Source organism: Tenebrio molitor, unplaced genomic scaffold, assembly GCF_963966145.1.
Source record: "Tenebrio molitor unplaced genomic scaffold, icTenMoli1.1 SCAFFOLD_162, whole genome shotgun sequence".
Lineage (NCBI taxonomy): Eukaryota > Metazoa > Arthropoda > Insecta > Coleoptera > Tenebrionidae > Tenebrio > Tenebrio molitor.
In genome coordinates, this window is record NW_027184106.1 from 3215 (window position 1) to 66799 (window position 63585).

Genomic DNA, 63585 nt, shown 5'->3' on the forward strand with positions numbered 1-63585 from the left:
GACCTGTTGATAACCAGTCAACAATCCATACATCCTTACCTAATTCATCGGTCCACTCTCCCAATAAACAACCGGTTTTGATAGTATTTTTACCATCGTCTATATATACAACGCTATCAGTATCATAATATACAACCACCTCTCCCAATTTGTCTAACGTTTCATATAATCTTAATCTGGCGTTTGCTGTTGTAAAAGCTGCTATGAATATATTGGTATTAAAATCATTTTCAACATAATAATCTTTATATTTATAGCTAATTTGTAACATTGTATCGTTTATATCATTTATCTGAATTTTATCAAGTCTATCATCTAATAAAATTTCGTAAAATCTTTTAACATCTGTAACATATTCTGTTGATCCCATATTTTGTCTCTGACCAAATTTACCCCATAAGTTTACTAAACAAGATTTTGCTACAGCTCTCTTACCAGGATTGTTTTCTATTTCACCTAATTCTATACCTAGTTTTTCCTTTACCGCTTTTCTATATTCATCTTCCGTTTCAAAATCGTCTTGCCATGGGCTTGTCTCTAGTTTTATTTTCATAAATGCCTTTACATATTCTTTAAACAAATAATTTGATTTTTTCTCAAAGTTCCAAACTTCATCAATATTTATTATTTTATACCCTTTTTCTATTGCTTTTTTTACCTCATTCGAACACCATGTTCCGCTAATCATTCTTTCAAAATCAGTATGATTACATAAATCTTGATTATTTAATTTAGCACACAACTGACATAACGGAAATGTTAACTTTTCAGCGCCACTTTTATTTTTTATTTTTACTGGTAACACTGGGTGATATAATTGTTTTGGTGGTAAAATATCACATTTTATTAATCCATACCATTTTGGATCATATGTTAAAGGCTTTAATATTTTGTTAGGATGTCCAACAGGATAATAATCAAAATATTGTACTGTTGGATATAAACTACAAACATCAATATACTTCAATTTCTTTCCTTTTACTCTCAATTTTGTTGCGTTTGTTCTTCCACCAAAGAATGCGTTTCTGGGTTCTAGTTTTTCTAATTGTTTAACATCTTTTTCAATTTTTTTCATTTCTTCTTTATATTCTTTATATTTAGTCCAATTACATTCCCACATTTCTATTAAATTATAACCAGCATTCCTTATTTGCTCACTTCTTTCTATTGTTTTCTCATAAAGATCTTCCATAACTGTTTTGTTCTTATTATTAATAAAATCTGAACTATAACATTTTATACAGCCATGCCAAAAGCAACCATGATATTGATAGACTGTATTGGTTTTTTCATCAAAGCCATCAACTTTTAATCCACATATTTTCACTTCACCATTGTTTAATGCGTGTTTTATATCAGGATTATTCAGACTATTTAGCCATGAAATTGATTGTTGAGAATATTTGTCGTTGTTTGGCTTGTCAACAACAGCTATTGTATTAGTTTTAATAAATTTTGATCTGTATACAGCCATGCAGGTACCAGCAATTGTAATATATCTAAATGGATCTATATTAGCGATTTCTAAAAACTGTTTCCTTAACTCGAGACATCCATTTCTTAATATATCAACATCAGAATTACAATATTCGTAAAGTTCTTTTTTAAAATCAAACACATTGTTCTCTTTTCTCTTTTGTTTATGCCATTCTAAAAACTCTTCCCTTTCTTTTGGTTTCATAGAATTAACACCATAGTATTTTGTATCAGGTATTTTTCCAATATAGTTCTGATTTTCTGTAGTATTAAAGAAATGTGGAAAATATCCTTTTTTAAGTTCTTTTAGACCGAATGTTTTGGGGAAGTTTTTTAAAGGTCCTTGAACAAAATTACTACTATCAATAATTCTTAAATTAATTGACTTTATTTCCATTAGCATTATTTTTGATCCGTTATATATACAGAAAGGTTTGATACCATTTTCAACGCAATATTTCAGAATAAAGTAAGAATCATAACCTTTAGAATAATGAGCAATAGCTGTATATCCTTTATGATCTCTAGAAATTAGCCATTTACAGAAATCTTCGTTAGTCTTAAAAGAATTAACATTTCCGCTAAAATCGTGAGATATAACTAAATTAGCGATGTGTTTGCCTGTTTCTTGCATCGCTTCATAATCAAAGAATAAATATTTTTCTGTATAAGAACATTTAGTTGTATGTTTTTTAGAACCACATTTAACACATTTAAACGGTTTCGTATCATTCAGTGGTTTTTTATTACGATTTTTACAATCTTTACATTGATAAATGTGATATTTTATTCTTTTGTTTGTTTTATCAGGAATATCACAATTTTTGCAACTTTCAACTCGCTTAAATTTAATATCATGAATTTTGTATTTTAAAAAACCTTTTTCATTTTTTATCTCTTTTAAACCATTGTAAGTCATAAGTAAATCATATTCTACCATATCTTCTATTATTTTATCTGCTGTTTTAGCAAATCTGTCTGGTAAAAACAACTTAAATTTACATTCGTCTTTGCCGATCAATGTAATTACATTTTTTTCTTTATTATCTTTACTTGTAAATTGTTCCCAGTTTGTTACGGTATACTGATGACCTATTTCTATGTCTCTAAGTAATAATGTTTTAAGTTGGCTAGGATTTATTAACCTTTTGTTTGTTTTATCAGGAAAAGTTACTGTGCAACCTTTTCTATCACAATTTTTACAACCTTTTACTTTGTATATTTTATCATCGTCTTTTATTGTTGTCTCACATATTCCGCCTTTTTGCCGTCTCCTTTGCATATAACATCTATGTTTTAATATTTCAACTTCTTTATAACAATTTCGACATTTTTCCCATCCACATCTGTGTTCTTTACTACCCTCTTCTATCATTTTGTTACCTTTTTTAATGATTTGATTACCCTTCTTGTTATTTCCTTCTTCAATCATTTTTTTACCTTCGTCAACCATTTTATCACCTCTTTTGAGTATTTTATTACACTTTAAGCATTTGTAAAATCTTTCACAAACTTCTGAATGATTTGCTAAACATTCTTGATTAAAGCAATATCTATTACATTTTTCACAATATATTCTTTTTGCTGAGTTTTCTTCGTGTTTAGGCTTAAAACACATTAAACACATTTTAACTCCTTTTTTACATTTATGTCCATCTTTGTTTTGATATGGTTTATCACATTTTTCACAATAATAAGACTCACCGTAGAAACCTGTCATACTTTTAATTGTATCAAAATGATTTCCATTTTTATATAAATATACTTTTACATCTTTCTCTTCTCCAGAATAAATTACTTGATTAAAACATTCGGCAGCTACGACTTTTATTTGAATATTTAATATTTTTTCTATATTAGCTATATCATCTAAAGTAAAATAATTTCTATTATATTCTCCAAGTTGATTACATAGTTCTTGAGCTAAAGTAGTTTGTAAATTTCTTCCCATTCTTATGTATCTTATATCATCATGATCATATTCTTTACCAAGTATAATATTTGTATGATAAGTTAATCCAACAATAACAGCTCTTGGACAACATAAATTATCTTTGTTTTTTATTTGTATTATACTTCTCTTTGTTCGCGAGTCTTCTGCTATATTTAATATTCTTAATGCATTAGAAGCACCTCTAGGCATATTAACAACTTCGGCATGAAATGTGCAACCATATATATCTAAATCTTGATTTGAAGTTAAGATACTTTGAATATTGTCTAATAAATTATCAATATCAGAAGTTCTTGATAACCCCGTGGAAATAGGATTCCAAAGATCTTTGTGATTGACTACTATATTTAATAAATCTCCTTCTTTGAAATTTGTTTTCTCTTTTACTATTTTAATCATTTCATTTAAACCCTCTCTAATGGCAGTAATTTTTTTCTCAATTATCTTTGAAAGATCAGACTCGGATGATTCTTCCTCTTTTTCCTCTTTTTTCTCTTCCAATAATATAACTTGATAGTAAACTTTATGTTTCTTCCATTTTTTGGTGTATTCAGCTCTTGTTTCTATTATTTTAATTTTAGGTTTTTTTGAAAACTCTGTAAAATAACTATCTTCGAAAGCAAAAGGATCCATTTCTTCAATTTTTTGTAATAATTCTGCCTTCTTCATTTTTGAGTAACCTTTTATATTCTTTTCTTTGGCAATTTTTCTTAATTCTTTTATAGTTGTATGCAAAGCCGAAGACGTATTCTGAGTTGACTCGTTTTTTGGCATGGTTTCTTCTAAAATTTCCTCTAATCTTGGTGTTCCGATTTCGTTGAAAAAAGTATTTAAAGCTTCATTGTTTACATTATCTGAAATTCGATTCACTAGATCTGTTTTTTTACTATTTTGCTTTATCTTTAGACCTAGTTTTTCAGCAATTGATTTTAATTTTTTAATATTGAGTCTATTTAATTTATTAAACCAATCGCCTGCATTGATGAGCTCTTCTTTTAGAATTAATTTTATAAGATCTAATTTAGTCTTTGAGTTATATTGCGAATAGTTTTTTAACCCCATCTTTTTTGCGATGGCTTTTATTTTTTTTAAACTTAGTTTATTTAGCACAATCTCATTATTTGATTGTGGTGTTAAAAAATATTTATCCATCGAGGACGACTCATGCGTCAAAGATGAACTCTTATCTGAACTCGATGACGAATTGCCTTCACTAATTTGTTCAATTATGTCACCCATTAGTAAGTTTTATAATTTCCTCAAGGGTCATTTTACGAAGCTGATCTTTTGAGAGCTCCATTTATTAGAGAAAAAATTATTCAAAAACATTTATGGATGTGATTGTTCTTTTAATTCGTTAATATATTTTTCTAATTTTTCATGCCATATTTTGTTGAAATGTCTTTTTTTATATCGTATCGGGACATCCATAAAACATATATTACAAGTAAATTTATCATTTTGTCTTTTTTTACAGTCATAACAAATGTATCCGATTCCACATTTCTGATTTTTACTTTTAACAAAATTTGAATGAGATTTTATGGTTTTACAAATGGAACATTTTCTTAATAACGACTCATTATTCTCAGATGTTTGTTCATGATCAATCTGACAATCTTTATTCTCCATTTATTAGAAAGATATTATTTCATAATAAATGGCTCATAATACTAAAAGGGAACAGTCGGCTAAACAAAAGATAAATACAATAATTAAAAAAGATTATACGTTAACAGAGTCCAGTATTCCATCAGTTAAGAATTTAAATAATATGCGATCAAGACAATTAGCATTAAATTTTTTAGCACAAAAAGGAGATCCTACTTCTAAAAATATTACCTTAAAAGAGTTTGCTAAACAGAATAAAATTGGTGAAAACACAATTAGGAATCAAATAAAATTTCTCACTGGTGAAACAATAATTAAACACAACACAAAATCAAACAACATAGAACAATATAACAAAAAACAAAAACAAATTAAATCTAAACACAAAGCAAACACATCTCAATCAGATTACAAAGCGTCCCTGAAAGGGACTAGTGCTCAGCATGCCGCTGGGAGTATAAAAGATGAAGAAGAATTTGATAAAATTTTTGATAAAACTATGAATTCCCTGTCTAATAAATAATGGCACTAATTGATGTTGCAGATAAAAATCAGATAAAAATTATTCAAAATAGAATAAAAAAAGACTGTATTGAGTTTAATAGTTTATCTGTTGGTAATAAAGTTAAAGCATCTAATCAGCTGTATATGGAAAACAGAATTTTAAAAGAATTAGGAAATGCTGCGGTTGAAACAATAGAAAAAATGGACGAAGAAATTGAGTATAAAGATAATAAAATTAATGTATTGGAACAAGAATTAAAAGAAGTCAATAGTTATGATGAAGAAAAAATAAACGCGTTACTGAACAAAAATCCTGTTATTAGATATAACAATAAAGAACGAGCAAAAAGACGATTAGCAAATACTCTTTCTCTAGTTAATAAATGAATACGCCCATGAACACAGCGAATTTATTAATCAAAGCAAACTTAAAGATTGTGGAATTAAAAAAAGAAAAGAAAAAAATTATATTTATTTTTATTTGTATTATTTCAATAATTCTTATAATAACGTTAATTGCATTTCTTCTTCGTATATCCCCTCTTTAATTTTTTCGCCGTTAAGATCAGAAACAAAATAAATCCAAACATTATATACGCGTTTTTCTACAACTGTGAATATTTCTTCAGTCCAGTTTGTTTTTAATTTGTTACGAAAAATATCAACCATATTAGACAATCTAATTCTATCACCAACTTCAAATTTCGGTTTTTTATTTGTTAATGTAATCATATATACGGTTTCTAATAACTGTCTTTCATTTTCTTTATTAACATCTTTTGGCTTCATTTTAATCGTAGAATGATAAGAATTGTTATAAGTTTTTATAATTTTTGGTAGTGACGAAAGCCAATCAAAACTGTCATATAATATTGGTTTAAATTTATTTCCTAAAGTACGGTTGAACCTCTCAACAAAAAAAGCTTTATTTTTTGTTCCTGTACTATAAAGATTGATATTGTATTTATTTAAAACGATCCTCATATCTTTATTGTAAAACTCTTTTCCTCTATCAGCATGTAAATTTTTCGGTGGATTGTGTTTATCTTTAATCGCTTGTTGTATGATTTTTAAAAACGCGTTAGCTACTTCTAATCCTGATTTAGTTTTTAAAGGTTCTACCCATACAAATTTAGAAAAGGTGTCTTCAGCAACTAGAATATAGATAAATCCCTTATTGATCTTTTTAAATTTATTAAAATCATTCGGCTCCTTTGACTTCAAGGTTTTTGTTCTTAAAGAATAGCTTGATTTTCTGGTTTTCCTTTTGGTCTATAAAAAACATAAATATCTATTTGCCAAGTATCATCAATACCTCTGTGTTGAAAGCGACGTGTTGGGTATTTTTTCCTAGCGGGTTTAAATAATTCAAGAATTAAAATATCTTTAGGTGATTTAGAAATATTATTTTTTACTGATTGACAAATTTTGCAAGTTGATATTCTTCTCCAGCGTTTATAGTTTACAATAAATTCCCTTCGGTCATGAGGGCTTCGCCTGAATTCTGGTTCTCCGGTAGATTTAGTTTTTGTTTTGCATATTTTACAATAATCCATTTAGTTAGCAATAAACTGAATTGTCCAACTTGTCGAACACGATTGTTATTTTTAATTAGACGAAATTTAAGAATTTATTCAGATGTTTATGAGCTTCTTCTGGTGGTAATTTTGTAAGTAAAATAACAGTAACCTTTCTTAACAATTCAACTTCTTCATCTTCTGTCAGCGTAAATTCAATTTTTTCACCGTTTACTGTACAACAAACAGTAGAGGTACCATTTTCATTTAAATTGATTACTATATGCGAAACACTAGTCAAAGACGTATTGCTTTCCATTTATATATGTTTATTTTTGTAAATAATTATAGAGAAAACTTAACTAACATATAAAATCTGATTGGAGTTCTTAATTTATATGGTTTATTATGATTGTAACCGCCTAGATTTTCATCTGTGTTTACCTTTTCTTTTTTTATCCTAAAAAGTAATAAATCAGTTTCTTTAATCGAAAAGGGGTTCGAAAGATCAAATGTTTTCATTTCGTTATTAGTAATTTCTAAATCTTTCAGATCAGCTGTTGATCGGAATTTTATAACTTCCATATTTATCGGTATACTAAGATAATATTCTCCATCAAAAGTAAACTTAAGCATAGTTATAGTCCTTTTATCATGAATTCCCTTTTCAAAATTAATTTTTCCTACAAACTGTAAAAATGAATAATGAGTTTTTTTCATGAATTCAGTTTCCAAATTAATTAACTTTTCTCCGTAAATATCTAGTTGCCCTTTATTGACAACATCATACTTATCAATTGCATCAGCAGTTTTAACTAATCTTCTATTACCAATATCAATATATCTTTTTGTAGCGTTTATGTTCGCCGAATCTAACGATTGCCTAACGATTTTTACAACGCTTTCTGAATCATCTTTTTTAATCATATTACTGAGTTCAGGTTTAACAATTTTTAAAACGGTTTCTGAATCATCTTTTTTAATCATGTTACTGAGTTCAGGTTTAACAATTTTTAAAACGGTTTCTGAATCATCTTTTTTAATCATATTACTAAGTTCAGATTTAACAATTTTTAAAATGCTTTCTGAATCATCTTTTTTGATCATATTATCGTTCGCTGACGCTAAATATTGTAAATTAACAGCATCACCAGGATTTTCTGGTTGTTTTACATTAACTAATTTGTGTCCTGCGATATCATAATCGCCATTTTCTGTTAGATTAAATCCTATACCAGGTGGTCCTCTTGTTGATTTTCCACCTTTTTTTCTATTTTTTCTAAGAACGTATTCAGATGTCATCGTCTTTGACTTCGGATAGGCCTGCGGAGCCGTAGTCCCTTTCAGGGACGCTCTGCCAGTCATTTATGGGTGTAAAATTCTTTCTATATTTCATTTCAGGAGTTTTGAAATCAATAGTTAAGCAATCAAAATTTTTAATGTTATTTTCATAATATTTCCTGAGTTTCTTATCCAACCCCTTTTCTCTAAATATTAAGCTTATATCATTACCATCACATGATGGAAATATTGAAAGATAATTACATTGTAAACGAATTGATTTTGGCACTCTATACCAATCCTGCGTTATATAAATCATTGAAGCATTCATTTTTCTTCCGCGTATAGCTAAATCTATCAGTTTCTTTTGATCTTTTTCCGTTACGAAATCATCAACGACAATCAAGTTTTGTTTATCTCTATCGAGTTCGTCTACATCGACTATGCCTTCTATATCTGATGAAAAGTATGATTCAATTATCGGTTCTTCAGGTCGAATTTCGTTTTGCTCCATGAGTGGACTACGTCCACGAATTTTTTCATCATCAAACACATTTTGTAATAACTGATAATAAGGTTCTTCTAAATCCTTTGCATACAAATAAAAAGTATCAAAAAATAAATATTTTAATAGATTGACAACAGTATTTGTTTTACCAGAACCGCTTCGTCCTATAATTATTAATATAAAAGGCCATTTTGGAGCTAATTTATTAATGTTGTAATGTTCTTTTTCATCGGCTTTAATAAAATGAATAGGCAAAGACGTATTCATTTATTTAACGCAAATACGCGCGCTTATCGCTAAACCGCGATAGCGCAGAAGTTAAAGCGTCGCACTCCCAATATGTGCAGACATTTCGCAGCGTGTTCGAATCCTGATAGCGGGCAAATTCTTTCGCGTTAGACTAATGACGTGTTTCACACGAATTAATTAATTAAACTAAAATAAAAATCAAGTTTAAAATAAAATTTTCAAAATGAAATAATAATTTCAAAACGAATCATAAAATTCAAAACGAATCACAAAATTCAAAAAAATTTGAAGGGCCTTACGTTTAGTCGCAAACCTTCGGAGACAGGGTTCTACAAATAATTGATCGAAATGATCCTAGACGGGAGGATTTTATTAAGTTATAATATTGACAGTATGCAACAGATAAAATAAAACCTTCATAGCTCAATTGAAATGTCGTCTACTTCTGGTGATCGTGTTACAAACTTTCTTCAAGAAGTTCATCAGTCTTCAGATAATAATGAAATTGACCTTCAAATTATGCGAATAAAAGTAAGAATCAGTAAATTACAAGATAACAAAATAAAGCCTCTGAAAAAACGTACAAGACAATTAATTGAAAAAATAAGATTAGCTGAACAGCAAGTAGACAACATGTACAAAGACATACAATATTTAGAAAGTATTAAAGTCCAAAACAATTCATTAACCAACAAGGAGTCCCTGGCGCAAGATTAAATTCTTCGTAAACTCCAAAAATAAAGTTGGTATGGATTGATAAAAAGGGCAAACCCCAAAAAAAACTTAAAAAAAAACTTTTTGATCAGTCCCAGGTTCGAATCCCTATCCCGGAATATTTTTTTTCACTTTATATAAATGACTAACACTGATAGTAAAACTGAAATAATTGACGCTATTTTAAAAAATCGTAAAATAATAAAAAATAGGATCCATTTAAAACAATTTAAAGAACATTTAACGAAGGAAGAAATAAAAAAATTACAGAAACCCATAACTGACAAACTTGATAATATTACTGAATTTACACAACAAATTCTTATGAGCGAAGCGAATCCAAAAAATGTTTTAGCAATTGAGGAACAAGACCTGCCCAGACTCGAAGACAAAAATGTTACCTGCCCAGACTCGAAGACAAAAATGTTCCAAAGAATGCTGATGAAATCAGCCCAGAGCCAAAGGCGAATGCTGAAGGCGATGATGTAAGCGAATCAGATAATTTATTATCTTTTCCAAAATCGCCTGCCTCAATAAGCTTAGATCCGAATAAAGATTTAAATTTTGATATTATTGAAAAACAATTTAAATTTGAAAAACCTTCACATTTATTATCGTTAGACATTAGAAGTCGAAATGCAAAAATTGATACAACGATACCCGAAATATCAACTAAATTGAAATCATTAAATGCGCACCTTACAAACGCAAAGAAATCACAAGAACAAGAAAAAATTGATAATTTACAATATGTGTATTCACAGTTGAAAAAATATAAAAGTGTTTTAGAAGATATTCGAAAAATTCCTATCTATGAGAAGCAAACAGGAAGCGGTATTTTTTCAGATCCGAATGAAATGGTAGAACGTCTTGATCTATTAATTGCGTCAAAAAATGCAGGAAATGATTCAATTGAGGTATATAATGAATGCGTAGAAATACTTGATAAATTGTTAAACCTGAAACTCATAAAAAAATCAGATCACAAAAGGATATTCTCTACGCTACATGCGGAGCACTAGTCCACTTCGGCTTCGCCTCTGGACTGGCTTTGCCAGGCTTTGTGGACGCTTGCTTTTTTAAACTGAATAAATGAGCCTAATACACATTAGATCTAAAGAAAATGATTTTGAAATAAGTTATTCTGAAAGTCCTATTAATTTATCTGGATTAAAAGGTGAAATTGCTTTAAAAACAGCAAGTCTCTGGTATAGTTGGGATAACATTACTGAAGAGTATAAAAATAACGAAATAAAATTCAGGCGAAGCCCTCATGAGCGAAGCGAATACAAGTCTGGTAAAAACGACTTCGCAGCGTCCCTGAAAGGGACTACGGCTCCGCAGGCCGAACTCAAAAATAACGAAATCAAGAAAGACAGGCAAGGCCTGCCCAGAGTCGAAGACGAAGAACACGATAGAAATGAATCGGAGTGGAAAATATTAAAGTTACCAAATGGTTTGTACGATGAAAATGAATTAAATAATTATATCCAAGAATATTTTGGAACGTTTGAAACACCCCCGTTTTATTTTGATGTAAATTATGCAACTAATCGTTTTATGCTAATTATACGCGATAAAGACTATGAAATTGACTTTTCCCACGGTAAGATACATGATCTTTTAGGATTTGATAAAAAAATATATAAAGAAGGAATAAACTATGCAACAAAAATTGGTAATATCACCAAAGATATTGATCAAATCTTGATTCACTGCTCCCTAGTTTCATCTAGTTATCAAAATAATCTCAAAAGTGATGTTATATACGCTTTTACTCCAAATATTTCACCTAGATCTTTAATTAATATTGAACCGACGCATCCGAAATATTTACCAATTAATCGTACGGATTATATATTTAATATTCGCATTTCCGTTACAAATCAGCTAAATCAATTGATAAATTTTAATGGAGAGTGCTTAAATTTTGTTCTAGATATTCAGTAAGTCTTTCTTGTAGAATAAATGGCACTTGTCGTTCATAGAAAACAATTATTTCCGAAACAATATGGGTTTGGTCTTAAATATCATAGAGATATTAGAGGTGGAAATATTTTTCAATCTATAAAAAAATTTGCTATACCTGCATTAGGCTTTTTATATCGTAATATATTAAAACCTTTTTGGAAAAATAATAAAGAGGATATCATTCAAGGTGTGACTTCAGGGATTAAAAATATAGCGTCTACATACGTAAAATCGCCGCCGTTTTCTACTTATAAAGAAGAAATTATAAATCCAATTCTAAACAAAATGAAAGAAAAATCGATGAATGAACATTTACGAGGCGACGGATTGAAAAAGGCTAAGACAGGCAGGGCGAATCGATTAACTAAAAAATCAAAGGAGATTATTAAAAATCTGCTGAATGCTTAAGTTTCTTAAAAGACTTCGCCTTTGGCTCTGGGGGGCTGATTTCATCAGACTTCGGCTTCGCCTCTGACTGGCTTTGCCAGGCTTCTTTTTATTTAAATAAATGGAAAGCGTTGTGGACAATTTATGGCGTATTGATGAAATGCCTGTAATCGATGAGTCAACAAAAAGTTATACTTACAATGAAATAAGAGAAAGTAATATCAATGTGAAAGAACTTGAGCAGTATACGCTGGAAACTAACATAAGTGGATGGAAACATTTATCAGGTGCTTATATTTTTGTCAAATCTAAAATTAAAAACAATCCAAATAATTATGCAACTATATCAAATAATGGGATAAATGATTTTGACTATGTGAGGTTATTCTATGAAGAGGTATTAATAGAAGAAACAAATTATGTGGGTGTTGCTACGTTAATTTCAAATCTGATTGAATTTTCAGGAGATGTTTCTGATACTTCAGCATCACAATTGTGTTGGTATCCAGACACAGCAGATTCAGCAGATACGTCTCAATACAAATATGACGCGCAAGATAAATCGGTAAAATTTAAAGATTTAGACGTTGATATAAAAACCATTATTTCAAAAATCACAAATAATTCTGCATTCAATAAAGGATATTTAGAGAGATGGTTGTTAACAAAAGATGAAAAAACTATCACAAAATTTATTCCTTTATCTAAAATTTTCCGATTTGTACGAGACTGTAACAAAGTTTTGAATGGAAAAATTCGCATTGAATTACGTAAAAATAGGGTAAAAAATATATTACACGCTAAAGTTGATGGAAATTATGATTATGAAATATCTGATATTAGTTTGTGGATCCCAATAGTAAAACCTTCATTAGAAACTGAAAAAATATTATCTTCATTATTAGTTAGCAAATCTAACTTTCTTTGTGGATGGAATGCGCTTAACTGTTACCGTAGTAATTTGTGGTCTTCTGGAAGTGGAAACTGGCGCGTTGTAAATAATCAAAATAAAATATCTAGAGTTTTTATAGTTTTTTCTAGAGCTGAACGAAATGATAATTTTACCAAGACAATGATGATTTTTGATAATATGAATTTAGAAAGAATAAATATTAAAATCAATGGTACCCAACATCCTACTTATGAATATCAGGTGAATAATGAGGATTTACAACGCTTGTATGCCGCATTCCTCTCTTGTAATTATAAAAAAGATTTGGATGAAGGTACGTGCGTTAGCTATAAAGATTTTTGTAACCTCTATTTAGTTGTTGCTTTTGATGTAACAAAAGAAAATGATGAAAATTTATTTAGTAAAACAAAGTCATCTGAACTAGAAGTTAATTGGACATTAAAAGATTATCAAAATGTTAATTACTATATGTATGCCGTAGTTGAATCTCAAAGAATTGCAAATATGAATATCATAGATGAAAAGATTTATTTGGAAATGAAGTAAACGAGGTTTTGCCGAGTTCGCCTTTGGCTCACGAAGCTTTGCTGAGTTTTTAATTAAATAAATGAATGATTATAAAGTATATTTATCACCCAATCAAATAAAGAAACTCCAAAGTTGTAAAGAAAAAAGAATAGATTGTAATATAAGATTCGATTTAACAGAAAGACCTAATAATACTATTAAATTAAGAGAAAATCAGATTGATGAACTTAAAAAGTGTAAAAAAGAGAAGAAAAAATATTGTAATATCAAATTTTCTCCAACACAGATAGGTGGATTTTTACCTGCTTTAATTCCTGCAGCGTTAGCTGTAGCCAAAGCATTGGGGTTAGGTGCTGCTGGTTATGCTGGTACTAAATTAGCACAAAAAGCCTTTGGAGATGGTATAAAAAAAAAGAAGACGAAGACATATGGACAAGGAATAAAATTGATAGGAAATCGGGTTTAAGTAATATAGAAATATCTGATATTATGAAAAATTCGGGTTTGCCTCATGAAGCTACGCGAAATTTTCGAGGTGTTTTTGCAATTGACATGTTACCAAAAAAAATTAGAAAAGATGAATCAGGTATAATTAATTTTCAGCCCTCTAATTGTTATGGCTCACACTGGGTATGTTACATAAACAAACCATATTTAAGAAATATTTTATATTTTGACAGTTTTGGAATATCTCCACCAGAAAAAATTAAAAAATATTTATTAAGTAGCGGAAAAAATATTGCGTGGAATAGCACGCAGTTACAAATGAGTTCTTCTGTTTTATGTGGTCATTACTGTATATATATTATTATTATTATTATTATTATTATTATTATTAATGACTGACTCAACAGGCAAGAGCCCATTAAAAGAGTCAGATGAAATGTAAAGTAAAAAGAGTAGGTAACAAACACGACACAATGAGAAGAAATGAGAAATGTAAAATAGAAGAGAAAAGAAAAAAAATAGCAAAATAGAAATTTGAAAAAGCCAATTGAAGCGGAGACAGACGAAACTGACTAACATTCAGAGCCCTCAACCGCACCGTAGGCCTTCCTAATGTCAGACGCTCGACAGACAAAAATGTCAGCTTCCTGCTCAATCTGTGAGAAGTTCGAAACAGCATGGAACAAAGGCGACCTTCTCAGCAGATTGGTTCTCGGTGTAGGAACCACGAACGTACTGGCACTCCTCAGGTTGGGCCTTGGAACACGCAGCGACAACTTACCCAGCAAGTCAGGACAGTCCACACGGCCACGGACAAGGTGGTACAAAAATAAGGCCGAATTTATTTTCCTTCTGAGCGAGAGACTTTGGATGTCAAAGCTCTGCAGCAGCTCACCGTGGGGGCACCCCCGACACGGATAAACCCCGTTGAAGACGTATGACAAATACTTGAGGAAACGTCTCTGAATTCCCTCCAAGCTGCTGACAGTAACACCGTATATGGGATACCACACAAGCGACGCATACTCGAGTCTGGACCTGACCAGTGCAAGATACAGAGCCTTCAAAGCATCAACCTCTTGTATTCCTTTGGCATTGCGTATCACAAAACCCAACGATCTGTACGCTGCCGAAAGTACGTTGTGAGTGTGCTCATTAAAAGTCAGGTGAGCTTCGAAAGTCACTCCCAGATCCCGAACATGATCAGGTCTCTGAAGTACACCCTGATCCAGGGAGTAATCAAATGTAAGGGGTTTCAACTTCCTCGCGTATGACATCACACAACACTTCTTAAAATTGAGGGGTAAGTGACGGTTACACCAGTTGCATAAAGTAGTAGCTTGGAGTTGTTCACAATCAACCGAGCTCCGGATCTGTCGATATATTTTCAAGTCATCAGCATACAGTAAGCAGTGAGAATGTATTCCAACCGTTATATCATTAACGTATAAGTTAAAGAGCAGGGGACCGAGAACCGACCCCTGAGGAACTCCTGACGACTGCCCGTACGCACGAGACCTGAAACCGTTGACCAGAACACACTGTCTTCGACCAGACAAATAAGAGTACATCAAATTCACCAGATTCTCTGAAAAACCAAAGCTCTCAAGTTTTTCGAGCAAGATAGAATGATTCATGCGGTCAAACGCCTTAGAGAAATCCGTGTAAATACAATCGACCTGACCCTTCCTATCCACAATCTCACATAAGTACTGACTAATGACCGCAAGATTAGTCACAGTCGAACGACCTTTCATGAACCCATGCTGGCTATCGATGATCATGTGAGACACATGAGGATAGACGAGAGAATGCAAAACGTGCTCAAAAACCTTCGAGAAATTGCAAATAAGGGATATTGGTCGATAATTGGTAACATCGGAACGATCACCACTCTTGAATACAGGAGTCACGTGGGACATCTTCCAAGCAACCGGGAAGATGGACGACTTTAAGATCAGGTTAAAAATGTAAGTCAAGGGCTTAGCCAACACAGCACCACAATCCTTGATAAGGAAGGAGGGAACAAGATCCGGTCCAGCAGTCATCGTAGACTTCAACCTGCGAATTGCGGAGAGCACGATGTTCTCATCCACCCCAAGGATATTCAAGTACTTGGCATTAGTGCTGACGCAAATTGGATCACTATTGCTACCGGTGTTGGGATCCGACGAAACAAAAGCCTGCACAAAGAAGTCAGCATAAGCGTCGACAATGGCTTGTGGATCGTTCAGGATGATACCATCCCTAACCACTACAGATGGGAAAGACCTGATATTATTTTTTACCTTAAAAAAACCCCAAAACTTTTTGGGGTCCTTTCTCACGTCGGATGAAACTCTCCCGAGATAAGCATCATATGCATTCCTCGTCTGAATCTTGATGTGCTTACGCAACGCCGAGAACTGATCATAGTCGTACCTGCATTTAGTTTTCCTGTATCTCACCCACAATCTATGTTTCCTCCTAATAGATGTTATAATCTGTCTGTCATACCACACAGGATAGTTCCCCAGTGACTTTCGCTTCAAAGGCACATATCTGATGAATATATCGCGCAACATGTCATCCAACAGCGAAACAGCAACATCCACGTCATCAACATTGTTCAGAAAAGCAAAATTAGCTACAGTCAGCTCTCTGTAAAGTCCAACAAAATTTGCCTTTTTAAAGTTAAAAGCCATATACTGATTTGAAGACTTGTGGGGTTTCTGTTTCAGATTTTCAATAAAAACAGTAATATCTAGAGATGGATGATAGTGATCCTCAGGCGTCAGAGCGTCGACACAAGGACTGACCTCAATTTTCAAATTACCGAAAACTAGGTCAAGCATTCGATCGTCCTTGTTTCTAACCAGATTATACTGTTTCAGATCAAAGAAATCACTGAGATTGTTCAGAAGCCTGCCCCTGTTACAAGAGTCGCTGACCTCTTCACCGAAGCCTGGTATATTAAAATCTCCAATGATAACCTTCTTGGAGTCGTATACACAATGCAGTGACATCAGAGTATCTACAAAAAAAGCGAAATCGTCAGAACTACATTTAGGAGGAACATAGACTACTATGAAATGAACACAAGAATTAACTGTTATGGAACATTCTACAACCAGCACATCAATCCATGCTAGATGCCTCACACCACCACAAACAGAGAACAAGTCGATCTGTTTCGCACGAAACTTATTCCGAACGGCCAGTAGAACACCTCCTCCCCTGACAGAAGACTCTCCAGACAAACTGCGATCAGAGCGAAACACGTTAAAGTGGTTGAGATCAAACAGTTCAGAGCTCTTTACGTTTGAGCTGAGCCATGTTTCAGTAAAACAGAAAATGTCATACTCAGATAAGAAAGTTGTACCCACATAAATATCAGCGACTTTAGTATTGAGTCCTCTAGTGTTTTGATAGTAAACATTAACCATACTGCACTGAACTCTGAAAATACTATGCCCACTATTGGATGTTATATCAGAATCACTAGCACCCCGAGACAACTGTGATTGCTACTGGGCCACATCACAGCCGAACAAGTCACTCTTCAGCTTTTTAAGAGCCTGCTTATAAGCAAAGCACTTATCGACATTAAGAGCTGCATGGCACAAATCGAGGCCCTCAGGCTTGGTTTTCAACGAAGTGCAATTTGGACACTTATGAAGGGATTCATCAGCCTTACAATCTCGCATCATATGTTCACCCCCACACAGCGGGCAACAGGCCTTATTTTTGCAACTCTTCGATCCATGATGGAAGCCACTACAATTATAACAACGTAGAACACTAACAGCGTCATAAATAGAACAGCCATTAAGACCTATGATTACAGTACCTGCACTGAGTAACATGGAATAAGTATCAATGTCTACCTTTAGATTAGCCTGAAATACATTCTTGTTCTTTGCAGTGGGCCAATAGCGAATCAGTTCACAATGTGAAGAAGCAGCGAAAAGTTCAGAGTTTTGCTTACGAAGACAGTCAACTACTCCCTCCTTAGAAATTTCACTTGAAATGCCAACCAACCTGACCTGTGGACGTAAAACACTAAGTTCCTTAACCTGGTACCGATTCGACAACTTGTCAGACACAATGTTCTTCAGCTTCTTACAGTCTAATTCATTACTACACCCAACAACTATGGCTCCACTAGATACCCGCTTTACATCATTGATTTTAATGTTCTCATTAATTGGATTAGCATTATGAAGAATATCAGACTCAGTAACTAAACTAGATTGTTTCGAGTTAATAGGCCTAATAACCACCTTGCTCTTAACCTCACTTTTTAACTTATGGGCATAAGTAACTCTAACAGGAGAGACACTTCCTGTAGTACCAGCACTAGCAACTTCCTCTCGCAGATCAGCTATATCTTGTTTCAGCGGAGAGACAGCCGAACATATCATACTTTTAATGTATTTTAAGAAAATGTTATTTCCAAGGGCTTCATTCATATCGCCATCATATGAGGGAGAAAAAGGAGGTGCTGCAAAGACAACATTACAATCTAGACACAACAATTTCACATGTGGAGAGCGACGATGAGCGCTCCGCAAAAACATAACCTCATCCGCCAAGATACCAGCACAAGAGTAACGCATCCCGCGACCACACGCATCACATCTGATGGAGAGCTCAGGCTCCACACCCCCATTACAACCAGGACAAGACTGCTCACTCATTATATAAAGCAAACAGTTAACAAAGAGACAATGGCAATTTACAAAACATAACCTAAAAACCACACCCCAGAAGACGCTAACAATTACGCCTTCTCCGTTCGGAGGGCTTCCGTTATTAGGCGCAAACGAACAAATTTGAAACAAAACTTGAATTATAGTAATATTAAATAGAAAATCAATTAGCAAAAATTGACCACCAACACGGTTGCCAACTTTCGAAAAAAAGTATATATAAATATATGATAATTAATGTCAACAGAGGCAAAGATTTTTATGATATATTATATTCTTTTAAACAGATACCGTGTCGTTTAAATGAGAAAACTACTATTTCAATATTTGAACGTAATTAAAGAATTGGTCTAACCCCCTCATGAGCGAAGCGAATTATATATTATCTACCGAGTGACTATAAATGATTGAAAGAAAATAGTGGATTGGCAACACTGATGCAGTTGGTAGTGCAAGTCTTGTCGTGCATTATCTGTCAGTCATTTCTATTTAGGTTAGGTTAAGTCACGAAGTACATTGTCGATTTAGATTTTTTTGACGTTTGTTTCAATTTTAAAAATTACGTGTGTCATGCCAACGATGTCGCCAACTAAAGATTTCAAATGTGTCACCAACATAACAAAATAATTTTCAATCATTTATAGTCACTCGGTATATGTTATAAATGGAAAAATATCTACAAAAACGCTTGTATGTATACAGAAAAAGTTACATATATTTTTATAAAATTGGAATCGGCTTATCTATTAGTAAATTATTATTTAGTGCATCGGGATTATCTTCGTTAGCCCTACCTCCATTAGTTTGTTTATCTCTTGGTGCAGGGGTAATAGAAATATTAGATAAGAGATTAAAAATATCAGAAAGAATTGAAGAATATAAGTTAATTTATAAATTTTATAGACAGTTATTGCATTTATATAAGGCTGATAAAATAAATGAAAAAGAAATAAATTTACGTGAAGAGGAATTTGTCAGTAATTTTAATTATTTTCCCAGAGAGAAATACCTAGAAAAAGTCCACTTAAACGGAAATTGATAATTTCTTATGGTAATAAAAGAACCAAAAGAAATTAAATTATTTGATTTAAAGTCTGATAAGAGGTATGATATTACTGCTATAAGTAAATCAGATGATGTTGGTCCAACTAATGGATTATTTTTTATTTTAGAGGGAAACTTGAAGTTATATTTATCTGTTGTTGACTTATTTTCAGACTCTACAAAAATTAATAAGTTGTATGAGTTATATGACGCTGTTTCATGTTTTCTTGATAAAAACAAATAGTGTTTCTGCAAAGAAATCATATGATCTTCAACTCTAGTGATTGTGAAGATTGTTTTTGTAATATAATTATTTCTGAAGATCTTCCCATTTAGTTCAATTTGATATTTACTCTATTAAATGAAATATTTTATTCTTTTCCTATTTTTCACTACTGTAAAAAGTTCAGATGAGGATCCAGTCCGGATTCATAGTTATTTAGAACAATTTGGTTATCTGGAGAGTAATAGTTCATCATTAACAGATGTAAATGAAGCATTGATTAGCTTTCAAGAATATTATAATTTACCTGTTGATGGAACATTAAATCAAGAAACACTTGATTTCCTTAAACAACCGAGATGTGGAAATAAAGATAATCCAACAGCTTATAGAGTTCATTATGAAAAATGGAATAAAACAAGTCTTAAATGGTATTTTTCACTAGCTACAAATGAAATGAAAGAATTAGCACAAAAAGCCTTCAATCAATGGCAGTCTGTTTCAAATTTAATGTTTGAGTATAATAGTATTAAACCGGATATACTTATTTCATTTTCTAATACACTGTTTCAACATAATCATAATTCACGGTGTCAAAAAGGAATATGTTCTAGAAGTTTCGACGGAAAAGGTAATGTTTTAGCTCATGCTTTTTTTCCAAATAATAATGAATGTTTAGGAATCCATTTTGATAAATCAGAAAACTGGTATTTTGGTGAATCAAGCAATACACCTGATGGTCAAACTAATTTTTATACTGTTTTATTACACGAAATAGGACACACATTAGGTATTGAACATTCTGCAAATAATAATTCAATTATGTACGCCTATTATAATGGTGGTATTGATAAATTGACTCAAGACGATATCTGGGCAATTCAATATTTATATGGACGACCTGAACGATTAAAATATGAATTAATACCAACAACAACAACAACAGTTAAACCTACTGTTGGTAATTCGTCTTCGACTCACGAACCTATGGTAAATTTATGTGATTTTAATAAAGAAATTGACACATTTTTAATTGCAAATCATCATATGTATATTTTTTATAAGAAGTATGTTTGGTTAGTCAATTTAAAAGATATGACTTATGATAAAGAACCGAAATTAATTAAAGATTATTTATATTTTTTGCCTGATGATTTTAAAGAAGTTTCGCATATTTATCAAAGACCTTCAGGTGATGTTTTAATAATTGTTAAAAATTTATATTATTTAATTGATTTTCCAAGTTTTAATGTTAAAAGTGGATACAATGGTCAATCTATTGAAAATTTAGGAATACCAAAAGGAAAAAGAATTGATGCAATATTTAGAACTTATTCTGAAAAAACATATATATTTTATGATAAAGTTTTATATATTGAGTTTGATGAGTGTTTGTTTAGATCAAAGAAAAATGGTCTTATTTCAGAATTATTTGCTGGAATACCTCCAAATATAAGCAGAGCATTCAGATATAGAAATTTATATTTCTTTAAAGATAAAATGTTTTATGAATTTGATGATATTTCGAATACATTAGTTAAATCTGATAAATTTGACTTGACAGTTTTTGGATTTAAATGTGGTGTTATCGATCAAATAATAAAATTAATTAAACGTCTGTGATTATTTTCATATAATTGTTTTCTAATAAATTATGGATATAATTAACTGTAATCATGAAAACTCTGACTCAAGCGACTCAGATGATGAATCTTATTTAAGTGTTGTAGAAAAACAATGGGCAAAACTTGACTCAATGACGGAAGATGATATGAAAAACAACAGCAATGAAATTGCTGATTGGTTTTACGTTTCTACTCATAAAAAATTATCTGAAGGTTTTATTAGAGAATTTAGATCAAAAGTTGATTGGGGAGGTATATCATTTCATCAAAAATTATCTGAAGAATTTATCAGAGAATTTCATAATGTACTCGACTGGAGCACAATATCACGTTATCAAAAATTATCTGAAGATCTTATAAAAGATTTTGCAGATAAAGTTGATTGGGCTAATATATCGAGATATCAAAAACTCTCTGAAGACTTTATAAGGGAATTTAAAAACAAACTTAATTTATTCATTGTATTATGCTATCAAAAATTATCACAAGAATTTATACAAGAATTAGAGAAGGATTTAGACGAACTTATTTCTAGTAAAGATCGTCAACAAATATTTTCAGGATTCATTACTTTAGGCTGTCTTAGATGTTTGAACGAATATGAGAAAGTATTGAATTGTAAAGTTAGTCACAATGATGAAATAGACATTAAATTTAATTATCCAATGAAAAATGGAGTTACTTTTAAGTTTAAAAATAATTTTAATGAACCCATAACATTTTTAGATCTATTCTACTTTATTCGTAAAGGATATGTGAGAATATATAAAGAGGAACATGAAAAATGCACCAAAGTAAAACCTTTTACTAGCCCATATCTTCGAGCTGAGACTAATGGTCCATACGGTATTTATGCGCATGAATGGGAATCCTTATCAATTGAAATAATTTATAAACATGGAGATGTTTTTACTCTTGTAATGGGATCATAAATAATTAATTTTTTATAATCCTAATACCGTTTTTCTTTTAAAGTCGTTAACCTTGTAAAACAGAGCAAAATATTTGAAAAAAATGTTAATATTAAAATATACCTTTAAAATCGAGGTGTTTTCACAATTTTCTCTGCTTTTCTGTTTATCCTTGAAAATCGGGTTATTTTGTTTAAAATTTTATCACTTCTGTTTACCCTTGAAAATCAGGGTGTTTTTTCTTTAAATTTTAGACTTTTGAACCACCCTTGAAAATCAGGGTGTTTTCAGTTTACCCTTGAAATTCGGGGGTGTTTTCCTTAAAAATGTTAATTTGAAAATATACCTTAAAAACGGGTGTTTTCACGATTATTTTTTCGCTTTTCTGTTTAGTAGAGTATAGAATGTTACTTCTGGGCCAGTACATTTGGCGTCTTAAAAAACAAGGCAAAATCTTATAAATTTAGCTGTTTGCCCAAAAGCAAACAACCGAATAGGGCGTAAAACCTCTCAAAAATCATGAATTTTTATCCACCCCAAAAGTTCCCAAATATGTGTAGGCCACTAAAAGTTGGGCACACGAAAAACAGGGTAGAATCCTACAAATTTACTGTTTTCCCAAAAGTAACCATCCGAAAAAGATCTAAAAAACTTACAAAATGCCTTGATTTTAGACACCCCAAAAATAGCTTTTCCTTTCTGGACCAAGCCAATTGGCGCATGCAAAAATCAATTAAAATTACCTCAAAACTGCTCTAAAACCATTGTCAAATCTCTAGATTTCAGACACCTCAAAACAGCTGTTCATTTCTGGACCAAGCCTATTGGCGCATGGAAAAATCAATGAAAAACAACTTAAAGCGTCTTAAAAAACAAGGCAAAATCTTACAAATTTAGCTGTTTGCCCAAAAGCACACAACCGAAAAGAGCCCAAAACCTCTCAAAAATCATTAATTTTTATCCACCCCAAAAGTTCCCAAATATGTGTAGACAACTAAAGATTGGGCACACGAAAAAACCGTTAAAATCTCCCAAAATCATGTAAAATTATCTCACGAGCACTCTAAAAAACTTACAACATACCGTGTTTTTAGACACTCCAAAATGGCTTTTTCTTTCTGGACCACATCAATTGGCGCATGCAAAAAAAAGAGAAAAACAACACCAAATCAAAGAGGTATATTTGGCGCCTTACAAACTAATGTAGTGAAATTCCTTTAAAAATCATAATTTTTTATGCTCCCAAAATATACTCGAAACTCAATAGACCACCAGAAAATGGGCACATGGGAAAATCATCCAAAATCAAACATAATTACATACATTAAAAGCACCCAAAAAACCTTACAACATTCCTTGTTTTGAGACACTCCAAAATGGATTTTTACTTCTGGAGAAAGCATTGGCACATGCAAAAAATTCACCGGTCGGTGTGGCGACCGGTAATAATATTAAACAAATAAAAGCTCTTGTTTTTAAATTCCCAAAATGGCTTTTTTTACTTTTGGACCAGGATAATAGGTAATTGGTAAAATTAAAAAAAAACAGACCTTAAAAAAAGCCAGAGTTCTTATTCAAATCCCTCGGTTTGCAACACCCCAATATTCGACTATGCCTTCATGATAAATCTTGGATTCAGAATATTTACAGAATTAATAAAAATAAGTGCAAAACATTCCCCGTTTTCATTCCGACTACAATCCGATCTATTCTTACAGCATCTCCTCTTTCACGACAGCTTATACCGTTTATAGGTATGTGTCTATCGACGAGAATCATCGGCACGACCATCAATCCTGAATTCGTCTTCTACTCATGAGCCTTTGGCGAACCAACGGGACCGGTTCTTAATGTGTATTAACACCAGCCGACTAACGCTTCTCAAACCTTACCTTATTTTACTGCAAATAATATATAAAAAATGATGCTTTAACCAATTAAAAAGTATATACAGCTTCTAACAATACCTAATGTCTGGTAGATAGTGAGATAATGTGTACTATGTCTAAAATAGTGAGAATAATAATAGCCTGATATAAACAAAATAAAAAAAAGTCATATTTAAAAAAATAATACTTAAGGGTACCGTTTCTTAATCCAAAAAAACAGGTAGGAGAAGTTTAGGCATGATAAAAAGTAGCTAAATCTAAAAACATGTTCAAATCAGTTATGCCACAAAACTGAAGCAATTTACTAGTGATGAGCGGCGAAAGCTTTCCAGTTTTAGAAAATTTGAATTTTCCAGAAAGAAATAAACACTATTCTGGAAAATTTCCATTCAACTAAAAAGAAAACTATTAATACATTGTAATGAAGTATAAAATAAATTACAATAATTGAATAATAAATGTTACTTTTTGTAGAGCTGTATATGGCTGCTGCAGAACAGTGTCAAAATGATAGTTTTGGAAATTTTGATTGGAAAGCTTCAGCAACTTTTAAAAATCGTGGATTTACAGTACAATTTACTGACACATTAAAGGTAGGAAGAATAAGGTAATAAAATGATGAATTTTGTAGCCTCAAATCTAAAAAGCCTTAGCTTTAAGAATGTTTTTGTACAGGACATGCGTTAACCGGCAACATTTCATTTAAGAAATTAAAAAAATATGACAGTGGTTAAACTTTATGTTCTAACTTTCTTCAGTTTGTTTATTAGACAAAGGTATTGTACAATTTACTTTTAATTTTGATATCATCAGTAATTTAGGTTACAAACTAAACATAAAAGCACAGTAATTTTGCAAACTATTAGTATCAAATTAGTATGTATTTACAGAGAATCAATACATGGAGCCTTAGACAATATCTCTACGCTCAAATATATCTAAAATTTTAGAATTTGCCCAAGTTCCATGTGTCACCATAAAGCTCTGTGAGAAATATTTAACAATGTAAAAAGGTATTAAAACCGTTATAGGTAATTTGATTTTAGTATAAGCTTTTTCATCTACTTGATAATTTACTTCCACTAAAATATTGCATAACAATGATTTTTGAACAATTTTACTAATAGCATCTACATAAGCTACAATATTATCTTCGACAAAAACACAGAAATTTGCGCTCGTTTCGAGTTCATCATACAAATTAGATTTATTTTTTGTGTAAATAATTCCTTTCGTACATGCCGATATAAAGTTCCAAGCTGATGCCGATGTGGTGATGCAGATGCTGCTGTAGCCATTCATCATTTTCTTAATAATTTCTGTGTGAGCTAGTCTATAAATTTTATTATCATAATTTTGCAAACGACGTTCAATGTCTTCCTCTCCTTTCAGCAGACCTTCAAACCAAATCAGTCCAAGGTGCTTGGCCAATGTTTCACAGTAAGATCTATCCCCAACTAATATCAATATATCCACTTGACATTTCACAGTATTGTTAAATTGACAGTTGTTTACATGTCCTCGCAGCTCAAAGTCCCCCGCTTTTTGACATGTTCTTCTCTTTCTCTTACGAGTAAGAGATTGATTGGAATTAGAATCATCATCTTCTAGTAAATCAGCTGAGCTTGATGAATCGCTTATTGAACCTGGCTGTGTTGTATACATAATGTGTTGTAATCCAATTTTCTTATTTTCTATTTCTTCATAAGCAATTACAGTAACTTTTGATTTAATGTTTGTTTTCTTGTTACAATTAGCCTCAAGTACAAGTTCTGTGAATAATGTGGGACGCTGCTTTGTGAATAAAACTGGTGTTAGATTCGTACACTTGTATTCCGCTGTGATTATTTCAGGTTTACTTATCAGTATGCTTATCAGATCAAGAGGATCTCTTTCCATTGTTATTATTATTTTATCGACATATGAAATAAATTTTTTTATTAATGTAACACACTTTAGTGATAAATTTGTACTATTGGAAAGTAGAATGTAAATTCTTCGGCGTATATCATCTTCTTTATCGAAATATCCTTCATTATTTGTACATTCTTCAAGGAAAATGGCTCGAAAGTCAAACCCATGAGTCTCCTAGAAATAAGCAAAAATTAAAAATTACATTCAATTGCATTTTTATAGAATAATGTTGTACACAAAATTGCATTTATTTACGCATATACTGATGTAAGTTACACGCCCTTCTACTTTTACCTAGACTTAACAGCTTTTTAAAACTAACATTATGCCATTTGCCAAACAGTTTTAATTGTATAATGTGCTATGCCCGTGTTAAAAAAAGCATTATTCAAATCATTATTCATTCTATGTAAGAGTTATAAGGTAATACTCACTGTACTTAGTGAGTCCTCTCCTTCCATATTCGATGTCCCACAACACCAAACCAAAACCTTAAAAAAAACAATACATTTTTAATGATAAGATTACACGTAAATTATTTTTATTGATAACAGATATTAAAGAGTTTGCAGTCAAAAGTCAAAGCAAAATAAAAGTATTTAATTTTTATTAAAAATATTGAAATTTTAATGTCTACTTAATAATTTAATTTCAAGTTAATGTTTTTTTGCTTTCTTTCTTAATCCTCTAAAAAATAACCATCATCACTCAATTTACATATCATATGTACATTTGTGATAATTAAACAATATTTGCCTGTTAACAGTTATGATCACCAGAGAGCAGCTTAAGTCTATAGCTGACCAATTGACCTTCAGACTGAAAACATTTTTAGAATTATATATTTTACATTCTTTAGTGTAATATTGGATCCTTTCTTTCGAAAAATCTAGATTTGGTACCTATAAGTATAATGTATTTATGTGTTTTCTGTTTCTTATACTAAAGAACATATTTTTTACTTAAATTTATTGTCATTTTTATGAAGCTTGTTTATTGTTGATTATTATTTTATAACGCTCTTCCATTTTATGTATTCGTTTACTGGAGAATTATACAAAAGTGTTTTTTTATAATTTTTTATTGTTAAAACATTGTATCTTATTTTAAAGAATTTAAAATTTTGTTTTGCAAAGAAGTTTTAAATTAAAAATTACAAAACAACAACTTTACAAAAAATCTACGTCTACATATCAAAATGTATGGTTCTTTGCCATAATAAATTAAAAACAAGTACGTGCATTCTATCGAGTAGTTTCCTTCTGTCAGTAGTTGACTTATCAAGAGTATATTAAATATATTTAATCAAATAAAATATTTGCAATAAATAAAAACACGAGACAATTATGAAGCAAAACAAAATTGTAGCGGAATATTATACACCATTAAAAACAAGACAACAATCTGATCTCCAGCAATTTAAAAATAGTTACAAATCTTTTACTCAAGATAAAAAACTAAATATACCAAGAAATATCAATGAAGTAACGCAAATGAGAAATCGTAATTTTGCCATTGAATATCTCAATTCTACCGTAAATAAAAAACTAACAAAGACAAATTTTTGCAAATCTAAAAGTATTTCCAGAAATTCCCTTAATATGGGACTAAATTCAGTTGGAATTAAGATTGCATGTAAAACGAGAACAAATGAGAACAAACGGGAACAATCCGGAGCAAAAGAGAACAAATCGGAACAATTGGGAACAAAAGAGAGAAAAAGCAAAACAAAAAATAAAAAAATATTCGATAATGTAGAACACAAAGCAGGTGGTCGTAAACATATAAGTTTAGATGAAGAAGCAGATGAATTAATTAGTAAATCTTTAGAAACTTTTCAGTCATAAATGGACAAACTAGTTTCATACATTCCCAACGATGAGAAAGAAAAATGGAAAAAAGATTTAAAACCTATTATTACTGAAATAGACAGATTAGAAGATGGAGCAAAAATAGTTGGTTTCAAACAAGAAGTTGTAGATAAATATATTGCAAGAAAAGCAGCTAATTTATTCCTTGAACAATTAATTATGACAGACTGTGAACTAGAATCCGCTAATAATAAAATAGATGAATTGGAATATAAATTAGACAACTACAATAATTATGATCCTAAGAAACTAGCAGAATTAAGAAACAAAACAGTAGTAATACCATCAAACATCGATGATGTAAAGAAAAGAACTCTGAAAATATTTGAAAGACATACTAAAAATATGAGAGCAATAAATGAAAAAACTCAAAAATTGTAAATTAAATGGAAAGTACTATATTCAAGAATTTAAACATATTCAATGAAGAATATCCAAAATTCCTAAAGAAGTTTTCAAGTCTCATTCAACAAGTTAATAAATTAAAAATTATTATTTTTGTTCTTATGTTTATTATCGTAATTGTAATTATTGTTTTCTTAATTTATTACTTCAACACTAATAAAAAATAGCGATTTATTCAACAATGTCCATGAACGTACCTATGATGATACTAATACGTGTCCATAAGCTAATGTATCTGTAGAATTAGGTAAAAGGTATCTTTTATCATCTTTCCAACTTAGAGACTTTTTCTTTACTTCTTCAGTAAATATATCATGTTTATGACTCCTGATCACTTTCTGTCTATGGAAGTATTCTTTTTGATTAAACAAGCAATTTTTGTAATCTTCAAAACTTATTTCTTTTTTCAATACTGTTTTCTTAATACCTTTTAATTTTTTCGAAACAGAATTTTCGGTTCTGTAACTGTACATTTTTGACCTTAAACCTATGCATTCTAATATCTTAATACCATTCAATTCATCTTTGAATTTCCCTATTACTTTCTTATTTTTATCAGAATATAATGGATGATCCTTTGGATAATCAGATGTATCAAAATAGTCGGGATTGTTTTTCATAAATTCATAGAAATCGGCATTTTTAATCTCATATATAAAGCTATCAGTGTCTCCATAAAGAAGTTTTACGTTTTCATTGAATTCTTTTTTAATTACATTGTAATGGAAGTTATACATTAACAATTTCGATAAATCTAATACAGTTTGCCCAATATAAATTGGTTTATTAAACAATACTTTTGTTTTAAAATTGTGAACTGCTGCCAGGTGTTTGCTAAATATAGTTCTGTGTTTAAAATTAGGTTTGTTTATCGCTTTTTGTAATTTTTCTTCATCACAATATAACCTAATATTTTGTTGGTTTCTAACAGATTGCATAGACTTACCATATGGGGCATTAACCATTAATTTCCAGAAATCTTTTTCAAAATCATTTTTCGCCTTTTGTCTTTGTTCAGTATTAAATTTTACATATGGTGCTATGAAATTTGACTGAGTAAATTTTATACCTCTGTGAACCTTTGTTATTCTAATACCTAAACTTTTGTAAAGTTTTAATGTTTCGTAATGAATTATATAATTTTTCTTATCATAGAAATGACAAAGTAGTTTTTCTACTTTTCCGCCCGGAGGAATTCTGTTTTCCGGGGCTAAAGGAAGATCATTGAATTTGTTATGAATAGCTAAGTCTACTGGAAATGCTAAATCGACTTCCAAAACATAACCCGTATCACTATCTGATACCAATATACCGTCGACATTTTTAATTTCATCACAAGTCAACCATTTAAAGTCTTTTTCTGGTAATTTCTGAGATAAAGCCCATCCATATAGATTATTAGCATCTATATAGATAATCTGAGTATTTTCATTTGCTTGCGAATACCTGTTACTACACTGTGAAATACCTCCTCTAATTCCCCTTTCAAAAAACAAATACATTTCATAATCAGTTAATAATTCCAACTCCACTGAAGTATATTTGAGCATACAGTCCCAAGCTAACCCCGGCGTTGTATAATACCAAACAGGATCGAGTCCATAACTCTTTTCCAAACATAAGTCTCTAAAATTTTCAAATATATCAGTTAACAGCAAAACATCTAGTTTTAAGTATAAATCATGCCATTCACCCAAGTTTTTGATTTTAAAATGTTTCCATACTTTCACTGCATGTTTGAATTCTTCTTGAGAAATTCCTTCTTTTGTGAGCGAAGAATAAAATTTATCTATTGATGGAAGTTTTGTTTCAGAAAATTTCTCAAAAGAATCCATGTATTCATAAGGATATATTCCTTTTCGAATTATCTTGCTTTTTCCTTTCCTAAATAACACATCTAATTCATTATTTGAAAAGTATTTAATTATTTCTCTCAACTGACTTGATTCCAGATTAGATGACAAATTGTCTAGGCTACTTGCTAAAAATCTAAATGAATCGATAAATCTCAATTCGATATATCCATTATCACCCATTCTTAAAATTTTACTGAAAGAAATATACTTCTCTTCGTTATTAGGTATTAATTTCAATTGACTTTTATCTTCTCCTAGATTTTTTATAAACAAATGGCAATCGTAAGAACTTAAATTATGAAACAAAATTGGAATAAACAATGGTTGTCTATATTTCAAATTGCATTTTCTACAAGCAGCTCCCCTATATTTTCCAGTGTAGTGATCATGATCTCTTACTTTTGGATTTTCTATAGAAAACACATTTTCACAAAGATAACAAATTTTTGTTTTTTCATATTCTTCTAGTTCGATATCTTTTATGGGTTTATTTTCTTTTAATAACTTATATATTGTTCTGGTATGTTCAGTTATTCTTTTTATAAAACGTTTATCACTTTCCTCTCCTCTGTAAATTTCCAATGGGTTATCAATATTATTATAAGCACTCTTAATGTATAATCCATAACCACAGGGAACATGAAATTGTGTTTTACGAGTATATGATGATTCAGGATTTGGTTCGCATGTAGGAATAGGTTTCAGAATAGATTCAAAATCAGAATAAATGACATACGGATGTCTTAACATTCTTTGAATATTTTTAAATTTTAATACATTATCATCGGGCATGTTCGGAACACATGGTTCATTACTAAAGCACACATTTTGATGTTTCTTTAAAGCATCTTCAGTTCTAGCGGAGTAGTTTAAACATCTTCTACAGAAATATTTTTTGCTTCTATTTATTTCCAACTGATCATTTAACAATCGACTCAAATTCTTGATCCAACAATAATGATTGTTGTCTTTATTTCCAAAGTATAGTAAGTCGATATTCATTTCATAAAATCGCTTCTTATTATGATACAAAGGATAAAATATTTGTTCTTCGTAACTAAACACGGTAACATTAATTTTATTATGTGATTCAAATTTAGGTATGTCCTGGATTGTTACAGGAAAATTTATTCCTTCAAAATTTAATTCGTTTATATATTCTGGCTTATTATAATGATTCAGTCTATCTACATGTTCTTTTGCTTGATGTAAACAGGATATTACGCTGTACATAAAGCATTTGTTATCGTTGTTTTTAACATTAACGCAAGCTTTTTTATCTTTAATCCACTTGGGTAATTCTACATATGAATTTCCGCTTAAAGGTGTATATTTGTTTATATTAATGCGCAAATGATTTATATTTTTCAGAGTCCATCCAGATCCTTTTTCTTGTAGTTCATCACATCTTGATATAAATAAATCCTTTTGTTCATCCCAGTATTCCTCTAAGGCGTCTTTTTCTCTTAGTATAACATTTGGTAACTGAAATTTATGTATCATTGTGAAGTCTTCATTTTCCAGCTTCATAAACTCACATTCCATCTCTAGATTGGTTTTAATATTTTTATGCAGATTTAAAGCATTTATAATTATTTTAATAGCCTTTTCTTTTATCACATCCATGTATGTTTCCATATCTATACCTTCTTCTAGATTATTATGTTGATATGTTAATAATCTTCCCTTAAAAGCAACCTGAACTAAAATAAAATCTGGCTCTGGATTATGTCTTGCTTTATGCAACTGCATTCGACTTTCCTTAATATACTTTCCACATTCATCACATTTGATCTTTCTTACTCTTTCTTTTTTTGGTTTAGAAAATATGGCATCATCAAACGGAAATATTTCCAAGCTCTTCTTGTTTTCTCTTTTTATTTTTAATTGCTCTTCAGCATTAATAATCTCGTTTATCAATTCTGCCTTATTGTATCTTTTAATGTATCTTATACCTAAGGATTTTGCCATATTACGTAATTCGAGCAAACGACGACTATTCAAATCATGTTTTAATTTATGCAAATGTATTCGAGTTTCCTCGATATATGTTTCACACATATCACATTTTATCTTCTTTACTCTATTTTTTTTTGGTTTAGCAAATATATCGTCATCAAACTGAAATGTTTTTAGGTTCTTTTTGTTTTCTTTCTCTTTATGGAGGTGCATTCGGGTGCTTTTGATATATTTTCCACATATGTCACATTTGATTTTACTAACTCTCTTTTTCCTTGGTTCAGCAAATAAATCATCATCAAATGAAAATATTTCTGAATTCGCTTCGCTCATGAGGACTCTGTCCGAAGCTTTGATAATAGCTTTTATTAAGTCTGCTTTAGTATATTTTCTAATATATTTGATGTCTAATGATTTTGCAATATTAAACAGTTCAGATAAACGAAGATTACTTAAGTTCCTTCGTTCCATTTATTATAGGAAAAAATCTAACAAACAATTTTTAGTAAATAAATAAATTCAATCCATTTTTATGCAAACTTGTTTTTATATGCCTTCTAAAATTAGTTCTAGTGTAATATCTACCACAATCACATAATAAACGAGTAGAATTAACTGCTTTTTTACATTGTTTATATGTTTTTTCATATTTATTTCTATAGTTATAAAAATCATCTGGACATTTTAATTCCAAACAAATGGAGCAAAGACTTGTCATTTATTAGAAAATTTATTCATCAAAGACTTGAAGATTAGGAAAACGAATTTTAAGAAAATCTAGTTTTGCCAAGGTTAATACGTTATTTTCATACATTTTAAATTGATTATGCATATTTTTAAATACTAATCGTTCAAAGTCATTATTTGGTTTGCTTCTCATATCGTTCAACTTTTTTTGAAACATTTGCCATGTTTCTTGGTCATCGTTATGTGAGCGATTCATTTAATTTATTACATTTTTTTTCATAAGAAATTATCTATAAACAGTGCATACTAAAACACACTGTCCCTTTTTAGGTAAAATTGTGATAAGTCTCGAGATTCAAAAAAATATGTGTGGTATAGGGAGGTGATCAATTTAATGTTTATTTAATTAATTGTCAAAAAAAATAAATACTTGTAATAAAAGGGATCTAGTACAATATGCGAGGCAATATGGGACCTACGTATTATAAAAAGTCTACATAAAATAAATGAAAAGCTAGATATCAACGTAGATTCAAGAGAAAAGAGCAATTATTTTAGAATAATAATAATAATATAAATAAAGCTATTAGAAGTAATTATATGATGAAGACAAATAACGTATGGAAAGAATTTTATCATCCAAGAAAGAAGAAGCGAAAAATTGACATCAGAGGGTTTTCCCACAATACGAAAGCATGGCAAATGAATTGGAGCAATTGAAAAACGATAACCTGAAACTGAGACAGCTAGTATAAATGGGATCGTTGACCCAATAATAAAAAATAAATTAAATTATTGACATAGATAATACGGTTACTTGAAAGTTTATGATCAAGACGTATTTTTCATATTAGACAATGATAATCAACCTTTGTTTAAAGGTAAAGATTTAGCAGAAATATTGGGTTATGAAAAATCAACAAATGCTATAAGTAAAGACGTAGGTGTTGATTTTAAGAGAAAATTGATAGTCGTATTTTTTGGAAACATGTTGTTTTTGCAGAAAAAGAAAAATATTAATCACAAATAATTTGCTTCAATTCATGGGATTTATTGAAGAAATAACGCGATTTTAAGAACTTTTTAAAGGACAAGGAAATCTCATACGAAGAAATAGATTATAAACATGCTAAAGCAAATTTGTATAAATATATACAAAATGATTAAAAATTTTAAAGAATTAATAATGATGTTGAATAACAATAAGGCAAAAAAAAGTTAGGAAATATTATTTTAAATTAGAAGAATTGCTAGATAAATAGGAAACTAACGTTGACATAATTATAAAATTAATGCTAATCCATTAAACCTGTTTGACTTTATAAATAAAAATAACTACTCCTATAAAATTAATTTGAGTACGTGGTTAACCGATATATGGTTTACGATATTTAAAAGAAAAATATAATAATAACAAATGATCTTTTATGCTTTATACAATATGGAATTTCAGTGGGGGGGTGGCTATCTCCCACTGAATTTACGCGATATTAAGAAAGATTTAAAGAAAATTTTAGAAAACTATAAAATAGAATACCAAATAATAAATTATGATAAGATTAAAAATGAATTATCATATTATAAAAAATTGATAACAAAATATATTATAAATGTTTCGCCAAATAATTTAAATAAAACAATATGGATTTTATTGAGTGTTCGTAATATTAAATCCCTAATAATAACATTAAATACAAAAACGGATCAAGAAATTAAAGAATATTATATTACTTTGGAAGAAATATTTTAGTCATATTTGGAATACACTAAAAAGTTTTATTTGAATATAGGAGAATCACTCGAAAAGATAGTCAGATAAAGCAAACTGAAACGATAATTGAAATTAAGAGAGATGGTTAAAAATATTATCAAGTTAACCAAAGATCACATAATAGTATAATAGTTTTATAGCAAAGATTCGGTAATAAACAATATAACAACATTGTGGTAAAGACATGTTTTCATTATAATTTAATCGATGATCATAATGTAAACAGATAACTAACTCATCTTTGATAACCTAAGCACAACAAGTTGTCCTTAAAAAAATCCAACTTTTAGATTACTTCAATATTATTTTTTTTGGAATGCAACTAACTTTGAGTGAAATTGTGTTGTTGATAGAATAAGTAGGTACAACTTACAGTACGAGTCAGCTTTAAGCAGATATTTTCTCTGCGATACTTAAAAACCTTACGAAAACACAAATTCAGAAAAGCAATTTTGCCTACCGTACAAACAACACGTGTTACAACTTCCCAGTGATAACAGTATAATAAATATAATTATTCTAGTTATTAAGTACTACCATGTTTTGGACGCGAAAACAATGTTTTTCTTTTATGACATTGAAAAACGATTACAATATAAAATCCACGTTCGTGGGTCAGGATTCAGTTATTTGATTTACTTCAATTTTAGACACAATCGTTGAAAATGAACATAATGTCAGACGAATTGCATTTTACTTATAACATTTAATAAATATTGACTTACCTATTAACAACGATTAAACCTATGATGCACCGTAGAATAACGTGTAATGCTGCAATGCACTGAAAATTGTTAGTTGCTGCTGCGGTGTTAACTGTCAACTGTCAACGCTCAACGCAACAGACACAAGATGCAACAGACACAGATCGCAACAGACAAGTAAAAAAGGCAAACTGAATTATCGACCGAAACAGCGCCGCGCGCGCTCCTGGTCTAGATGGCGCCATCCATATTATCGTATCTATGTATCGTTTTGAATTAAACTTAAAGGTTAAATATTTTTATAATAACCTTTTTAGTATCACAATTACAAAATTAAAAAAAAACTTCAAATTTAGTAAGTTGTGTTACAAAAACAAATTATAATTACGTAACAATAATGATATTGTTGGTTGCCTATCGTTGAATACTACAATAAGATTAAGAACAATTTCTATAACGGAAAAAAAATTGCTTTTACAGTAAACCCGTTTTTTTTTAACGAGTAGGCCGATGTATCAGCGTATTTTTGAAAGATACCAACGCTCGACCATCGACCGTTTTCTGTTTAATAAAAACGCTCAGAAGTCAAAATGCGTTATTCGTTATCAAATTTAAGCGCTGCACGATCGAGCGTATTCAGCGTATTACGTGCGTGTTTACCTTTAAAAAATAAATTTAATTTGGATACAATAATTGTTATGTACACTAGTGCGTAGCATGCGAAACGAATTTCATTTTTTTAATAAATAAGAAAATTAGGACAGACACTATAAGATCCTTAATTCGAAAACGACTGTAGAAGAGCCATTATGGGCGTGTTGGTAAGATTTTTGCTTTCAATCCAAGGGGTCTCGGGTTCGAACCCCCGCGGATCCAACTTTTTTTTAAATTTCGTAATATTGCGCAATTTGATGTATTATTGTAGCTGATTAGAAATTATAATGGACAAGACATAAATAGCTCAGTTAGTAAAGAGTTAGACAGATAATTACAAGGTTTTGAGTTCGATTCCCATCGCCGCTTTTTTTATTGAGAATGCAGTTGTTCTTAAATCTGAACTGGTGAGATCTCGAGTGGCCATAGAGATTGAGGACCCACGAAGATTGACGGGCAACTGAGTGCTGCCAAATATTCTCAAAACATTTCTCGGTTTTGGGACTCTTCCATCTATTCATGACTTACAGTAATATCGAACAACAATGACCTGTCCTGTTGATTCGCCAAAGACTCTTGAGTCGAAGACGAATTCAGGATTGATGGTCGTGCCGATGATTCTCGTCGATAGACACATACCTATAAACGGTATAAGCTGTCGTGAAAGAGGAGATGCTGTAAGAATAGATCGGATTGTAGTCGGAATGAAAACGGGGAATGTTTTGCACTTATTTTTATTAATTCTGTAAATATTCTGAATCCAAGATTTATCATGAAGGCATAGTCGAATATTGGGGTGTTGCAAACCGAGGGATTTGAATAAGAACTCTGGCTTTTTTTAAGGTCTGTTTTTTTTTAATTTTACCAATTATTATCCTGGTCCAAAAGTAAAAAAAGCCATTTTGGGAATTTAAAAACAAGAGCTTTTATTTGTTTAATATTATTACCGGTCGCCACACCGACCGGTGAATTTTTTGCATGTGCCAATGCTTTCTCCAGAAGTAAAAATCCATTTTGGAGTGTCTCAAAACAAGGAATGTTGTAAGGTTTTTTGGGTGCTTTTAATGTATGTAATTATGTTTGATTTTGGATGATTTTCCCATGTGCCCATTTTCTGGTGGTCTATTGAGTTTCGAGTATATTTTGGGAGCATAAAAAATTATGATTTTTAAAGGAATTTCACTACATTAGTTTGTAAGGCGCCAAATATACCTCTTTGATTTGGTGTTGTTTTTCTCTTTTTTTTGCATGCGCCAATTGGTGTGGTCCAGAAAGAAAAAGCCATTTTGGAGTGTCTAAAAACACGGTATGTTGTAAGTTTTTTAGAGTGCTCGTGAGATAATTTTACATGATTTTGGGAGATTTTAACGGTTTTTTCGTGTGCCCAATCTTTAGTTGTCTACACATATTTGGGAACTTTTGGGGTGGATAAAAATTAATGATTTTTGAGAGGTTTTGGGCTCTTTTCGGTTGTGTGCTTTTGGGCAAACAGCTAAATTTGTAAGATTTTGCCTTGTTTTTTAAGACGCTTTAAGTTGTTTTTCATTGATTTTTCCATGCGCCAATAGGCTTGGTCCAGAAATGAACAGCTGTTTTGAGGTGTCTGAAATCTAGAGATTTGACAATGGTTTTAGAGCAGTTTTGAGGTAATTTTAATTGATTTTTGCATGCGCCAATTGGCTTGGTCCAGAAAGGAAAAGCTATTTTTGGGGTGTCTAAAATCAAGGCATTTTGTAAGTTTTTTAGATCTTTTTCGGATGGTTACTTTTGGGAAAACAGTAAATTTGTAGGATTCTACCCTGTTTTTCGTGTGCCCAACTTTTAGTGGCCTACACATATTTGGGAACTTTTGGGGTGGATAAAAATTCATGATTTTTGAGAGGTTTTACGCCCTATTCGGTTGTTTGCTTTTGGGCAAACTCTACTATGGTAGAGTATAGAATGTTACTTCTGGGCCAGTACATTTGGCGTCTTAAAAAACAAGGCAAAATCTTATAAATTTATAAGCTAAATTTATAAGATTTTGCCTTGTTTTCTAACCCAATATTTCTGCTAAATCTTTACCTTTAAACAAAGGTTGATTATCATTGTCTAATATGAAAAATACGTCTTGATCATAAACTTTCAAGTAACCGTATTATCTATGTCAATAATTTAATTTATTTTTTATTATTGGGTCAACGATCCCATTTATACTAGCTGTCTCAGTTTCAGGTTATCGTTTTTCAATTGCTCCAATTCATTTGCCATGCTTTCGTATTGTGGGAAAACCCTCTGATGTCAATTTTTCGCTTCTTCTTTCTTGGATGATAAAATTCTTTCCATACGTTATTTGTCTTCATCATATAATTACTTCTAATAGCTTTATTTATATTATTATTATTATTCTAAAATAATTGCTCTTTTCTCTTGAATCTACGTTGATATCTAGCTTTTCATTTATTTTATGTAGACTTTTTATAATACGTAGGTCCCATATTGCCTCGCATATTGTACTAGATCCCTTTTATTACAAGTATTTATTTTTTTTGACAATTAATTAAATAAACATTAAATTGATCACCTCCCTATACCACACATATTTTTTTGAATCTCGAGACTTATCACAATTTTACCTAAAAAGGGACAGTGTGTTTTAGTATGCACTGTTTATAGATAATTTCTTATGAAAAAAAATGTAATAAATTAAATGAATCGCTCACATAACGATGACCAAGAAACATGGCAAATGTTTCAAAAAAAGTTGAACGATATGAGAAGCAAACCAAATAATGACTTTGAACGATTAGTATTTAAAAATATGCATAATCAATTTAAAATGTATGAAAATAACGTATTAACCTTGGCAAAACTAGATTTTCTTAAAATTCGTTTTCCTAATCTTCAAGTCTTTGATGAATAAATTTTCTAATAAATGACAAGTCTTTGCTCCATTTGTTTGGAATTAAAATGTCCAGATGATTTTTATAACTATAGAAATAAATATGAAAAAACATGTAAACAATGTAAAAAAGCAGTTAATTCTACTCGTTTATTATGTGATTGTGGTAGATATTACACTAGAACTAATTTTAGAAGGCATATAAAAACAAGTTTGCATAAAAATGGATTGAATTTATTTATTTACTAAAAATTGTTTGTTAGATTTTTTCCTATAATAAATGGAACGAAGGAACTTAAGTAATCTTCGTTTATCTGAACTGTTTAATATTGCAAAATCATTAGACATCAAATATATTAGAAAATATACTAAAGCAGACTTAATAAAAGCTATTATCAAAGCTTCGGACAGAGTCCTCATGAGATGGAATGTGAGTTTATGAAGCTGGAAAATGAAGACTTCACAATGATACATAAATTTCAGTTACCAAATGTTATACTAAGAGAAAAAGACGCCTTAGAGGAATACTGGGATGAACAAAAGGATTTATTTATATCAAGATGTGATGAACTACAAGAAAAAGGATCTGGATGGACTCTGAAAAATATAAATCATTTGCGCATTAATATAAACAAATATACACCTTTAAGCGGAAATTCATATGTAGAATTACCCAAGTGGATTAAAGATAAAAAAGCTTGAGTTAATGTTAAAAACAACGATAACAAATGCTTTATGTACAGCGTAATATCCTGTTTACATCAAGCAAAAGAACATGTAGATAGACTGAATCATTATAATAAGCCAGAATATATAAACGAATTAAATTTTGAAGGAATAAATTTTCCTGTAACAATCCAGGACATACCTAAATTTGAATCACATAATAAAATTAATGTTACCGTGTTTAGTTACGAAGAACAAATATTTTATCCTTTGTATCATAATAAGAAGCGATTTTATGAAATGAATATCGACTTACTATACTTTGGAAATAAAGACAACAATCATTATTGTTGGATCAAGAATTTGAGTCGATTGTTAAATGATCAGTTGGAAATAAATAGAAGCAAAAAATATTTCTGTAGAAGATGTTTAAACTACTCCGCTAGAACTGAAGATGCTTTAAAGAAACATCAAAATGTGTGCTTTAGTAATGAACCATGTGTTCCGAACATGCCCGATGATAATGTATTAAAATTTAAAAATATTCAAAGAATGTTAAGACATCCGTATGTCATTTATTCTGATTTTGAATCTATTCTGAAACCTATTCCTACATGCGAACCAAATCCTGAATCATCATATACTCGTAAAACACAATTTCATGTTCCCTGTGGTTATGGATTATACATTAAGAGTGCTTATAATAATATTGATAACCCATTGGAAATTTACAGAGGAGAGGAAAGTGATAAACGTTTTATAAAAAGAATAACTGAACATACCAGAACAATATATAAGTTATTAAAAGAAAATAAACCCATAAAAGATATCGAACTAGAAGAATATGAAAAAACAAAAATTTGTTATCTTTGTGAAAATGTGTTTTCTATAGAAAATCCAAAAGTAAGAGATCATGATCACTACACTGGAAAATATAGGGGAGCTGCTTGTAGAAAATGCAATTTGAAATATAGACAACCATTGTTTATTCCAATTTTGTTTCATAATTTAAGTTCTTACGATTGCCATTTGTTTATAAAAAATCTAGGAGAAGATAAAAGTCAATTGAAATTAATACCTAATAACGAAGAGAAGTATATTTCTTTCAGTAAAATTTTAAGAATGGGTGATAATGGATATATCGAATTGAGATTTATCGATTCATTTAGATTTTTAGCAAGTAGCCTAGACAATTTGTCATCTAATCTGGAATCAAGTCAGTTGAGAGAAATAATTAAATACTTTTCAAATAATGAATTAGATGTGTTATTTAGGAAAGGAAAAAGCAAGATAATTCGAAAAGGAATATATCCTTATGAATACATGGATTCTTTTGAGAAATTTTCTGAAACAAAACTTCCATCAATAGATAAATTTTATTCTTCGCTCACAAAAGAAGGAATTTCTCAAGAAGAATTCAAACATGCAGTGAAAGTATGGAAACATTTTAAAATCAAAAACTTGGGTGAATGGCATGATTTATACTTAAAACTAGATGTTTTGCTGTTAACTGATATATTTGAAAATTTTAGAGACTTATGTTTGGAAAAGAGTTATGGACTCGATCCTGTTTGGTATTATACAACGCCGGGGTTAGCTTGGGACTGTATGCTCAAATATACTTCAGTGGAGTTGGAATTATTAACTGATTATGAAATGTATTTGTTTTTTGAAAGGGGAATTAGAGGAGGTATTTCACAGTGTAGTAACAGGTATTCGCAAGCAAATGAAAATACTCAGATTATCTATATAGATGCTAATAATCTATATGGATGGGCTTTATCTCAGAAATTACCAGAAAAAGACTTTAAATGGTTGACTTGTGATGAAATTAAAAATGTCGACGGTATATTGGTATCAGATAGTGATACGGGTTATGTTTTGGAAGTCGATTTAGCATTTCCAGTAGACTTAGCTATTCATAACAAATTCAATGATCTTCCTTTAGCCCCGGAAAACAGAATTCCTCCGGGCGGAAAAGTAGAAAAACTACTTTGTCATTTCTATGATAAGAAAAATTATATAATTCATTACGAAACATTAAAACTTTACAAAAGTTTAGGTATTAGAATAACAAAGGTTCACAGAGGTATAAAATTTACTCAGTCAAATTTCATAGCACCATATGTAAAATTTAATACTGAACAAAGACAAAAGGCGAAAAATGATTTTGAAAAAGATTTCTGGAAATTAATGGTTAATGCCCCATATGGTAAGTCTATGCAATCTGTTAGAAACCAACAAAATATTAGGTTATATTGTGATGAAGAAAAATTACAAAAAGCGATAAACAAACCTAATTTTAAACACAGAACTATATTTAGCAAACACCTGGCAGCAGTTCACAATTTTAAAACAAAAGTATTGTTTAATAAACCAATTTATATTGGGCAAACTGTATTAGATTTATCGAAATTGTTAATGTATAACTTCCATTACAATGTAATTAAAAAAGAATTCAATGAAAACGTAAAACTTCTTTATGGAGACACTGATAGCTTTATATATGAGATTAAAAATGCCGATTTCTATGAATTTATGAAAAACAATCCCGACTATTTTGATACATCTGATTATCCAAAGGATCATCCATTATATTCTGATAAAAATAAGAAAGTAATAGGGAAATTCAAAGATGAATTGAATGGTATTAAGATATTAGAATGCATAGGTTTAAGGTCAAAAATGTACAGTTACAGAACCGAAAATTCTGTTTCGAAAAAATTAAAAGGTATTAAGAAAACAGTATTGAAAAAAGAAATAAGTTTTGAAGATTACAAAAATTGCTTGTTTAATCAAAAAGAATACTTCCATAGACAGAAAGTGATCAGGAGTCATAAACATGATATATTTACTGAAGAAGTAAAGAAAAAGTCTCTAAGTTGGAAAGATGATAAAAGATACCTTTTACCTAATTCTACAGATACATTAGCTTATGGACACGTATTAGTATCATCATAGGTACGTTCATGGACATTGTTGAATAAATCGCTATTTTTTATTAGTGTTGAAGTAATAAATTAAGAAAACAATAATTACAATTACGATAATAAACATAAGAACAAAAATAATAATTTTTAATTTATTAACTTGTTGAATGAGACTTGAAAACTTCTTTAGGAATTTTGGATATTCTTCATTGAATATGTTTAAATTCTTGAATATAGTACTTTCCATTTAATTTACAATTTTTGAGTTTTTTCATTTATTGCTCTCATATTTTTAGTATGTCTTTCAAATATTTTCAGAGTTCTTTTCTTTACATCATCGATGTTTGATGGTATTACTACTGTTTTGTTTCTTAATTCTGCTAGTTTCTTAGGATCATAATTATTGTAGTTGTCTAATTTATATTCCAATTCATCTATTTTATTATTAGCGGATTCTAGTTCACAGTCTGTCATAATTAATTGTTCAAGGAATAAATTAGCTGCTTTTCTTGCAATATATTTATCTACAACTTCTTGTTTGAAACCAACTATTTTTGCTCCATCTTCTAATCTGTCTATTTCAGTAATAATAGGTTTTAAATCTTTTTTCCATTTTTCTTTCTCATCGTTGGGAATGTATGAAACTAGTTTGTCCATTTATGACTGAAAAGTTTCTAAAGATTTACTAATTAATTCATCTGCTTCTTCATCTAAACTTATATGTTTACGACCACCTGCTTTGTGTTCTACATTATCGAATATTTTTTTATTTTTTGTTTTGCTTTTTCTCTCTTTTGTTCCCAATTGTTCCGATTTGTTCTCTTTTGCTCCGGATTGTTCCCGTTTGTTCTCATTTGTTCTCCTTTTACATGCAATCTTAATTCCAACTGAATTTAGTCCCATATTAAGGGAATTTCTGGAAATACTTTTAGATTTGCAAAAATCTGTCTTTGTTAGTTTTTTATTTACGGTAGAATTGAGATATTCAATGGCAAAATTACGATTTCTCATTTGCGTTACTTCATTGATATTTCTTGGTATATTTAGTTTTTTATCTTGAGTAAAAGATTTGTAACTATTTTTAAATTGCTGGAGATCAGATTGTTGTCTTGTTTTTAATGGTGTATAATATTCCGCTACAATTTTGTTTTGCTTCATAATTGTCTCGTGTTTTTATTTATTGCAAATATTTTATTTGATTAAATATATTTAATATACTCTTGATAAGTCAACTACTGACAGAAGGAAACTACTCGATAGAATGCACGTACTTGTTTTTAATTTATTATGGCAAAGAACCATACATTTTGATATGTAGACGTAGATTTTTTGTAAAGTTGTTGTTTTGTAATTTTTAATTTAAAACTTCTTTGCAAAACAAAATTTTAAATTCTTTAAAATAAGATACAATGTTTTAACAATAAAAAATTATAAAAAAACACTTTTGTATAATTCTCCAGTAAACGAATACATAAAATGGAAGAGCGTTATAAAATAATAATCAACAATAAACAAGCTTCATAAAAATGACAATAAATTTAAGTAAAAAATATGTTCTTTAGTATAAGAAACAGAAAACACATAAATACATTATACTTATAGGTACCAAATCTAGATTTTTCGAAAGAAAGGATCCAATATTACACTAAAGAATGTAAAATATATAATTCTAAAAATGTTTTCAGTCTGAAGGTCAATTGGTCAGCTATAGACTTAAGCTGCTCTCTGGTGATCATAACTGTTAACAGGCAAATATTGTTTAATTATCACAAATGTACATATGATATGTAAATTGAGTGATGATGGTTATTTTTTAGAGGATTAAGAAAGAAAGCAAAAAAACATTAACTTGAAATTAAATTATTAAGTAGACATTAAAATTTCAATATTTTTAATAAAAATTAAATACTTTTATTTTGCTTTGACTTTTGACTGCAAACTCTTTAATATCTGTTATCAATAAAAATAATTTACGTGTAATCTTATCATTAAAAATGTATTGTTTTTTTTAAGGTTTTGGTTTGGTGTTGTGGGACATCGAATATGGAAGGAGAGGACTCACTAAGTACAGTGAGTATTACCTTATAACTCTTACATAGAATGAATAATGATTTGAATAATGCTTTTTTTAACACGGGCATAGCACATTATACAATTAAAACTGTTTGGCAAATGGCATAATGTTAGTTTTAAAAAGCTGTTAAGTCTAGGTAAAAGTAGAAGGGCGTGTAACTTACATCAGTATATGCGTAAATAAATGCAATTTTGTGTACAACATTATTCTATAAAAATGCAATTGAATGTAATTTTTAATTTTTGCTTATTTCTAGGAGACTCATGGGTTTGACTTTCGAGCCATTTTCCTTGAAGAATGTACAAATAATGAAGGATATTTCGATAAAGAAGATGATATACGCCGAAGAATTTACATTCTACTTTCCAATAGTACAAATTTATCACTAAAGTGTGTTACATTAATAAAAAAATTTATTTCATATGTCGATAAAATAATAATAACAATGGAAAGAGATCCTCTTGATCTGATAAGCATACTGATAAGTAAACCTGAAATAATCACAGCGGAATACAAGTGTACGAATCTAACACCAGTTTTATTCACAAAGCAGCGTCCCACATTATTCACAGAACTTGTACTTGAGGCTAATTGTAACAAGAAAACAAACATTAAATCAAAAGTTACTGTAATTGCTTATGAAGAAATAGAAAATAAGAAAATTGGATTACAACACATTATGTATACAACACAGCCAGGTTCAATAAGCGATTCATCAAGCTCAGCTGATTTACTAGAAGATGATGATTCTAATTCCAATCAATCTCTTACTCGTAAGAGAAAGAGAAGAAGATGTCAAAAAGCGGGGGACTTTGAGCTGCGAGGACATGTAAACAACTGTCAATTTAACAATACTGTGAAATGTCAAGTGGATATATTGATATTAGTTGGGGATAGATCTTACTGTGAAACATTGGCCAAGCACCTTGGACTGATTTGGTTTGAAGGTCTGCTGAAAGGAGAGGAAGACATTGAACGTCGTTTGCAAAATTATGATAATAAAATTTATAGACTAGCTCACACAGAAATTATTAAGAAAATGATGAATGGCTACAGCAGCATCTGCATCACCACATCGGCATCAGCTTGGAACTTTATATCGGCATGTACGAAAGGAATTATTTACACAAAAAATAAATCTAATTTGTATGATGAACTCGAAACGAGCGCAAATTACTGTGTTTTTGTCGAAGATAATATTGTAGCTTATGTAGATGCTATTAGTAAAATTGTTCAAAAATCATTGTTATGCAATATTTTAGTGGAAGTAAATTATCAAGTAGATGAAAAAGCTTATACTAAAATCAAATTACCTATAACGGTTTTAATACCTTTTTACATTGTTAAATATTTCTCACAGAGCTTTATGGTGACACATGGAACTTGGGCAAATTCTAAAATTTTAGATATATTTGAGCGTAGAGATATTGTCTAAGGCTCCATGTATTGATTCTCTGTAAATACATACTAATTTGATACTAATAGTTTGCAAAATTACTGTGCTTTTATGTTTAGTTTGTAACCTAAATTACTGATGATATCAAAATTAAAAGTAAATTGTACAATACCTTTGTCTAATAAACAAACTGAAGAAAGTTAGAACATAAAGTTTAACCACTGTCATATTTTTTTAATTTCTTAAATGAAATGTTGCCGGTTAACGCATGTCCTGTACAAAAACATTCTTAAAGCTAAGGCTTTTTAGATTTGAGGCTACAAAATTCATCATTTTATTACCTTATTCTTCCTACCTTTAATGTGTCAGTAAATTGTACTGTAAATCCACGATTTTTAAAAGTTGCTGAAGCTTTCCAATCAAAATTTCCAAAACTATCATTTTGACACTGTTCTGCAGCAGCCATATACAGCTCTACAAAAAGTAACATTTATTATTCAATTATTGTAATTTATTTTATACTTCATTACAATGTATTAATAGTTTTCTTTTTAGTTGAATGGAAATTTTCCAGAATAGTGTTTATTTCTTTCTGGAAAATTCAAATTTTCTAAAACTGGAAAGCTTTCGCCGCTCATCACTAGTAAATTGCTTCAGAATTGAGGCTTCAGTTTTGTGGCATAACTGATTTGAACATGTTTTTAGATTTAGCTACTTTTTATCATGCCTAAACTTCTCCTACCTGTTTTTTTGGATTAAGAAACGGTACCCTTAAGTATTATTTTTTTAAATATGACTTTTTTTTATTTTGTTTATATCAGGCTATTATTATTCTCACTATTTTAGACATAGTACACATTATCTCACTATCTACCAGACATTAGGTATTGTTAGAAGCTGTATATACTTTTTAATTGGTTAAAGCATCATTTTTTATATATTATTTGCAGTAAAATAAGGTAAGGTTTGAGAAGCGTTAGTCGGCTGGTGTTAATACACATTAAGAACCGGTCCCGTTGGTTCGCCAAAGGCTCATGAGTAGAAGACGAATTCAGGATTGATGGTCGTGCCGATGATTCTCGTCGATAGACACATACCTATAAACGGTATAAGCTGTCGTGAAAGAGGAGATGCTGTAAGAATAGATCGGATTGTAGTCGGAATGAAAACGGGGAATGTTTTGCACTTATTTTTATTAATTCTGTAAATATTCTGAATCCAAGATTTATCATGAAGGCATAGTCGAATATTGGGGTGTTGCAAACCGAGGGATTTGAATAAGAACTCTGGCTTTTTTTAAGGTCTGTTTTTTTTTAATTTTACCAATTACCTATTATCCTGGTCCAAAAGTAAAAAAAGCCATTTTGGGAATTTAAAAACAAGAGCTTTTATTTGTTTAATATTATTACCGGTCGCCACACCGACCGGTGAATTTTTTGCATGTGCCAATGCTTTCTCCAGAAGTAAAAATCCATTTTGGAGTGTCTCAAAACAAGGAATGTTGTAAGGTTTTTTGGGTGCTTTTAATGTATGTAATTATGTTTGATTTTGGATGATTTTCCCATGTGCCCATTTTCTGGTGGTCTATTGAGTTTCGAGTATATTTTGGGAGCATAAAAAATTATGATTTTTAAAGGAATTTCACTACATTAGTTTGTAAGGCGCCAAATATACCTCTTTGATTTGGTGTTGTTTTTCTCTTTTTTTTGCATGCGCCAATTGATGTGGTCCAGAAAGAAAAAGCCATTTTGGAGTGTCTAAAAACACGGTATGTTGTAAGTTTTTTAGAGTGCTCGTGAGATAATTTTACATGATTTTGGGAGATTTTAACGGTTTTTTCGTGTGCCCAATCTTTAGTTGTCTACACATATTTGGGAACTTTTGGGGTGGATAAAAATTAATGATTTTTGAGAGGTTTTGGGCTCTTTTCGGTTGTGTGCTTTTGGGCAAACAGCTAAATTTGTAAGATTTTGCCTTGTTTTTTAAGACGCTTTAAGTTGTTTTTCATTGATTTTTCCATGCGCCAATAGGCTTGGTCCAGAAATGAACAGCTGTTTTGAGGTGTCTGAAATCTAGAGATTTGACAATGGTTTTAGAGCAGTTTTGAGGTAATTTTAATTGATTTTTGCATGCGCCAATTGGCTTGGTCCAGAAAGGAAAAGCTATTTTTGGGGTGTCTAAAATCAAGGCATTTTGTAAGTTTTTTAGATCTTTTTCGGATGGTTACTTTTGGGAAAACAGTAAATTTGTAGGATTCTACCCTGTTTTTCGTGTGCCCAACTTTTAGTGGCCTACACATATTTGGGAACTTTTGGGGTTGTAATGATCTGAATACATTACTTTTTCCGCCAAATATTTGAACCTGCGCAAAACGGTAACAAGTGTGGTCGTGATCGTCATCGAATCGGAGGGGCCCTACGTTGTGATTTTCTTTTGGCGGAAAAGGTTCGGAATGCAAACGGTGAGGGTTCCAGTTGGAAGAGTGCCACAAATAAAATACACATGTGAGGGACGCAAAATACCTTTTATTAAAAATGTCTGTAATAACTTTGATGAAAAAGAAATTCGAACGAATACAAAAGACAGAAATTAAGTTTAACGAAGTACAAGAAATTAACTAGTTGAGTACATCACAAAGATAAACGACAAGATGAATGCAACAATATTTAAAATAACAGAAGAACGGGCACATGACAGACAAAATGACAGTTTAAAGCTTGCAAAACAAGTAAACAAATTATGGTGCAGTTATTACAGACAGGGACGGATGAAAAACCCTCTTCAAAAAACCGTATCCCAGGTATTACTCATATTTTACAATTCGATTAATGACAAACAATGTTTAATTTGGAACTACGCGGTCAAGGTACGCCTTCGGGAACTTAGAGCTGGAGGTAACAAACTCTCGGCCGCGAGGGGACTCAGAAGAATAATCTGAATCGGCTTGAGACCAGCGACGTTTCTAGATACTCAGGTTAGTAATGAACGTCGGGCTATTTCACCGACCAAGAAATAGTGACAAAACGCCTCGGGGTTGTACGATGAGCTTCCCAAGCCGCTTCGAGCAGAGCTTGCTCCACCTTCCCCAACCAACCGTTTACCGACAAAAACCTAAGATCTCTAGAACCGCGACGGAGGCTTCACGTCAGCATCCCAGAGCCGCATCGAGCAGGACTTAGGTCCGCCTCCGCTAACGGTCGTAAATTAACCGTGGCCTCCCCAGGAATTTACTAGACAACCCCACGACTTCCTGATTGAAACCTAACTCCCACAGGGGCGCACTTACAACATTTTACTTTAACTTTTCCGAAATCTAGCAACAGCACTAAGGAATTCTATCGAACAACGCGTAACATTAAACGATGCGAAAATTCAACACAACAAAGCGTAACATTAAACAATGGTCATATACACAAAACAAAACGCAACATTAAACAAGGATAACATAAGCAAAAACAAACCGCAACATTAAACAATGAGGAAATAAAAGAGAACAAAACGTGAAGTTAAATAACGATAAAATAGAACCACTTTAAATGGCACAAATGGCAGTAAACAACATAAATCGCGAATACAATAATCGCTGGTGATGTTAAACAAAAGAAAATGGCGGGTCCAGTGCCGTTAGAAAATGTTAGTGAAGAACAAAAACAAAATGGACGCACGCGGTTCGGACGACGGCTCCGTATTTTCGAAATTACCAGATCGCTAAAAGGAACCTCCCGGGAGAAAGATAACACTTAAAATTAACAAATGGGCGCTTCTTAAAGAAACAGCATGCAACAAAATGAAATCTACAACATACCCTTACCACGTGGTCCTGGTGCCAAAACAAAACACAAAACAAAGGCAACGAAAGTGGGATAAATTACCCAGGTGAATTAAAAACGTTAAATTCCTCACGGGGACACAAAATATCTACCCGGAACGGTAGTGGAATTGTTCAGGTTTAACTTACAAATTTGAGAAACTTGGATCGCTCTTCGCAAGGTGTGTTCGTTTCGAAAAACTAAACAAAAGTGCCCTACCCCCGTCAACCACCCGCGCGGGCCCGTTTCACCCCCCGCTATATTTCCGCTCGTAGTGCCTAGTCTAGCCGCTAGTACCTTCACATTTGGCGCGCTGTTGTGGCGGTACCGGAAATTTAAATTTAAATTTTAAACTGGGTCACTACACACGCCCCCAAGCTTCTTCGGAACGAAAAATGTGGAAGTGACTGAAGACGCTTCAAAAAGGGTGGCGCAGTTTACAAATTTTTGGACGTTAAAGTGATGCTACGGCTGGTTGTCGTGTTGTGGTGGGTAGTCGCGTTGGTGTCGTTGTCGTTTTGGCCTGCTGCAGGGGGTAACAATCCTTGACGACGCCCCCGAGGTCCGTGTCCGCGGTACATGAGAAAAAAAAACATTTAAGGCAGCCTCATGTTCTTCTATGGTAGAACTTTAGGTTGGCAATGTTATACTTACCTTTCCTTTCTCCCGTCGTCGGATCACGGAGAGAATAGACGTTGGGATGTGGGTTGTCGTCAACCACATAAGGTCCGGAATACAGTGGGCAAAACTTGGCGACGATCTTATTTGCAGCATCGGAAATGGGGTTTTCTCGAAGGAGAACGAAATCATCCACGTGGAAGTCGTCTCCTCGCGATTTCTTCCACTTTTTCCTCTGCTCTGCCGCTTGTCTCAATCGGGCGCGCACATCAGCACGAATTTCATACACTGCCTTTGGGGGATTGGCCGGAAGGATGGTGTCGGCTAAGTCTGAAAGTGGGTTAGACGGGTTCTTACCAGAGATGATCTCGTAAGGAGAATAACCGGTGCTGATGTGTGGGGTGACATTAAACAAGAGCTCGATCTTTGATAGGATCGTACTCCAGCCTGCGTGAGAACGTGAACAGTAGGTTCGGAAAAGCCTACTCAACTCCTTCATCACTCGCTCCGTGGGATTGGATTGCGGATGTCGAATCGTTGAGAAGGTGGGTCGGATGCCCCAACTTCGCAAGGTGTCTTGCCACTGTCGAGATTGGAACTGTGTCCCGTGGTCACTCAAGACAGCTTTGACTGGAATGATTCGGTGGAAATCATTCACAATCTTCTGCGCCGATATTTTGGCTTGGGCACGACGAAGCGGGTACAACCTGACAAATTTGGAAAAGGAGTCAATGACCACGAAGATATACGTTACCCTAGAACGACTTTCTGGAAGTGGTCCGTAATAATCCACAGTCACCAAATCTCCCGGATTTTCTGCGATGATGGGATGCATTTCACCTGAAAGCGTTCGGTTAGGGAACTTACTCTTCTGGCACGTGTCGCAAGATTTGACGAATCGCTCTATGCGCGAACGCATCCTTCTGAAAAAGAAGTGGCGATTCATTAGGGAGTAGATTTTGGTTATCCCAAAGTGGCCATATTGTTCGTGGAAAATCCGGATGACGTCATCAACCAAAATTTCTGGAAGTGCAATTTTGGGAGTCCTATCGACAGGATGGACGAAGATAAGAACGTCTTGATGAATCCGGAAATGTGGGGAGAGTCGATCATGATCGGGTGGCACGCCCCCCTGGATCCTAGCGTTGAAAATCGGGCCCAGAAACGGATCATCAACCTGCAACTGTCTCAGATTCTGGAAGTGAGTCTGTAACTCACCTAACCCAGAAGCAGTAAAAACCGCTGAGATAACCTCCACTTCTGACATCGCAGTGGCACCAACGATCGGCACATTCGGACCTCGGATCGGAACGGAACCCATATCTGGTGGAAAACGAGAAAGGGTGTCGGCAACGACATTATCCTTACCGCGGATGTGCTCCACGTCATAATCGAACTCGTTTAAAAGAAGTGACCACCTGGTGAGTCGATCATTAAGCAGACGACACTGCTTTAGGAATTTCAAGGCGTAGTGATATATATATATATAGTGATCAGTTCGAATGACGATTCTGTGGCCTAACAAGATGGTTCGGAACTTCTGTAAACCGAAAATGATGGCAAGCAGTTCCTTCTCGGTCACGGTGTAGAGCAACTCTGGTCCTCTCAACATGCGGCTCGCAAAGCCAATCACGCCATGTTCGCCGGCATCGTCAAGCTGGTAGAGCTCTACTCCCAGAGCCACACCAGAACCATCGGTTTGGAGATAGAAGGTTTTGCTAAAATCCGGAAAGTGTAGAATAACAGTCTCTAAAAATAAGTCTTTGGTCCTTTCGAAAGCCTGTTGCTCAACAGAAGTCCAGTTCCATCGAGTGCCCTTCCTTAACAGCTGTGTGAGCGGTGCAGTTTCATGGCTGAAACGATCGGAAAAACGCCGATAATAACCACACAAACCTAAAAAGGCACGCAGATGTTTTTGCGTCTTTGGCACTGGAAAGTTCTGGATCGCCTCTACTTTCGCTGGATCGGTGGAAACGCCGCTCGGACTCAAGACATGCCCCAAAAAGTGAACCTCCTGCTGCAAGAAAGCGGACTTTTCGAGATTGATCGTCATACCAGCATCCTGCAGACGTTGCAGCACAAGCCCCAAGTGGCGGAGATGTTCCTCGAAAGTTTGGGAGACAATTAAAAGGTCATCGATGTAGTTGATGGTGAACTCCCGGACCTCGGGACCTAAAATGACATCCATGGCCCTGCTAAAAGAACCCACAGCAGTCTTCAATCCGAAAGGTAGCACCTGATATGTGTAGGATTGGCCGTTGAACAGAAACGCGGTGTACTGCGTGCTCTCGGCGCTCAGTGGAATTTGCCAGTAAGATGAGCGGAGATCAATGGCTGACATGAATCGCATCGACGGAAAAGAATGGAACAGATCCTCTGGTGGTCGAGGAACTTCACAGTCCGAAACCATCTGCTGATTGATCCACCTGGCATCCAGACAAATCCTGACCGATCCATCCTTCTTCTTTACGACCGCCATGGGGCTAGCAAAAGGGGACGCTTCTCTCTTAATTACACCCAACTGGAGCATTTGCTGGATGACTTTTTCAACCTCGGGGCGGAGACTGAAAGCAATGGGGTACGCCCTCTTGATGAACGGAGTGGCGTCGTGCATCTTGATGACGTGCACATATTCGTTTGTTCGGCCGGGCAACTCATTGAACACTGTTTGATGCGAAACCAGGACATCAAACAGTTGGGACTTTTGGGACGGGCTCAACGGTGCAATGGCGTCGACCTTTTCTCGAAGGACCTCCATCGGAGTGATGGTTCGAGACAAATCCAAGCGTAGTGGTTCAAAGGTGGCGGAAACCAAAAGCGACGACGTTGGCGGAGAATCGTTTTCTCGGAGGAAAGAGTCGACGTGGAAAGGGACGGCGTGGGAAACGTTGTTGGACATGAATGTCAACGAATTGGCATCAAAATCCAACTTTCCCTTCACACGGGAAAACCAATCCATGCCTAAAATGACAGGTCGTATCAAGTTTTTCACAACTAAGAATACGCAAGACGAGGTGATGTCGCCATTTAAAGAAAATTCCATCCACGCTTGAAACTTTATGCGCGAACTCTGCTGTCCAGTGGCGCAGTGGATGAACGTGGATGCTACGGGCAGGGTGAGAATACGGGCCTTCGCGGAGAGAATGGCAAATTGGTCTTCGTTGATGCAGGTAACTTCACTCCCCGAATCCAACAGCGCCAGAAGCTCCTCCTGGTGGATGGAGATCAGGAGGTGTGGTAAAAGTGAGGTACGCTTGGTGGACTCATATGGCGTGTTTGCAACTTGATCCAAAGCGTTCGCCAGCATCAACGGGTCGTGCCTGAAAGTTTCGGGGCGGTATAGGGTGTCTTTAAATATCAAACCTAACGGTGTCCTAAGACCGGGACGGTCGGGATTTAGACCCGCTGGTGATGGCCTCCACCCTAGACGGTGTAAGGACCAGAGCCCTCTGGGATACAACGTGGCGCATTCCCTCCTCGAGAGCACAGGGAGTGGGGCGACGATACATCCTCCAGTACCTAGAATTGAAAACCCAGGACAACAAGGATACTTATCTCCTGCAAATCCTGCCGGGACAAATTCGATCCTGGGGAACATGGAGGTTCGGCTGACCTTCCCTGGGCGGAAACACCTTCCGTCCACGTCCTGTTGTCGTTTCTCGATCGGTGACTTGTTGATGTTGGCACCGAGAAAGGGTTGAGCCCCTTCCGTCTCTCCGACGGCGGCAGACGAGACCATCCTTCGTGGTGGCGCGTGTGGCGTCGGTGCCTCCTTCGGTCGTTGGAGTTTTGGCGGGTGTAGCACGGACTGTCGCTCTAGGAAATCCAGGGCTTCCTGGATGGACCTCTCGCCGCGTGGCTTTTCCGACTTGAACAGCAACGAGATGTTCTCCGGAAAGAGTCGCATCAGATCCTCCACCATTACACACTCCGGAATGGGCTGTGTCAGTGTGCGCAACTGGATGGCTTGCTCCATGAAGAAGTCCACCATCGAGTCCCCTTTGGTCCGGTCGTAGTGTCGGCTCAAAATCCGCGCTCGAACCGCCAGTTGTTGGCCCACCGACCAGTAGGTGGCTAGAAATTCGACGCTAAATTCCTGAAAGCTTCGCCACTTACCTTGGTGGAACTTTGCCCAACGGGCCGCTGTTTGGCGGAGACATCGGATTGCCTCCGACAACTTCTTCTCAGGGGGTATTTGGGCGTCCATGGAGTACCGCTCATACTCCTCCAAGAATTCGGCTGGGTTCTCCGTGTCCAAACCCGCGAAAGTTGGGCGTCGTCCGGCAGCTTCCGCTGCGCTGGTGGCCATCGCCAGTGCAATTAGACGCCAATCCGCGGCTTCCGGCTGTGCTTCCCGGTCCGGTGCTCGTTCGGAAGTACGTGGTGGCACAACAAGATCCACCTGTGGCTCGGGTACCTCATGTCCTGGTGGGGCTGGTGACGGCGGTCGAACCTCCATCGGAGGTGGCGTAGGGGCACGGGCTTCTGGTACTTGGACGAGCCTCGTCGCAAGTAGCTCGATCACTGTGTTCGTTCGTCGCTGCTGCTCCACCATCTGCGCCATGATTTGTTGCTGTTGGCGTAACAGCGCCATCGTGGTGTCATCCTCGCGTGGCGGCGCCGCACGGTTCCGCGGGTTAGCTGGTGTCCTAGTCCTGGCTCTAGACACCCTTCCTCTTCCACGTCTGCGTCCGGCTTCCATCGTGATTCTCCTCTAAAACAAAAACACACACAAGGGGAATCTGCGCCCCCTGCGAGGTGAGTACATGAACAAGCACAAAACCGACAAACAAAGAAACTAAACGTAAACTCGGCTCTCTTCACAAAGATCTCACGCAATTTGCATCCTGGTCACGGCACCAATTCTGTAATGATTTGAATACATTACTTTTTCCGCCAAATATTTGAACCTGCGCAAAACGGTAACAAGTGTGGTCGTGATCGTCATCGAATCGGAGGGGCCCTACGTTGTGATTTTCTTTTGGCGGAAAAGGTTCGGAATGCAAACGGTGAGGGTTCCAGTTGGAAGAGTGCCACAAATAAAATACACATGTGAGGGACGCAAAATACCTTTTATTAAAAATGTCTGTAATAACTTTGATGAAAAAGAAATTCGAACGAATACAAAAGACAGAAATTAAGTTTAACGAAGTACAAGAAATTAACTAGTTGAGTACATCACAAAGATAAACGACAAGATGAATGCAACAATATTTAAAATAACAGAAGAACGGGCACATGACAGACAAAATGACAGTTTAAAGCTTGCAAAACAAGTAAACAAATTATGGTGCAGTTATTACAGACAGGGACGGATGAAAAACCCTCTTCAAAAAACCGTATCCCAGGTATTACTCATATTTTACAATTCGATTAATGACAAACAATGTTTAATTTGGAACTACGCGGTCAAGGTACGCCTTCGGGAACTTAGAGCTGGAGGTAACAAACTCTCGGCCGCGAGGGGACTCAGAAGAATAATCTGAATCGGCTTGAGACCAGCGACGTTTCTAGATACTCAGGTTAGTAATGAACGTCGGGCTATTTCACCGACCAAGAAATAGTGACAAAACGCCTCGGGGTTGTACGATGAGCTTCCCAAGCCGCTTCGAGCAGAGCTTGCTCCACCTTCCCCAACCAACCGTTTACCGACAAAAACCTAAGATCTCTAGAACCGCGACGGAGGCTTCACGTCAGCATCCCAGAGCCGCATCGAGCAGGACTTAGGTCCGCCTCCGCTAACGGTCGTAAATTAACCGTGGCCTCCCCAGGAATTTACTAGACAACCCCACGACTTCCTGATTGAAACCTAACTCCCACAGGGGCGCACTTACAACATTTTACTTTAACTTTTCCGAAATCTAGCAACAGCACTAAGGAATTCTATCGAACAACGCGTAACATTAAACGATGCGAAAATTCAACACAACAAAGCGTAACATTAAACAATGGTCATATACACAAAACAAAACGCAACATTAAACAAGGATAACATAAGCAAAAACAAACCGCAACATTAAACAATGAGGAAATAAAAGAGAACAAAACGTGAAGTTAAATAACGATAAAATAGAACCACTTTAAATGGCACAAATGGCAGTAAACAACATAAATCGCGAATACAATAATCGCTGGTGATGTTAAACAAAAGAAAATGGCGGGTCCAGTGCCGTTAGAAAATGTTAGTGAAGAACAAAAACAAAATGGACGCACGCGGTTCGGACGACGGCTCCGTATTTTCGAAATTACCAGATCGCTAAAAGGAACCTCCCGGGAGAAAGATAACACTTAAAATTAACAAATGGGCGCTTCTTAAAGAAACAGCATGCAACAAAATGAAATCTACAACATACCCTTACCACGTGGTCCTGGTGCCAAAACAAAACACAAAACAAAGGCAACGAAAGTGGGATAAATTACCCAGGTGAATTAAAAACGTTAAATTCCTCACGGGGACACAAAATATCTACCCGGAACGGTAGTGGAATTGTTCAGGTTTAACTTACAAATTTGAGAAACTTGGATCGCTCTTCGCAAGGTGTGTTCGTTTCGAAAAACTAAACAAAAGTGCCCTACCCCCGTCAACCACCCGCGCGGGCCCGTTTCACCCCCCGCTATATTTCCGCTCGTAGTGCCTAGTCTAGCCGCTAGTACCTTCACATTTGGCGCGCTGTTGTGGCGGTACCGGAAATTTAAATTTAAATTTTAAACTGGGTCACTACAGGGTGGATAAAAATTCATGATTTTTGAGAGGTTTTACGCCCTATTCGGTTGTTTGCTTTTGGGCAAACAGCTAAATTTATAAGATTTTGCCTTGTTTTTTAAGACGCCAAATGTACTGGCCCAGAAGTAACATTCTATACTCTACTAAACAGAAAAGCGAAAAAATAATCGTGAAAACACCCGTTTTTAAGGTATATTTTAAAATTAACATTTTTAAGGAAAACACCCCCGAATTTCAAGGGTAAACTGAAAAGCAGAAAAAATCATGAAAACACCCTGATTTTCAAGGGTGGTTCAAAAGTCTAAAATTTAAAGAAAAAACACCCTGATTTTCAAGGGTAAACAGAAGTGATAAAATTTTAAACAAAATAACCCGATTTTCAAGGATAAACAGAAAAGCAGAGAAAATTGTGAAAACACCTCGATTTTAAAGGTATATTTTAATATTAACATTTTTTTCAAATATTTTGCTCTGTTTTACAAGGTTAACGACTTTAAAAGAAAAACGGTATTAGGATTATAAAAAATTAATTATTTATGATCCCATTACAAGAGTAAAAACATCTCCATGTTTATAAATTATTTCAATTGATAAGGATTCCCATTCATGCGCATAAATACCGTATGGACCATTAGTCTCAGCTCGAAGATATGGGCTAGTAAAAGGTTTTACTTTGGTGCATTTTTCATGTTCCTCTTTATATATTCTCACATATCCTTTACGAATAAAGTAGAATAGATCTAAAAATGTTATGGGTTCATTAAAATTATTTTTAAACTTAAAAGTAACTCCATTTTTCATTGGATAATTAAATTTAATGTCTATTTCATCATTGTGACTAACTTTACAATTCAATACTTTCTCATATTCGTTCAAACATCTAAGACAGCCTAAAGTAATGAATCCTGAAAATATTTGTTGACGATCTTTACTAGAAATAAGTTCGTCTAAATCCTTCTCTAATTCTTGTATAAATTCTTGTGATAATTTTTGATAGCATAATACAATGAATAAATTAAGTTTGTTTTTAAATTCCCTTATAAAGTCTTCAGAGAGTTTTTGATATCTCGATATATTAGCCCAATCAACTTTATCTGCAAAATCTTTTATAAGATCTTCAGATAATTTTTGATAACGTGATATTGTGCTCCAGTCGAGTACATTATGAAATTCTCTGATAAATTCTTCAGATAATTTTTGATGAAATGATATACCTCCCCAATCAACTTTTGATCTAAATTCTCTAATAAAACCTTCAGATAATTTTTTATGAGTAGAAACGTAAAACCAATCAGCAATTTCATTGCTGTTGTTTTTCATATCATCTTCCGTCATTGAGTCAAGTTTTGCCCATTGTTTTTCTACAACACTTAAATAAGAGTCATCATCTGAGTCGCTTGAGTCAGAGTTTTCATGATTACAGTTAATTATATCCATAATTTATTAGAAAACAATTATATGAAAATAATCACAGACGTTTAATTAATTTTATTATTTGATCGATAACACCACATTTAAATCCAAAAACTGTCAAGTCAAATTTATCAGATTTAACTAATGTATTCGAAATATCATCAAATTCATAAAACATTTTATCTTTAAAGAAATATAAATTTCTATATCTGAATGCTCTGCTTATATTTGGAGGTATTCCAGCAAATAATTCTGAAATAAGACCATTTTTCTTTGATCTAAACAAACACTCATCAAACTCAATATATAAAACTTTATCATAAAATATATATGTTTTTTCAGAATAAGTTCTAAATATTGCATCAATTCTTTTTCCTTTTGGTATTCCTAAATTTTCAATAGATTGACCATTGTATCCACTTTTAACATTAAAACTTGGAAAATCAATTAAATAATATAAATTTTTAACAATTATTAAAACATCACCTGAAGGTCTTTGATAAATATGCGAAACTTCTTTAAAATCATCAGGCAAAAAATATAAATAATCTTTAATTAATTTCGGTTCTTTATCATAAGTCATATCTTTTAAATTGACTAACCAAACATACTTCTTATAAAAAATATACATATGATGATTTGCAATTAAAAATGTGTCAATTTCTTTATTAAAATCACATAAATTTACCATAGGTTCGTGAGTCGAAGACGAATTACCAACAGTAGGTTTAACTGTTGTTGTTGTTGTTGGTATTAATTCATATTTTAATCGTTCAGGTCGTCCATATAAATATTGAATTGCCCAGATATCGTCTTGAGTCAATTTATCAATACCACCATTATAATAGGCGTACATAATTGAATTATTATTTGCAGAATGTTCAATACCTAATGTGTGTCCTATTTCGTGTAATAAAACAGTATAAAAATTAGTTTGACCATCAGGTGTATTGCTTGATTCACCAAAATACCAGTTTTCTGATTTATCAAAATGGATTCCTAAACATTCATTATTATTTGGAAAAAAAGCATGAGCTAAAACATTACCTTTTCCGTCGAAACTTCTAGAACATATTCCTTTTTGACACCGTGAATTATGATTATGTTGAAACAGTGTATTAGAAAATGAAATAAGTATATCCGGTTTAATACTATTATACTCAAACATTAAATTTGAAACAGACTGCCATTGATTGAAGGCTTTTTGTGCTAATTCTTTCATTTCATTTGTAGCTAGTGAAAAATACCATTTAAGACTTGTTTTATTCCATTTTTCATAATGAACTCTATAAGCTGTTGGATTATCTTTATTTCCACATCTCGGTTGTTTAAGGAAATCAAGTGTTTCTTGATTTAATGTTCCATCAACAGGTAAATTATAATATTCTTGAAAGCTAATCAATGCTTCATTTACATCTGTTAATGATGAACTATTACTCTCCAGATAACCAAATTGTTCTAAATAACTATGAATCCGGACTGGATCCTCATCTGAACTTTTTACAGTAGTGAAAAATAGGAAAAGAATAAAATATTTCATTTAATAGAGTAAATATCAAATTGAACTAAATGGGAAGATCTTCAGAAATAATTATATTACAAAAACAATCTTCACAATCACTAGAGTTGAAGATCATATGATTTCTTTGCAGAAACACTATTTGTTTTTATCAAGAAAACATGAAACAGCGTCATATAACTCATACAACTTATTAATTTTTGTAGAGTCTGAAAATAAGTCAACAACAGATAAATATAACTTCAAGTTTCCCTCTAAAATAAAAAATAATCCATTAGTTGGACCAACATCATCTGATTTACTTATAGCAGTAATATCATACCTCTTATCAGACTTTAAATCAAATAATTTAATTTCTTTTGGTTCTTTTATTACCATAAGAAATTATCAATTTCCGTTTAAGTGGACTTTTTCTAGGTATTTCTCTCTGGGAAAATAATTAAAATTACTGACAAATTCCTCTTCACGTAAATTTATTTCTTTTTCATTTATTTTATCAGCCTTATATAAATGCAATAACTGTCTATAAAATTTATAAATTAACTTATATTCTTCAATTCTTTCTGATATTTTTAATCTCTTATCTAATATTTCTATTACCCCTGCACCAAGAGATAAACAAACTAATGGAGGTAGGGCTAACGAAGATAATCCCGATGCACTAAATAATAATTTACTAATAGATAAGCCGATTCCAATTTTATAAAAATATATGTAACTTTTTCTGTATACATACAAGCGTTTTTGTAGATATTTTTCCATTTATAACATATAGATAATATATAATTCGCTTCGCTCATGAGGGGGTTAGACCAATTCTTTAATTACGTTCAAATATTGAAATAGTAGTTTTCTCATTTAAACGACACGGTATCTGTTTAAAAGAATATAATATATCATAAAAATCTTTGCCTCTGTTGACATTAATTATCATATATTTATATATACTTTTTTTCGAAAGTTGGCAACCGTGTTGGTGGTCAATTTTTGCTAATTGATTTTCTATTTAATATTACTATAATTCAAGTTTTGTTTCAAATTTGTTCGTTTGCGCCTAATAACGGAAGCCCTCCGAACGGAGAAGGCGTAATTGTTAGCGTCTTCTGGGGTGTGGTTTTTAGGTTATGTTTTGTAAATTGCCATTGTCTCTTTGTTAACTGTTTGCTTTATATAATGAGTGAGCAGTCTTGTCCTGGTTGTAATGGGGGTGTGGAGCCTGAGCTCTCCATCAGATGTGATGCGTGTGGTCGCGGGATGCGTTACTCTTGTGCTGGTATCTTGGCGGATGAGGTTATGTTTTTGCGGAGCGCTCATCGTCGCTCTCCACATGTGAAATTGTTGTGTCTAGATTGTAATGTTGTCTTTGCAGCACCTCCTTTTTCTCCCTCATATGATGGCGATATGAATGAAGCCCTTGGAAATAACATTTTCTTAAAATACATTAAAAGTATGATATGTTCGGCTGTCTCTCCGCTGAAACAAGATATAGCTGATCTGCGAGAGGAAGTTGCTAGTGCTGGTACTACAGGAAGTGTCTCTCCTGTTAGAGTTACTTATGCCCATAAGTTAAAAAGTGAGGTTAAGAGCAAGGTGGTTATTAGGCCTATTAACTCGAAACAATCTAGTTTAGTTACTGAGTCTGATATTCTTCATAATGCTAATCCAATTAATGAGAACATTAAAATCAATGATGTAAAGCGGGTATCTAGTGGAGCCATAGTTGTTGGGTGTAGTAATGAATTAGACTGTAAGAAGCTGAAGAACATTGTGTCTGACAAGTTGTCGAATCGGTACCAGGTTAAGGAACTTAGTGTTTTACGTCCACAGGTCAGGTTGGTTGGCATTTCAAGTGAAATTTCTAAGGAGGGAGTAGTTGACTGTCTTCGTAAGCAAAACTCTGAACTTTTCGCTGCTTCTTCACATTGTGAACTGATTCGCTATTGGCCCACTGCAAAGAACAAGAATGTATTTCAGGCTAATCTAAAGGTAGACATTGATACTTATTCCATGTTACTCAGTGCAGGTACTGTAATCATAGGTCTTAATGGCTGTTCTATTTATGACGCTGTTAGTGTTCTACGTTGTTATAATTGTAGTGGCTTCCATCATGGATCGAAGAGTTGCAAAAATAAGGCCTGTTGCCCGCTGTGTGGGGGTGAACATATGATGCGAGATTGTAAGGCTGATGAATCCCTTCATAAGTGTCCAAATTGCACTTCGTTGAAAACCAAGCCTGAGGGCCTCGATTTGTGCCATGCAGCTCTTAATGTCGATAAGTGCTTTGCTTATAAGCAGGCTCTTAAAAAGCTGAAGAGTGACTTGTTCGGCTGTGATGTGGCCCAGTAGCAATCACAGTTGTCTCGGGGTGCTAGTGATTCTGATATAACATCCAATAGTGGGCATAGTATTTTCAGAGTTCAGTGCAGTATGGTTAATGTTTACTATCAAAACACTAGAGGACTCAATACTAAAGTCGCTGATATTTATGTGGGTACAACTTTCTTATCTGAGTATGACATTTTCTGTTTTACTGAAACATGGCTCAGCTCAAACGTAAAGAGCTCTGAACTGTTTGATCTCAACCACTTTAACGTGTTTCGCTCTGATCGCAGTTTGTCTGGAGAGTCTTCTGTCAGGGGAGGAGGTGTTCTACTGGCCGTTCGGAATAAGTTTCGTGCGAAACAGATCGACTTGTTCTCTGTTTGTGGTGGTGTGAGGCATCTAGCATGGATTGATGTGCTGGTTGTAGAATGTTCCATAACAGTTAATTCTTGTGTTCATTTCATAGTAGTCTATGTTCCTCCTAAATGTAGTTCTGACGATTTCGCTTTTTTTGTAGATACTCTGATGTCACTGCATTGTGTATACGACTCCAAGAAGGTTATCATTGGAGATTTTAATATACCAGGCTTCGGTGAAGAGGTCAGCGACTCTTGTAACAGGGGCAGGCTTCTGAACAATCTCAGTGATTTCTTTGATCTGAAACAGTATAATCTGGTTAGAAACAAGGACGATCGAATGCTTGACCTAGTTTTCGGTAATTTGAAAATTGAGGTCAGTCCTTGTGTCGACGCTCTGACGCCTGAGGATCACTATCATCCATCTCTAGATATTACTGTTTTTATTGAAAATCTGAAACAGAAACCCCACAAGTCTTCAAATCAGTATATGGCTTTTAACTTTAAAAAGGCAAATTTTGTTGGACTTTACAGAGAGCTGACTGTAGCTAATTTTGCTTTTCTGAACAATGTTGATGACGTTGTGACCAAAAGTTGGCCAGTGACAGCTCCG

At 32.9% G+C, this 63585-nt stretch overlaps 5 protein-coding genes across 5 annotated transcripts; 3 read left to right on the top strand and 2 right to left on the bottom strand.

Annotated features, from left to right (window-relative positions):
- Positions 1-17484: 17484 nt before the first annotated feature.
- On the bottom strand, positions 17485-18958 carry LOC138140721 (uncharacterized). The gene is made up of 2 exons (XM_069061703.1): positions 17890-18958; positions 17485-17816 (listed from the first exon to the last, which is right to left on the bottom strand). The coding sequence occupies exons 1-2, from the start codon at positions 18737-18739 to the stop codon at positions 17746-17748; spliced, it is 921 nt and encodes a 306-aa protein (XP_068917804.1). The 5' UTR covers positions 18740-18958; the 3' UTR covers positions 17485-17745.
- Positions 18959-25173: 6215 nt separating this feature from the next.
- On the bottom strand, positions 25174-35790 carry LOC138140720 (uncharacterized). The gene is made up of 3 exons (XM_069061702.1): positions 35632-35790; positions 26792-26848; positions 25174-26531 (listed from the first exon to the last, which is right to left on the bottom strand). Exons 2-3 carry the CDS (start codon positions 26816-26818, stop codon positions 25353-25355), a joined length of 1206 nt encoding a protein of 401 aa, XP_068917803.1. The 5' UTR covers positions 26819-26848; positions 35632-35790; the 3' UTR covers positions 25174-25352.
- Positions 35791-38390: 2600 nt separating this feature from the next.
- Positions 38391-46429, top strand: LOC138140719 (uncharacterized). Its single transcript, XM_069061701.1, has 2 exons — positions 38391-44811; positions 45072-46429. Exon 1 carries the CDS (start codon positions 39881-39883, stop codon positions 42770-42772), a length of 2892 nt encoding a protein of 963 aa, XP_068917802.1. The 5' UTR covers positions 38391-39880; the 3' UTR covers positions 42773-44811; positions 45072-46429.
- A 15038-nt stretch (positions 46430-61467) lies between these two features.
- LOC138140722 (uncharacterized) lies at positions 61468-62526 on the top strand. Its single transcript, XM_069061704.1, has 2 exons — positions 61468-62317; positions 62391-62526. Exons 1-2 carry the CDS (start codon positions 61468-61470, stop codon positions 62459-62461), a joined length of 921 nt encoding a protein of 306 aa, XP_068917805.1. The 3' UTR covers positions 62462-62526.
- Positions 62461-63554, top strand: LOC138140724 (uncharacterized; the record flags this gene model as incomplete). The annotated part of the gene is given in 3 exon segments (XM_069061705.1): positions 62461-62623; positions 62691-62847; positions 62907-63554. Coding segments are annotated over 3 exon segments (968 nt in total), but the record flags the coding sequence as incomplete, so codon positions are not given.
- Between the last annotated feature and the right edge of the window lie 31 nt (positions 63555-63585).

What these genes read in the sequence shown, in the direction of transcription:
- LOC138140722 (XM_069061704.1), top strand. Translation starts at nt 61,468, where the DNA reads ATGAGTGAGCAGTCTTGTCCTGGTTGTAATGGGGGTGTGGAGCCTGAG. An exon ending in TTCCATGTTACTCAGTGCAG is followed by an intron (nt 62,318 to 62,390) that starts GTACTGTAATCA and finishes TTATAATTGTAG; the next exon opens with TGGCTTCCATCATGGATCGA.
- LOC138140720 (XM_069061702.1), bottom strand. Translation starts at nt 26,818, where the DNA reads ATGGAAGGAGAGGACTCACTAAGTACA. An exon ending in GAGAGGACTCACTAAGTACA is followed by an intron (nt 26,532 to 26,791) that starts GTGAGTATTACC and finishes GCTTATTTCTAG; the next exon opens with GAGACTCATGGGTTTGACTT.
- LOC138140719 (XM_069061701.1), top strand. Translation starts at nt 39,881, where the DNA reads ATGTACAGCGTAATATCCTGTTTACATCAAGCAAAAGAACATGTAGAT.
- LOC138140721 (XM_069061703.1), bottom strand. Translation starts at nt 18,739, where the DNA reads ATGAGTGAGCAGTCTTGTCCTGGTTGTAATGGGGGTGTGGAGCCTGAG. An exon ending in TTCCATGTTACTCAGTGCAG is followed by an intron (nt 17,817 to 17,889) that starts GTACTGTAATCA and finishes TTATAATTGTAG; the next exon opens with TGGCTTCCATCATGGATCGA.